The 60,948-nt window shown below is 37.0% G+C and overlaps 2 protein-coding genes across 4 annotated transcripts; both read left to right on the forward strand.

Moving 5' to 3' along the window:
* Window positions 1–10,019: 10,019 nt before the first annotated feature.
* Window positions 10,020–12,281, forward strand: LOC101087401 (histone H2A.Z). The gene is made up of 5 exons (XM_023252911.2): window positions 10,020–10,177; window positions 10,612–10,689; window positions 10,974–11,087; window positions 11,439–11,568; window positions 11,842–12,281. Exons 1-5 carry the CDS (start codon window positions 10,175–10,177, stop codon window positions 11,901–11,903), a joined length of 387 nt encoding a protein of 128 aa, XP_023108679.1. The 5' UTR covers window positions 10,020–10,174; the 3' UTR covers window positions 11,904–12,281.
* Window positions 12,282–13,875: 1,594 nt separating this feature from the next.
* DNAJB14 (DnaJ heat shock protein family (Hsp40) member B14) lies at window positions 13,876–60,132 on the forward strand. 3 transcript variants are annotated; one of them, XM_023252912.2, is made up of 8 exons: window positions 13,876–14,011; window positions 29,714–29,885; window positions 38,071–38,216; window positions 46,777–46,962; window positions 48,777–48,871; window positions 49,658–49,767; window positions 50,609–50,781; window positions 55,159–60,132. In XM_023252912.2, exons 1-8 carry the CDS (start codon window positions 13,879–13,881, stop codon window positions 55,281–55,283), a joined length of 1,140 nt encoding a protein of 379 aa, XP_023108680.1. In that variant the 5' UTR covers window positions 13,876–13,878; the 3' UTR covers window positions 55,284–60,132. The 3 variants fall into 3 exon arrangements, with proteins under 3 accessions (XP_023108680.1, XP_044911988.1, XP_023108681.1); XM_023252913.2 differs by lacking the exon at window positions 29,714–29,885 and having other exon boundaries at window positions 13,908–14,011; XM_045056053.1 differs by lacking the exons at window positions 46,777–46,962; window positions 48,777–48,871; window positions 49,658–49,767; window positions 50,609–50,781; window positions 55,159–60,132 and adding an exon at window positions 36,346–36,401 and having other exon boundaries at window positions 38,071–38,203.
* The last annotated feature ends 816 nt before the right edge of the window (window positions 60,133–60,948 follow it).

Below are 60,948 nucleotides of genomic sequence, written 5' to 3' on the forward strand. Positions count from 1 at the left end.
TCAACTTAATATCCAGTTAGGTTTATTTAATTAAGTTTTCTTTCAATATTTATAGATTGCTAATTAGAGGGTTTTTTATTTTTAATTTTTTTAATGTTTATTTATTAGAGAGAGAGAGAGAGAGAGAGAGAGAGAGTGAGAGAGAGAGACAGCACGAGTGGGAGAGAGGCAGAGTGAGAGGGAGACACAGACTCCAAAGCAGGCTCCAGGCTCTGAGCTGTCAGCACAGAGCCTGATGTGGGGCTCGAACTCACAAACTGCAAGATCATGACCTGAGCTGAAGTCAGATGCTCAACCGACTGAGCCAGCCAGGTACCCCTAGAGTTTTTTAAATTACATAAAAATATTTATAACACCCCACAGTAAAAATTGTGAAACAAGAAGTTTTGCTTCCAGTCTCCTCTTTTCTTTCCTCCCCCTTACTATAATGATTTTTATTAATTTTTGGTCTATCCATTCACCATTGATTCTTTTTGCAAATATGCAAACTTTTACACAAAACATACTAGATACCGTATTCTGCACTTATTTTTCCCTAGTATTTTTAAATTTATTTTTAATTTGTTTTTAATTTTTTAATATGAAATTTATTGTCAAATTGGTTTCCATACAGCACCCAGTGCTCATCCATCTTAATTATATATTTAAAAGATCACTGTATTTCAGTGTATATTTCCCATATTCCTTTTTATAGCCCCATCTTGCTTCATTATGTTGATATACCAGTTGATTAATACATTCTCTATTAACGATAATCTGGGTTATTTCCAATCTTTTGCATTACAAACACTGCCACAACAAATAACCTTTGCATACGTTATTTTATATTTTTGCAAAGCACCCTCTTTTTTAAAAGTAAGGAATAATAAAAACAAGAATTCTTTAGTAAGGAATGCTTGCCAAAATTCCTTCTATTGTATAGTATCAGCAAATGAGACTAGCATTCTAATAATGATGGATCACACAGATAGAGGTCTCTCGAAGACATGTTGTTTACATGGATTGTTCTGTGGCCATAAACAAGGTGCATTACTTAATGAAGGCTAACTGCTGTAATAAACAAACAACAACATTGTGGTAGTGACAACACAATAAAAGTGTTGGTCTGATGCTTCTCCTTGGCAGGTGATTTTTTGTGTGATCAATCTTGAGAATCTAAAATCCTCTCTTTCTTTGGAGTCTCTTGCTTTGTGTACAGTGCTCAAATACGGAAAAAGAGAGGGAGAAGGCGCACTCACTTTTTAAAAGACATGATGTAGAAATGACACATCCCACTTTCACACACCTTGACAAGTATCCATCACATGGCCACCCCTCCTGGCAAGAGAGCCAGAGTTCTTGTGGAATGCTCAGTAAGAAGAAGTGGGTTTGGTGAAGGATGATCCAGTCCCCACCATTCTGGGCCCTGATTACCTACTTCATATACTTCAGTGGATTTACTCAAATGTATCCAAATCTAAAACTCATATACAGATTATGTCAGTGAAAAGGCACTGTTTCCTTTCAAGATAGCCTTTTGAAGTGTGTGAAGCAAATGGAGTGAGGGAATTTGTGACAGGTGCAGTCTTACAAATGTCTATATTTTTACATGAGCTATCATTCAAGGCAAAAATCTCAGTACCCAAGGGTGTCTTCGGGAGATTTTGGCCACCTCCAAAATATGCAGTTTGAATAAAAATGTAGAAACTGCTTTGTAGAAGCAGTTTTAAATCATGCCCCCCAGTCTTTGAGACCAATCAGATTGACACGGGCAAGCAACGAAGAGTAGATCCTCAATATCTCAGATCCTGTTCATCTGAAATTTTCAATATGTCATCGGAAATTGAACTATAGTTTGACTTGTCCATAAAGAATGGTCATGAAACAACTTAATACAGAACATAAGATGTCGACAGTTTCAAATATATATTTTAAAAGTTCTTGAGCTTTGAGGGGCGCTTGGGTGGCTCAGTGGGTTGTGTGGGGCTCTGTGCTAACAGCTCAAAGCCTGGAGCCTGTTTCAGATTCTGTGTCTCCCTCTCTCTCTGCCCCTCCCCCACTCATGCCCTGTCTCTGTCTCTCTCAAAAATAAATAAACATTAAAAAAAAAAAGTTCTTGAGCTTTGATACATTTACAAATAATGTTATCATAGAAATCTTTTTTTAAAGCAAATCTACTGGTATTTTTCCTTGGCAATATGTTTAGCAGCTACTTGGAGTGTTATATATATATTCATATGTGAAAGTATTATAAATGTGTTATATATTTATACTTATATGTATCATATATGTATTTACCTTCAAGATACTGTGTTTATCTTCAAGTGCTTTATAATTCATAATATTCATTAATTTGAACAAACCCTTTTTGTAGATTAAAAGTTTTACTACATTACAAAATCAGTGATGTGAAACAGGGACTTCTACATTATAATAATATATAAGAACTCTGACTTGCCAGACTTTTCCCTCTCATGTATTTTGTAAAATTCCTGAATTGTCAGCTTATTTTGGAGAAAAAGTGACTTGTTTCATTTTTGAGAATTAAGATGAGTACACTGTTTTAATTTTAAAACAGGAAATAAAAAATCTAAACAAAGAGCCAGCATGTAAATTTCCATATCCTGTGGTGAAATATGATAAATGACCTGGACAGTTCTTGCCTAGAGTTGTTGGATTAATCTATTAATGGAGGAAGAGATCGTCTCAGACTGTTTCCTGCTGAGATTTTGAGCAATAGAGAGAGCTTACTGAAGAAATTAATGACTATTTCATGAAACATCAGGACACTACAAGACAGTGAAAACAGTGTTCAATTAGAAAGAATAACACTGATGTCTTAAAAGTTGTTTAGTTATCGAGTCTACATAGTTCGTTTAAGACAGAGAGATTCAAGGTATGTATGGTCAAAGGCACTAATTACGTTCTCTCCTGAGAAGTTTTTCATTCAGAATCTCCTTAAGGCAACTACAATAGCTAACAAGATGATTCTCAGATAGCTGTATGAGTTAGCTTTCCCTAGGTTGTACTGTGCTCATAAACAGTTTCAAACCGCTCCCGCTCTTCCCCAAATACCACACAAAACAAAGCTGGGAAAACCTAAGGGTGTGGAAAAAGCTTCAGCTGTTTCTCTGAGCCATTTCCGTCCAATTGAGAGGACTGTGGGGTCACACTTATCTCTACAAAGTTTTAACAATGGATGTCACAGCACCCCTTTCATATGGTTTTTGCCCTGGGGCTGAGTCTGTGGAGGGGTATGAAGTATAAATTTCATGGTTTTAGACTCCTCTTTTTTTGCACTGTTTCCCTTTCCTCCTCAGGATGAAGAAGGCATCTGGATTCCCTTTCATACTAAGATAGCTACGTGGAATTTCAAACTTAGAGAATTTAGCCAATGGGCTTTTCTTAGTTATCATTGTTATCATTGTTATCTTAGTTATCATTGCCTGTAACATTGGGCCTAAGAAATTTACATAGCAACCAGGAGTGTAGATAAAACCAGATTTAGTCTCAGAATCTCTAGCAACATCATCATTTTTGGTAAACAGAAGAGTAAAGATCCAAAACAGATTAATGGCCATTTCCTAGAGCTAGTGAGACACACGTGGAAATGTTTTGGACATCATCTGCTTAGATATTGTCACTATAGGGAATTTTCTAGTTTAGTAAGGAATCCTGCCTGGTGAGACATCACACACACTTAAATTCTTTGGGTCTTTTCCTTAGGTTGCTCATTAGCTCTCAATTGTATTCACTTTTTCCTTGGTGTGGTTATCTGTGGTGTTAAATTAATTAAACAAGGAGGCCGTTAGACTGAGGTGGCTCTATAGTCAAGGCAGCCTAAAATCGTAAGCCTGTAAATGCCTCAAGGTTATGAAATAGAGACTTAAGACAACCAATGAGACAACTGAGCTTTAAACTATAGCTAATCAAATAATTTCCTTTCTTTGCTTCCACCCTGTATCTAAGTCTTTTTCCCCAGCTCCTGTCAGTGGAGGACCCCTGACTATTTTCTAGCTTGGGGTTTCTTGATTCCAATCAATTTTTGCTCCAATGAACTCTCAAACTTTTTAATGTGCCTCAGTTTATCTTTTAACAGTTCTGACATCACTACCAAACTTTTGTGTTAGGCATACTCCTTGGGATATATCTTTGAAAGTTTTTCCTTTCACAGGCTCCTGCCCTTATTTCCAACATACCTACTTGAAAATTCCTCTTGAATTCTCTTAATGTAAACTTAAATATTTCATGACTTTCCTGACTTATCTCTTCTCCCCTCTGTCCATTCACATCCACCTTCTTGGCCTCCCCATTTATTTTATTTTTAATTTTTGAATTTTTATTTTAGGTAGGCTGCATACCCATCACAGGGCTCGAATCCAAGAGTCCAAGACCAAAAGTCAGTCTCCACTGACTGACCCAGCCAGGCATCCCTCCCCATTTCTTTAGATGCTACTTTATATCCCAGACCACCAATCTAAAAACCTAGGTATCTTCTTTTAAGTCCTTTCATTTATTCATGTCCACCTCCCACCTTTCTAAATGTCATATCAGTTACTAAATTTTATTGATATTTTCTTTAAGATGTTTTACATCCTTCTTTTGGTTACAGTATGATGCTGGTTTTAGGCTTTATACTTAAGTGACATACGTAATCTTTGCCAGGCGTCTAACAAAATTTTCCCTTTTATGATTTGCTTTATACCTCATGCCAGATTAGTATCATAAAATCGGTGAACGCTGTATTTCCCCTTTTCAGAAGTATTCATTTTTATTTTTTATTTTATTTATTTTGAGAGAGAGAGAGAGAACGTGAGCATGAGCAGGGGAGGGTCAGAGAGAGGAGAGAAGGGATCTCAAGTAGGTTCCACACTGTCCCTGCAGAGCCTGATGAGGGGCTCTACCTCATGAACCGTGAGATTGTGACTTGAACCAGAATCAGGAGGACATTTAACTAACTGAACCACCCAGGCTCTTCCCTTCTCAGAAGTATTAACTGGTCTCTCAGTTCTGCAGGGTAAAGTCTGCTAGCTTTCTCCAAGATTTACGATGTTGACGGATTATAATGGTTAAGATCAGGTTCAGCTGCAAGTGATAGACAATCCAAAGTGGTTCAGACAAAGTAGATGTTAAAGTTCAGAGAGATCCAGGGCAGGTTTGGTACTCCATAGTGTCACTTGGTTTTTCTATCTCATTATTCCTCCATGTGTGACCTATATTCATGGTCCAAAATGGCTTTCCCAACAGTTTTCATTCCAGTCAGCAAGAAGAAGAAAAAGGCTTGTCTTTTTTAAGCAAACTTCCTGGATGTTGTTCCTACTGCTGCTTATACTCTTTAGTGAAAACTCTTTTTATGGCCAAATATACTTATACTCTGATGAGCAAATGTCCCACTAAAAACTGGAAGTTCTATTCCTCAAGAAGATGGGGAAATAGATACAGGGATATTACCAGGAAGCTCCTCCACATCTACCTTCTAACTAACTGCTGCTTCCTTACACGAGCCTGCCAGTCTAAACTCTCCCCACGTCCTTTGAAACAAACTCTTCGAAAACACTCCAGCCCGCAGTTGTCTCTGCCCTTTAAACTAGAGAAACTGTTGATTTGGCAGCCAATCAGGAACTTATTTTGTAACAGCCTTATTAACACAGTCCTAATGATTAAAGCATTGTTTAAATTTTCTACCTTGTCTGATCCTTTCAGCTAGATCGAGGGAAGAACCTAAGCCCTACATATCCTGTCTCCCAACTACTATCAATTGGCATGTTGCCTGGCACGTAATACAACTTAATGACTGTGTTCTAGTTTACCTAACAGGCTGGCAGCACCAACCTAGAATATATCACTTCTATTCCTTTATTAGGGAGGGATTTTGATCCTGTGTTATGATGTGCAGTATTTACAATTTAGCTGAAAGGATAGGTGTTATAAGATACTAATATAGGCAAAATCTTATTTGGGAAAACAAGATCAACACATAGAGTCCCTTCCTCTACCCAATAAATCTTAAAGACCAACAATAGATAATGAAAGGATATGAGAAAAAAAAAAAGATCTTCAATATTTTATTTAAAAAAATAAAAAAACAAATTTTCAAACATTCTGAGGACTGTTAGGCATGGAAAACAAATTTAGGGCTGTATTAGAAGATGTATTGGGCCCCATGACGTTTGAATTGTTTTTTCTGAAATGGCAGTGGATTGGGGTAGAGTAGATTCATATGATATTCTTTGTAACCTATGCCCTGTATTTATGAATTAGGAGTATGAAATTTGTGGTCATGGGAAGTGCATAACTGGACGACTGGGAATTTAAATCTATGGTCTTGGTTTCATCATTGCTGTAACACATAAGTTTCTCTTAATGTAATCATACTTAGACGATGAATTTCGGGAGGATTACAGCCTTTGTTCTACAACTAATACATTCCTTCTTATATTCTTTATACTTCATGAAATCCTTTCATAGTTCTTTGAGGTTAGTTTATCTGATGCTATGAATCTTTATTTAATAAGTGAAGAAACTGTGGCTTAGAATTTAACTTACTTCAGGCTGTATAACAAATGAGTGGCTATCCAGACTCAATCTGTTTTTGTTTTCGTTCTCGTTTCTTAACTCTAGGTCATTATGCTGTATTATATGACATTGGAACTCAGAGTCATTGAAGGCACATCCTTTTCTGGATGCCCTTGGTAGAGACCCAGGATTCTCATGTGGATTTCCTCAAGAGAAGAATTCTGCCATTATCTATCTAGACTAATATCTTTTGAAATAACTTGCAAGTCTGTTTGTATTTGCTTAAAAATAAGTGTTTACGGGGTGCCTGGGTGGCTCAGTCAATTAAGTGGTTAAGTGTCTGACTCTTGATTTTGGCTTAGCTCATGATCTCACGGTTGGTGAGACTGAGCGGGTGTCGGGCTCAGGGCTGACAGGGAGGAGCCTGCTTGGGATTCTCTCTCTCCCTCTCTGTGCCTTCCCTGCCCACATTCATTTTCTCTCTCAAAATAAATAAACTTAAAAAAAAAATAGGTGTCTGGGGTGCCTGGGTGGCTCAGTCTGTTGGGTGTCCAAGTTTGGCTCAGGTCATGATCTTTCAGTCTGTGAGTCTGAGCCCCACGTCGAGCTCTGTGCTGACAGCTCAGAGCCTGGAACCTGCTTTGGATTCTGTTCAAACTTTCTGCACCTCCCCCATTTGCTCTCTCTCTCTTTCTCTCTCTCTCAAAAATAAAATAAACATTAAAAAAAAAGAACAAAAAATGGGTTGTTTAAAGCAAGATGTATTTGAGAAACTTAAGATTCCCAAATGTGAGATTCTGAAATTTTCACCATAAAAAGAAAAACAACAACAGTAGTTAACATACATGCTAGTGTTTGACACGAGATAGTAACAGGTCATAGAAAGTTTGGCAGAGTTAGGATAGGGCCATTAAGGAGAGAGTCAATAATATTGGGACCATCTACTTCATGTTAGTTTAGATTTTCATGACAAAAGAGGACTTAAATAGCTAATTAGATATGGCATTGAACAAAAGAATTATATTGCTCTGGTATGCATATTATATATGAGTATTGGTATAAACACAAGTATAGGAGAGATAATCCAAGAATATTAACATATTTGCACCACACATTTTCCAGGGAAGCAAAAAGAGTAGGCAATCACAAAACTGCTGTGAAACTGAGGAAAGTGATATTATACTGTTACCCAGAGGAAGAGGAAAACTATGGAATGTATTAAACTAATTTTGGATTTTAGTTTGGAGGTTGGATGACTTGGTTGTGTCTACTTGGGCAGGCCTCAGGCTTGCTGCTTTCATTTCAAAGGAAGACAATGTACTAGACAGGAAAAAAATATCTAGGAATCAAAGGTACTTTATTTCAGCCCTCCCCAGCTTCCAGTGTAGAAGATGATCTCATAGTTATTTTTTAAAATTTATTAGTTTTTTAAAATGTACATCCAAGTTAGTTAACACATAGTGCAATAATGTTTTCAGGAGTAGAATCCAGGGATTCATCTCCTACGTATAAGATAAACTCACAGTTATGATTGAGTGCTTACTGTGTGACAGACACACGTTAGAAGGTACATTGCATACCCTCTCTTTCAACAACTATGTGAAAGATTTCTTTAAACTGTTTTTTTTTTCAAATGTTTATTTTTGAGAGAGAGAGAGAGAGAGAGAGAATGAGCGGGGAGGGGCGGAGAGAAAGGGGGACAGGGGATCTGAAGCCAGCTCTGGGCTGACAGCAGAGAGCCCAATATAGGGCTCAAACTCACAAACCATGGGATCATGACCTGAGCCAAAGTCAGATGCTTAACTGGCTGAGCCACCCAGGCGTCCCAATACTATACCCTTTCCATAGAAGAACCAGAAGTTCCAAAGAGTAACTAAGATGACACAGTGAGAAAGAAGAGTAGAATTCATTTCTGCCTATTCCTGAGCTCATTCTATTAAACTCTATATGGCAAGGCAACAGTGAATTCCTTTAGTTGAGCCTCATAACAAAGAGAACATATTCTCTAAAATAGAAAATGTACTAATGTTGGTTTGTGAGTTATGTATCAGAAAGGCTCAATGGAGGCTAGGTTAACCATCACATCAGGTTTCATAGCTTTTTATTATCATTATATCAGTGCAGTTGGGGAACTAATTAACTCTTGCTATTGATGACATCATTAACAATTTCTCAGTTCCAAGGGGGAGGAATACCTTAGTATCAAAATTAAGAACCTCTTCTCTAGAATATATCTCTCAGAAATTAGACAAGTCCTCTAATTTGATAAAATCTTTCAAACTGAAACCCAATCTAAAGTACGTAAGAATACAGAGTTCACAATTTCTTCACGTCGGAAATACTGTTAAAGTGTAATAACTGTAAATATGAAAGATTTAGATCACTACGAGTATCTGGAGATGTACACAGGTGTTATTAATCTATTAGTTGGAAGACTAAGTAGCTGGCATTACGATAGTACTCTGTGTACAGGACTATTTTTTAAGCCCACCATTTGCAATTGATTACATGGACCATCTGTAACTGTCTGTGAATCATGTTAGAAGTTACCCCACTGACATTTATCGAACATTTGTCATGTAGCAAAATGTTTTGTATAGAAAAGTTGACACATAATGGCTTTCAGGTTTCACTAAATTAACTTCAGATTCCAGGCTATAGGTACAACCCATTGATGTGTAGTATCCAGAAAAATATGGCTTATGATTCGATTAAAGAATACGGCCTCACTCCAAGCCCTCTGTGCGTAGACCAAAAGGTCTTTTGTTGACACCGAGGTGACTTTGCTCCTCCGTTTGTTCCCCTGGAAGTATCTCGTGGGGGGTGGGGGGAGCTTCAAAAGTGGTGAGGAAAGAAAACGTGGGAGATACAGCTAAAAATGACGTGGGAGTAGCGGGTCGTGATCGGTCGGAGGCAGGGTATTTGCCCAGGGGGAAGAAACGCGAAATATCTGTTTAGCTTCTGGTTCACTGAGGAGTGGGGGCTACTCTCGCTCGACGCGTACGCGCCACCTGTCAGACCAGAGAAGACGCTGGGGATGGAGAGGGGGGTGGGGAAGAGGGTGCCCCGGGCCCCGGAAAAAGGCGGCCGGCGGGTCTCGTCCTTCGAAGCGCTCCAGTCCGGATGGTAGGGCGGTTAGGGAGGGGGAAAAGAGGGCGAGCTAGACCCGGAGGCCACAACGCGTAACCTGGAGATCAGGTTGGGAGACTGGGGGCGCTACCCCGCGCCCCTCCCCTGAGCCTCTCAGCTCCTCCTCCCAGACACGTGACCACAGCCGGCGGGTCTCCTCGCTCCCGCTGGGTAGCTCGCTCTGTTTCTTCCCTCCCGCCGCCTTGCCCTTCTTCTCCTCGGTTCCCATCCCTCCGCCCTCCCCCCACCTCCTTCCCCACGCCCCAATAGCGACTCGAGCTGCGAAGTGCCCGCCCCTCCGCCCTATTCTTCGTTTGTTCATTGGCTGAGGCCTCAAGGACGCGTCCCGAGGGCGGGTGGCAGCCATTGGTGGGATGAGCAATCCGAGTTCCCGGATGAGGGAACATTCTGCAGTATAAAGGGAGCGGGGAAGGCGGGAGACAGCGCAGTTTGAATCGCGGTGCGACGAAGGAGTAGGCGGTGGGATCTCGCTGGCTATCTGACTAGTCTTTTCTCTGCCTTGCTTGTTTGAGCTTCAGCAGAATTCGAAATGGTAAACTTCGCGGAAGCGCTCGCAGACTCCGCGGGTTTTTGCCGATGGGAGAAAAACCCGTTACACACGGGAGATGGGGGTGAAGTGGCGACGGTTGGGAACGCGCGGAGACAGGATTTGGAAGAGCGGGGGGGAGGTGTTTTGTCGGCGGCGAGCGGAGCAGCCTCCGATCTCGCGGCGGGCGGCGACGGTTGGGTGGCGCGCGCAGCGCCGCTGGGGGCCGGCGGGCGGACGGAGGCGCGCGGCCGCGGCGGGCGCGCAGCGGGGGGCGGGCGGGCGGGGTCGCCCTTGCAGCGCGCGGCTGGCCGGAGACCCCGGCTGGGCACGGGGCCGCGCTCGCGCCTGGGCCGCGCCGCGGTGGGGGAGGGGCACGCCGCCCTGGTAATCCTATATTCCCCGTTCCTTCTTCGCTCGCGGGCGTGTGCGCGCCGCAGGCTGGCGGTAAGGCTGGGAAGGACTCCGGAAAGGCCAAGACAAAGGCGGTTTCCCGCTCGCAGAGAGCCGGCTTGCAGGTCAGTGGTGGTTCGTGCAGTCCGGGAGCCGTGGTGTTTTTCTTTACTCCTCTTTTCTTGTTTATCTTCGGTCTAGACGGGCGTTTCGTCTTTGCGTGGGTGATGCGGTGTCGCGACTTGGTTTGCCGATACGATAAATATCGAAGGGGGGGGCGATCACGTGTGTCGATGCTGGGGCGCGTTGCTGCACCAGCGTCCATACCCCTTGCTTTGGCGCGCGTGTAATATTACCATCTTGGACGCTAACATCTTTGTGCATTTATGTTTGTGTGCTTAAAATTAAGTTCCCGGTGGGCCGTATTCATCGACACCTGAAATCTAGGACGACCAGTCATGGACGTGTGGGCGCGACTGCCGCTGTGTACAGCGCAGCCATCCTGGAGTACCTCACCGCAGAGGTAAATGGGTGTACGCTTTATAATCTGGAAAAGGTTTGGGGGGGTTGGGGGTGGCGACGAGAGGGAAGGAGGAAAGTGATGCAAGAAAAACTCCCAGGCTCTAAACGCGGCAAGAAGCTTCTGAGAACGCTAGAGGGGGCTGGTGTTCATTACGAGAGCCTACTGAGCTTGGTTGAGTTTGCTGCTCTTGGAAATAAAATTGCGTGCCCCCTTTTCAAGTGTTGCCATTCAGGTAGGTAGTGGAGGAAGGCGACATTTGGTAGATGTATCTCCGTGAAGATTCGATTCTACCCCTTGGGCATTGGTCTTTAAGGAAAGTTGGAAGGAGATTGATCAGAATCTCCCTTGTAGGTACTTGAATTGGCAGGAAATGCATCAAAAGACTTGAAGGTAAAGCGTATTACTCCTCGTCACTTGCAACTTGCTATTCGTGGAGATGAGGAATTGGATTCTCTCATCAAGGCTACAATTGCTGGTGGTGGTATGTAAATACTAAATTTTATTCCTTTGGAGAAAACATTCTTCAGTTCTTAGTAGTAATTTCTAGTCCAGAAGTACTATTTTCACTGATCTTCAGTGTGGTTGCATCATGAAATTTGGTTTATGTATATAACTGAATGAGTTTTTACATACTTGAGCTGTACATGTAAAGACACCTTCCAAGTTAAATGTCAGACTGTCTTGTTTTTAAGTATGGTGTGATTTTTAAAATGTGTATATTAAAAAGTGGAATTAATCCCTGTCCCTTTCCTAGGTGTCATTCCACACATCCACAAATCTCTGATTGGGAAGAAAGGACAACAGAAGACTGTTTAAAGGATGCCTGGATTCCTTATTATCTCAGGACTCTAAATACTCTTAACAGCTGTCCAGTGTTGGTGATTCCAGTGGACTGTATCTCTGTGAAAAACACAATTTTGCCTTTTTGTAATTCTATTTGAGCAAGTTGGAAGTTTAATTAGCTTTCCAACCAACCAAATTTCTGCATTCGAGTCTTAACCATATTTAAGTGTTACTGTGGCTTCAAAGAAGCTATTGATTCTGAAGTAGTGGGTTTTGATTGAGTTGACTGTTTTTAAAAAACTGTTTGGATTTTAATTGTGATGCAGAAGTTATAGTAACAAACATTTGGTTTTGTACAGACATTATTTCCACTCCAGTGGATAAGCTCAATAAAGGTCATATCCCAAACTAGTTGCGTTTTAAATTTGCTTGATTGCAATAGGAATTCCTTTTTTTTTTTTTTTGAGTAGGTATCTCATACAACAGTAACCTAAGCATATTTCTTTTCTTGAAATTGAACTTGTAGATCAACCAAGTCAGAAGACCCAAGTATAATTTTTTTTAATGTTACGTAATGAGCTATTAAAATTTTTTAAAAAGCCAGAAGCTGGAATGGGCCAAGTTGCTGCTGCTTAGGCTAAGCTTGACCGTCCCAGTTCAGATTGGCTGTGCCTGCTTTATGTGATGTCATTTCCCTGGTGGGCTCTTGCTGTGGTGGATATGGGGAAGGAGAGGGCAGGTAAAGGAGGAAGTCCTGTGTTACAGCTACCTCCACAGAGCGAACTTTCAGTTTAGACTTTGAAACGTGTTTTCTTATGCTACAGTGTTTTGAAGTCTACTTGAATTAAATTTTCAGTAGTTAACCCTTTGGGAGGCCATGCTATTCCCATTCTTAAGTATTTCTTTTTAAGTCCTGAGTTAGGTGTTTATTTGCATGCAAACAATAGCTTGAGTATTATTTTGGTTGAGTTGAATGGCTCATTTTGATACTTGCTTTGTGAGCAGTCCCTAATTTTTTTTTTTTTTTCTTATTTGGAGGACATTACCAAGCAATAAGTAAGTGGTCCCTTTCCCCCCTTCAAAGAGACCAACATGACATGGTTCAGCATTTAACGAGGAAATGTCCTGAAAATGGGAGAGAGGAGAAAACCCAACAAGTAGTTTATTTCTCTGATGGTAACACATTAAAAAGGTGGCTCCCGCCTTGTTTGGGTCATAAAGGATGAGGATTTGGGCTTTTCACGAGAAAAATTTGCAAAAAGTACAAACAAAGTGTCCACACCTTCTGGATGTACTGAGAGACAATTTAATGGAATATGGGTCAGAAAAATGGTGTGTAGCTGAAATAAAACAACCCGTGGTTAGGACCAAACGAGGCTCTGATGCGCTTCTAAACACCTGTGCCGGAAGCGCTGCATAGGGACTGACAGCGCCGGTACTCACCTGACCGAAACCTCCCAAGGCTTAAGGGGGCCCAGAGGCGAGCCCTTCGATCCCTGGGAATTTTCCTGTAGGGAGCGTCCCCAGACTCTTCCGTCGCCCCGGCCGCCTGGAAGGCGGTTCCTGCCTGCGCCGGCCGCCCTGGGAGGTCAGGGGGCACGGCGCTGCCGAGGCGGGTGGCCGGGGCCCCTACCTCGGCGCAGTCCCCCGGCGGGCCGCGGGGCTGGTATCGCCCGCCTCCCCTCCCAACCCCGAAGTTGGTCGGCTCCGAGCCTGCCGGCGCAGCGCACGGACAGGCGAGTCCGCACCGACGTGCAGGCCCGGGAGCTCGGTCCGGGGGCCCGGAGGGATGCGACTCGCGTTGTAGCGGCCCGCGGGGGGCGGGGAGGCCGCCGTGAGGAGGCGGAGCCGAGAGCCCGCCAGTCCGCCGGGGCCGCCGCCACGGTCCTCTGCTCTCCTCCCCGCTCGCCACCGCACGCCCCCACCCCGGCCGGCTCGCCTCCATCGCGGCCGCGGCTTCCGTCCTCCGTAGCTGCGCCGCCGGAGGAAACGGAAGAAAGCGCAAGCCATGGAGGGGAACCGGGATGAGGCGGAGAAATGTGTCGAGATCGCCCGGGAGGCCCTGAACGCCGGCAACCGCGAGAAGGCCCAGCGCTTCCTGCAGAAGGCGGAGAAGCTCTACCCACTGCCCTCGGCCCGCGGTGAGGCCCTCGGTGTCCCTTCCCTACCTGCCGGGTCCCCAGGCCGCCGTGTAGCCCGCCCCCGCCCCCACCATCGCCCCTCCGGGAACCGGCGGGGGGCCCCCGGCCTGCCAGATCCCGCCTCAAGGCCCCCGGGGGGAGCATCCCGACACACCCCCGCCCCTGCCCCGACTGTCCCGGGCCGGGCCGGGCCGGGCCGGGCCGGGCCTGGGATGGGCTCCCGGAGATTCCCTCTGCACCAGCTTGCCTTCGAGATGCCGGCTCTCAGCTGACTGGCGAGTGTTGCCGGTACCCCGGTCCGTTTTGTAAAGACTAGCTTCATTCTCCTAGGAGATTTGTCCGTCTTACCTGAGTCGGGCGTTATATATGGATGTTTGGTTGTGTGGCCCCCCCTGCCAATGCATCCTCACCCCCAGATAAGGCCTAGGCCCCTAATGAGGTGAGGAATGGGGAACTCTAGTGGCTAACGTACAGGTCTCGGTTCCACCACCTCTGGGGTAGAACACTGTTTCCAAAGCAAACATTTCGAATACCTGAGATGACATTGCTTTTCCCTAGTCGAGAGTTTCTTTAGAAGAGAGGAGCACAAATTTGGCAAGAATCACGGTCAGCAATGTTTTCCTAAATAGTATCTGGTTTGGTAACACCATAATTCTCGATAAATGAGGCAAATCACTAAGGAATAGCGTACTGGACTGACTTTAGTGGAATTCGCTCTGTTCGTGTCCTGCTCTGCAGGCTTTAAAGTAATAACAATAGCCAGCATTTATTGAGCACTTACAAAGTGCCAGGACTTGTGCCTAGTGTTTTATATGAATTGTTTCATTTACTTCTCAATCCTATGTAGAGGTGAAATTCATTTGACCAGGTTTACCCATGTGTAAACAGACTTTTTGATGAATGAATGAATGAATGAATGAATGAATGAATGAAAGTATAAGCAAGGTCACAGAGTAATTAGTAGCAAAGTCATAATAGTACTTGAGCTTTCCAGCTGCAAAAATCCTTGAAATACTCTGCTCTATTTTCTTGCCAATAGGATACTGTTTCACTCGAGGTCCAAGGTATTTCCAGGTTAAAAAATTATTGATAAGTTCGAACTCGAGGCTGTTTTATTGTCTTCTCAATTTTTTTACATTGTTGAAGCCTTTGTATTCTTTGCTTTCCTCATTTTCTTTACATTCCTGTTGAATACTGTACCAGGGAGGACAGGAAAAGGAAGTGAAAGAAAAAGGAATTAATATTTTTTTAAGTGTGGTAAAAATACATAATAAAAGTAAGTACTTAACCATTTTTGAGTATACAGTTCAGTAGTATTAACCATTTTCATACTGCTGTGTAACAGATCTCCAGAAGTTTTTCATCTTACAGAGCTAAAATTCTGTGCCAATGAAAACAACTCCCCATTTTCTCTGCCTGCCAGCCCGTCACAACACCGTTCTTTATTTTTAAAACTTGACTAGATACCTTATATAAGTGAAATCATACAGTATTTGTCTTTTTTTGACTGCCTTATATCCCTTAGCATAGTGTCCTTTGAATACATGTTGTAGCATGTGATGTGATTTCCTTTTTTAAGGCTGTATAATATTTCATCGATACACACACACACACACACACACACACACACACACACACACACACACATTTTCATTATCCATTCATCCGCCAATAGACATTTAGGGTGTTTTTATATCTTAGTGTTGTGAATAATGCTGCTGTGAACATATGGGGGGGAAGTATCTCTCTTCAAGTTTTTCTTGCTTTCATTTCTTTCCGATATATACCCAGAAATGGGATTGCTTGATCATATTGGTAATTCTGTTTTTAATTTTTTGAAGAATTACTGTACTGTTTTCCGTAGCAGTTGCACCATTTTACATTCCCACCAGCAGTGAGCAAGAGTTCCAGTTTTTCTACATCGTCACCAAAATTTATTTTCTGTTTGTTTTTGATGTTAGCCATCTTAAAAAGTGTGAGGTGATATCTCATTGTGGTTTTGACTTGCATTTCTTTAATGATTAGTGATGTTGAGCATGTTTTTATGTTTGTTGGCTTGTTTATATCATCTTGGAGAAATGTCTATTCAAGTCCTTTGCCCGTTTTTTAATTGGGTTATTTGTTTTGTTGTTGAGTTGTAGGAGTTCCTTATATATTCTGGATGTTAACCTCTTATCAGATGTATGATTCACACACTGTTTTCTCCCATTCTAGTAGGAAATCTTATTGTGTCCTTTGATGTACAGAAGTTAAGTTTGATGTAGTCTCGTTTGTCTATTTTTGCTTTTATCGCCTGTGCTTTTGGTGTCGTATCCAAGAAATCATTTTCCAGAGTTAAAATTTTTGCGTACCGTATGGATACATGATTTCATTTTAGTCATTATCTAGGCCTAGAGGGACAGTTTTGACATTAAGCAAGTAACCCTTAAGACAATATCTTGGCATTTGAAAGCCCATCTCCTCCACCTACTAGTTTGTAACTTTAATCTGGGGCAAGTAGGATAACCTCGCTAGCCTTTGGCATTTTCATCTGCAAAATGGGGCAATAATGTACCAATTTCATAGGGCTGTTGTGAGGATTAAAAGAGTTAATACACATGGAAAGCATTTGACAGTAACCTCTCAGGTGGTTCAGTATCATTTCTATTTAACAAATGTGAGGCTCTGAGAAGTTTTAAATTTTTAGCCTGTCATTTTTATATAACCAATTTGAGGTTTTTGTTATTTGTTGAATGCTTCATTGAGAAACTTTATTCTTTGAGTGTTTGTTGTCATTGTTTTAAGTAAGCTCTCTGCCCAACTTGGGACTTGAGCTCACAAGCCTGAGGTCAAGAGTTGCATAATCTACCAACTGAGCCAGCCAGGAGCCCCTATCAGATAAGCAATTTGAATCAGTCTGCTAAAGGATACTGTAAGATCTCAAAGCACAACACAATTTTTGCTTTTAAAAACATGAATATAGAAAAAAATTAAGAAAAATAACGGTGAAAATTAGTGATACAATGCCTTGTAGAGACAGTATGTGATTACCAAGTAAAGTGATAGGTTACGGTTGTGGTGTAGTCTGAAAACCTTAGTTCAGATGCAGACTTTGCCTCTGACAGTTTTGTAACCTGGGACAAGTTACTTAGCATCTCTAAGCCTTGTTTAGTTATATGTGAAATGAAGATTTCATCACAGGGTCAATGTGAGCATTAGCTGAAATAAAGTTATGCACAAATACTTAGCAAAGTATATTTTACATAAAATGTTCTCAGAAGAGGTTTATTGGAATCATTTAAGAATTTAGGGGAGGGAAAGGTCTAGAACATTTGTGTAAGTCCTGAGAAAATATTTAATGTAGAAAGAAATTGCAGCTGTCAGTTAAAATGAAATTTTAAAATGTTATCCCTGAATTTCCCTTTGCTCAACTACTGTGAAACTCTTATAACTCAGAGTTTTGACTACAGGTTTCTCCGGATGTGTTTTCATACTAAGATAGATAAAGGAAAACATTGCATTTTGACTTCTGTTATTCTTATACAGTGAATGGGAAAATGTGAGACTAAACTCTAAGTAAATTCCAGAATTTTTATTCTCTTTACATTTTATTTTTGCCAGGTGAGCAGTCTGATTGATAAAACACTTTGAAAAATTGGCAAGAATTTTCCTTGAGGAAAAACTTGATCTTCAAATGGATCTAGGGCATTATTGCTTTCTATGTTTTTCATTGAAGATATTATTTTATGGATCATTTATTGCAGTGGACTTCTAAGTGAATTGAATTTTATAAATATCCAAATATTTTCATACTGTGAATTTATGTTCGAAAGGATTGATATGTAATGACTACTACATAGGAAATGTACATATTCTGGAAAAATAATTTCAGCAGGCAGAAAAGTAAATTACATTTTAGTTTCTTAAGCTGTATATTTGTTGAATTATTGATATATTTGGACTTGCACAGAGGGATACAATCTCACTGTTTTAATGCTTTACATTGCTATTTACTTAGCATTAACTTTAATGTTTCATACTAATTGGGGGGCAATTTTTAGTATAGATTTGTTTGAGGAGGGTTTTATTTGGAGAAAAGTATTTTGATTGTTTTTAAGAATTTCTTAGTAATTTGAACCAAATGGTGGCCTGCAACTTCAAAAAAGGCCATCCTGTGTCCGCTTTAATGAGTGGATAGCTCATGTGTGATTTGCAACATCTCTCGGCACTATAACAATTAAAATAGTCCTCTGTTTTTTCCTCATGTGAGAGATATGTGTATAGATTTTTCCTTTTTTTTGCTACGTTATTTTAAAATTTAAATCTAATAAAAAATTCAAAGTTCTGTTCCTCTTTTGTCACTTAAAATAGTAAAATAAAGCTTTTTAAACTGTCATTACACATCTGGAGTATTAGCCAACCTATTCCTTTTAAGGCAATTCCATTTTCTTTCTATTTCTGACTTAATTAAAATTTAGTGACAAGTACAGATTATACATTCAGAACAATTATTTCAGTAACATTGAGTTAAGTGTTATAAAATGATTTCCAAATTTCAGCTAATAGCCAACTGTTTCAGACAGTATAGTTAAGGAAAGAATACTAGGTTTGGTTTTGAACCTTAATTTAATAGTTGTGTGACCTTCATATGTGACTATCTTTTAGATCCTGAATTTCTTCATCTATAAAATGGGGGTACATTTATCCTAACAAAAAGGATCTTACAGTATCCTTTAGCAGACTGATTCAAATTGCTTATCTTTATCATCTATAAATTGGGGATACATTTATCCTTACGGAGTCCACACTTCTTTGTAGCTGGGGAGACCATGAAAAATAAGACAAAAAGCCCTTGTCCTCTTAGAGCTTGCATTCTAGAGGAATGAAATATAAAGTATCTGCTGTACTAATAGCAGCTCAATTCCTGTCATTCTCCTTTTCTTTGTGGAAACTTAGTTATTTCATCTGTAATTTTCACAGGATTATTATAAGGATAGTATGTTATTAAGTGCTGTAAGAATGTCATGTATTATTACTATGACAAAAGTATTTGGATACTGCCTCGGAGTCAACAGTATATTATTTATCTCTTTTCTGTCATTTTTAGTGACCTCGAGTACAAAATAATTGCTTTAAGTTAAGATTACTCTCCATTTATTTTTATTTTTATTAAAAAAATTTTTTTTAATGTTTATTTATTTTTGAGGCAGAGAGAGACAGAGCATGAACGGGGGAGAGTCAGAGAGAGAGGGAGACACAGAATCTGAAGCAGGCTCCAGGCTCTGAGCTGTCAGCACAGAGCCTGACACGGGGCTTGAACTCACAGACCGTGAGATCATGACCTGAGCTGAAGTCGGATGCTTAACCAACTGAGCCACCCAGGCACCCCAAGATTATTCTTCATTTAGATTCCATTATTCATTCCATGCTTAGTTAACATGTGGTTCTCCCTGTGTTGCTGCATTCTTTCCTTGTGCTGTGCTGTGTATATAGCTGTCCTTTTCCTAGATTAAAAAGTCCTTTGCCATCAGGAACCATTTTAATCTTTATTTATTTAGTTTTTTACCTCCTCAGTACCTGATAGTGTTTGTTTTGGCATATATAAGCCAGTATTTTCTGGAGTGATAACCTGTTTATTTAACTTTATTTCCTTCAATAAAGATGATTTGCTGAATAAGTAAATAAAAATCTTATAGCTGTAAGGCTTATCATGCTAATATATTCACAAATGAAGCTTTTCAATAATTGGGTAAGTGTGCAAAAATGTATATATAAAAATTGTCACTAGCAAAATTTGGAATGAGTATAAATGTTCATCAGTGGGAATTGATTAAATAAATCGCATTGGTCTCATATACTATGCACCTACTAAAAATGATAATATGCCTCAGTAATTTTCCACCCACTGATCCCTTCACCCTGCTTATTGGCCATAAATCCCCAGCAGTCTTTGCTGAATTTGGAGTTAAGCCTGATCACTCTCCTATTGCAATAGTCCTGCATAAGACCTTAAAAAAAAAAAAAAAAAAAAAGTGAACCAATATTTATTGCTATAAAATGAAACACAGGGATGCCTGTCAGTCTGTTAAGCATCCAACTTGGGCTCAGGTCATGATCTCACGGTTTGTGAGTTCAAGCCCTGCCTCCGGCCCTGTGCTGATAGCTCAGAGCCTGCGGCCTGCTTCAGATTCTGTGTCTCCCTCTCTTTGCCCCTCCCCTGCGTTCGCTCGCGCTCTCTGTGTCTCAAAAATATGTAGCAAAAAATAAAATGAAAAACATGATGTATTATAAATTAAATAAAGGTAAGCTATAAACGTAGATTATTCTAATTTTGTCTAAATAGGTATAAAAACTCGACAGTTAACTAGAGTAATTAGAGTTAAATATATCAGAATGGTTGAGTGATTTTTTTTTGTGTGTGGGGTTTATAAGTGATTTTTACTTTGTTATGTCTTTTTTGATGAGCTGAGAAACATTACTTTTATAATCACAAAAGCTGTTTCTAGTTTGTGAAGAGGAGGGAAAACATTTGTTTTTCAAATTATGTATTTTTATTTTTAGATTTAGCTAATTATGGACACTCTACATAACAGGTGTGCAGTAGAAACTTACGAAACACAAACATATCTTGGTTCTTCAATTTTGGATTATTTATGTAAACATTTTTAATATTGTTTATTTACTTTTTTATTTGTCTTTAATACGAAGTATACTTAAATTAAATGCAGATTCCATCAGGGGCACCTGGGTGACTCAGTTGATTAAGCATCCGACTTCAGCTCAGGTCATGATCTCCCAGTTCATGAGTTCAAGCCCTGTGTCAGGCTCTGTGCTGATAGCTTGGAGCCTGGAGCCTGCTTCGGATTCTGTGTCTCCCTCTCTCTCTGTCCCTCCTCCACTCAAACTCTGTCTCTCTCTCTCAAAAATAAACATTAAAAAAACTTTTAAAAACATGCAGGTTCCATCAAAACCCCAAAAGCAAAGCAATAGGTGTGGAAAGTGAAGGCATAAAATGATGTTGTATAGTTTTGAAAACAAAAGTGAATGTAGTCTGGTGTATGAGTACTGTATCTGCCCAACTAATTGCACATTATTGCAGATGAAATCTCATGTGATAGCTAAGAAAAATCAGATATGTTCTAAATTCTGACAGTATTTGAACTGAATCATATTACCTTCTCTGGCATTGGTTCCAGAGATTATTAATACAGAAAACCTTACTGATTCCATTTTTAAGATGCCAAAAGTGGATATTGAGACCCAGAGGTAATGGAACTTGTCCAAATTTTCACTCTTTGGAGTCAAAGGATGTTGGGTGTGAGGGCATTTACACGTGTAGCCATTGTTAAGCAGAGCCCCTATGCATGACATCGTAGAAAAATTTTCAGTATCATAAAACTGTTGAAAATAAAAAACAGTGGTGTGATCCTGCTTTAGCAATATTCAGCATCTATTAACATGGAAGGTGTCCAGAAACACACTGGAAGAGTATTTTTGTGCTAAGAAGGAAAGGGAATGTGCAGATAACGTCTAACTTGCATGCATAGGGACTTTTTGTCCACCTGTAAATACTAAACGCATAAAACCATTTTCATATCTGGCTCCACAAGTTTTAAAAAATAATTTCTTCATTTATTAGCTCAACTATTTCTATAAAGAGATATTTCCCCTTACCTCTCTTAGGGTTACACAGTAGTGTAGTTCATACAGGAAAGACCAGATAAGTGCTTGATTGCTTTTATTAGTTTTCAAGAAAAGGAGTTGGTTCCCTTTGTTTTCTCCAAAAGCAGCTAATTGGCACAGTTGACCCTAGAACAACATGGGTTTGAACTGTGTGGACCCATTAATCAGATTTTTTTTCGATAAATATAGGATAGTACTGTAAATGTATTTTCTCTTCCTTAATTTTCTTAGTAATGTTTTTTCTCTGGCTTTTTTTTTTTTGTAAGAATAAAGTATATAGTACATACAACATACAACATATATATTACTTAATTATTTATGTTATCGGTGAGGCTTCCTTCCAACCAGTAGTAGGGTATTAGTAGTTACGTTTTCAGAGAGTCAAAGTTACACAGGGTTTGTTTTTTTTTTTTTTTAAGTTTATTTATTTATTTTGAGAAAGAGAGAGAGAGCACGAGTGCAAGTGGGAGAGGGGCAGAGAGAGAGAATCCCAAGCAGGCTCCACGCTGTCAGTGCAGGGCCCGACTTGGGGTTCAAACTCACAAACCCAACCTAAAAATCGTGAGGTCATGGCCTGAGCTGAAATCAAGAGTCAGATGCTTAAATGACTGAGCCGATCAGGCGCCCCTATGCAGGTATTTTTAACTGCACGAGGATTGGTGCCCCTAACTGCTGGGTTGTTCAAGGGTCAGCTGTATTTCTTAGGTCCTTGGCCAGTAGGGAGCCCCTTTAGATTAGCTCCTGAGTATAGATTCCCAATAGTCTTTAATAGTTTTTATGCTGTTTGGTATAGCAATGTTTCAGTCTCTTCTTATACTTTTTCTGTAATAGATCTGGAATCAGTTATATCTCCAAAAGCCCTTATTTCTTTTAGTGGAAAATGGTGTTTCAACATTACAAGCTGGCACTAAGGATGCTGTAGCTACCAGATTGTTCAGTGTTTCTGGGCCATTTCAGTGTACAGACTAGGAAATAACTTTTTTTTATTTTTAAATTAAATTTTATTTTTTTTAAATTTTTTTAACGTTTATTTATTTTTGAGACGGAGAGAGAGACAGAGCATGACCGGGGGAGGGTCAGAGAGAGAGAGGGAGACACAGAATCCGAAGCAGGCTCCAGGCTCTGAGCCGTCAGCACAGAGCCCGACGCGGGGCTCGAACTCACGGACTGCTAGATCATAACTTTTTTTTTAAACTAAAACAGCTTATGAGTTTATGCTGTTACTTGTCATTCAAATTAAGCACTTTGGCATGTTAAACTTCTCTAGACTGTCTTTCTTTATCTCTTTCTTTATTTCTTTCTCTTTCTTTCTTCCTCCCTCCCTCCCCCCCTCCTTCCTTCCTTCCTTCCTTCCTTCCTTCCTTCCTTCCTTCCTTCCTTCCTTCCTTCCTTCCATTTCTATCTCTTTTTTTCCACAATGGTAATACTTGTTTTCAAGGCCATGGCAAATGATAGAATGTGTCATGATTATTTTTTTGCTTTCGGCTACATCATATATATAATAGTTTCAGAATAGCATTACCAACACTACTCCACTAATACAATTATTGAAGACAGGTAAATTGTTTTGCATATACTCTCCCCATTTTAAGTTTTTTTTTTTTTTTAATTTTGAAATAATTAAAAATTTCTAGAAAAGTCACAAGAGTATTATAGACTTCCCTTGTGTATTTCACCCAGGCTTCCTATTTGATAAAACTTAACTACGTTTGCTTTATCATGCCCTTCCTTTGTTCTTCCCAGCTATCTCCCCCCTCCCCACGCATATAGGCACAATTTGTTCTGACTATATTTTTTCCTGAACCAATTAAAAGTAAGTTGTGGACATGATGTCCTGTTACTCCTCAGTAATTCAATGTATATTTTCTAAGGCAAGGACACTCTTACATAACCACAGAATAACCATCAAATTAATGACTGAGCTACCCAAATGCCCCTGGTTAATGCTAATTTTGATCACTTGTTTGAGTTGGTGATTGTCAGGTTTCTCTATTTGAAACTTCTCTTTCTTTTCCCCTTTGTAATTACTAAATATTTTATAGGAAAATACTTTGAAACTGTGTAAATGTCCTGTCCCCCAGCAAACTCTCACCAACTCCTTTTAGCATCCATTGATGAGTGTTTCCTTAGTGTCTTATGGTTGTCAAATGGTAGTTTTCTAATTCTGTCATTCTTTCTATAATTTATTAGTTGACATCAATTTTACTTATTAGTTTGGATTCATGGTTTCTTATTTAATCCATTACTATCATTTTTAATTTCGGCAGAAGGAACCCCTTCAAGCTGACTCCTGTGTCTTTTTGACATGCCTTCGTCATTCCTTGAGCTTCCTTACTTTCTGGCACAAAAAAATTTTCAGGCTCACTTTTTATTTTATTGCCCTGGGAATCAGCTATTTCTCCAAGGAGCTCTAATTATTTTTAGTGGACAATGGTACTTGGAAACTAAGATATACACACTAGATAGACTCCTTGCTACAAAGATGTCATTGCTTTTAGATCCTCTCAGTAGACAGAGGTAGGAAATACATGTTTGTATGAATATATGTACGTGCATGTAAATCTCTGTGTTATATGTGTTTGTATGTGGGCATATGCACATTTATAGTAATTTAATCTTTATTAATTTTGATACTTGTTTAAGACTCCCAAGCCTGCCTTTGCAGTCCACCAGAGTTCATTTTAGCCTTCTCCATTTCTATATTTGTAATTCCATTCTCTGACAGTGAGAAATGTGGCTCCTGTTATCTTCAGTATACTTATTTGTTCATTTTCCCCTATATTTAATGAGTTGCCTCCTTAACCCCTTTGGGGCAGGCCCTATCAATCTCAGCCATGTTTTTGGCTATACTTGCTTCTTGATTCCAATAAACTTCCTTTGTCCCGGCTTCAGCTGCCAAATGGTAGAGAAGGGAAGGGAAGAGAAGACCAATAATTTGTTTTTTCAAGTAAGAAAGCTGTTCAGTTGATTTTACTAGAATATATTTGGGTGTTGGTTATTTTGGGTCACATATTCTTGAATATGTGATTTGCCCTTTCAGTCAGTTAAGCATCCAACCCTGGATGCTGGCTCAGGTCATAATATCACAGTTCGTGGGACTGAGCCCTGCGTTGGGCTCTGTTGCTGACAGCACAGAGCCTGCTTAGGATTCTCTCTCCTCCCCTCTCTCTCCCCCGCTCACTCTTGCTCTCTGTCTCTCAAAATAAATAAATAAACATTAAAAAATAAAGTAAGATAAACTCTTACAGGCATAGAAACTCCACGGTCACTGCAAACTCTCAAAACTAGTCAGTGAAAAATCTCGTCCAGAGCAAAGCCATACTGAGAACCTGATGGGAACAGGACCCAACTGAAGAGAGCAGGGGCAATAGAAGAAATGAGTAATTCCAGATAAAGAGGGGAAAGAGAAAGGAGTGAAGAGATCTTATATAGCAAGGAGCCATATTTTCAAACATTACCCAAAAACTGGAGAAGGATCTCTGTGTATTTAGAAAAGCTAACTACCCTAACATAAAAATGACTTTAAAAAATGAGTATTAAAAAAGATAGAACTGAAACTTGATACAAAGTTATTGTGAGAAAAAAAAAGCAAATAGGAATAAAATAAATCTCTAAAGACAAAGAAAATACACCACAAAGACTTGCCAACAAAACAGGTAAACACTATACACCAGTACTTCAAAACAAGCTGAAAAGACTAAAAAGTTACAAACAATACGAAAGTACACCATAAATTAGAATTAGAACTGCCAAAATTATTCATTCAGAGCTTAGATGATAAAACTCAGGAAAGAATAAGAATGAAAAGAAAAAAATCAATTCAAAAAAGAAGACTAGAAGAAAAATTAATGAACTACACTTAATGTTGTGTAAGCAAAAGAGAGTATTAAAAGGAGGAAAAATTTTAAATTAAAAAAAAATAGAAAAAATGGCAAATACTGAAAACAGTTAAAGGACATCCAACAAACATATAATAGGAGTCCTGAGAAACAGAAAAATAAAGCAAGGGAATAAAACCAATAAAACAATAATTAGAGAAAACGTTTCTGATAAAAAAATCTAAAACCATAAATGAAAGGTGCCCCATATGCCTGTAGGAGTTTAGTGTTGGTCCTGTCACTCATATGCTACTATAGTGAGCAAAACTCATTCTTTTTACATGCTTTCCTCAGTTTTGTCTTATGTGTTGTAATATAGAAAGTCCCTGTAGGTTATTTTGGAGTTCTTTTGTTCTGTGGACTAGCAAATGTCCTGTTAACACCAATGGCAAAACCCACATAGATCTTGTAGCTGTTGGTGGTTCGTCCCTCCCTTCTGGTATTTGGGGATTTTGTGTATGAGGTTTTGATTTTGCTATCTAATTGCGCAGACTTTATGAGGGAATTGGCAGAGATTTAAAATTTTTAGCTGCTGTCACATCCTTCTTCCCAGAATTCTCACAAAATTTTTCACATTTAAAAGTTGTGAACCCCTAATCTCTAGACCATGCTGGCTTCTGCACTCAGTGTTAACATTATAATGCATTAAATACAAACTAAACTATGGTTAACAATTAACTATATAACATGTGTTACACTTATCTTGTTAGTAACTAATAGGTTGGTGTCTGAGAACTTTTTTGTATTGTCTAAAGCTAGATATTATAAAAACTGAATTTCTTATGTATTTACTCTTGAATGCATTAACTAGGGAAAAGATACGTTGAAAGAAGTACTCATATATAAAAAATATAAATAGGGGCGCCTGGGTGGCTCAGTCGGTTAAGTGTCTGACTTCAGCTCAGGTCATGATCTCCCAGTTTGTGAGTTCGAGCCCCATGTTGGTCTCTGTGCTCATAGCTCAGAGCCTGGAGCCCGTTTCGGATTCTGTGTCTTCTCTCTCTCTGCCCGTCACCCCACTCACACTCTATTTCTTCTTAAAAAAAATCTATCTATCTACATAGATATATAGATATATATATATATGTGTGTGTGTGTATATATATATGAATAAAATAAAACATAAAACAACTATATGTTTGCAACTTGCCAACACTGATGGAATCTTTAAATATATATATATAATTTTATATAAATTTATATATATGTATATAAATAAGACAGCTTTATTGAGATATAATTCACATATCCTACAATTAATTCATTTAAAGCATACCATTTCAGGGCTCCTGGGTGGCTCAGTTAAGTGTCTGACTCTTGGTTTCAGCTCAGGTCATGATCTCATGGTTCATGGGTTCGAGCCCTGTGTCAGGGTCTGCTCTGACAGTGCGGAGCCTGCTTGGGATTCTCTCTCCCTCTGCCTCTGTCCCTCCCATGCTCTCTTTCTCTTTCTCTCCTCTCAAAATAAATAAATTTTAAAAACGTGTTATTAAAAAAAATAAGGTATACCATTCAGTGGGTTTTAGTACATTCATAATTGTGCAGTCATTACAGCAAACAATTTTAGAACAATTTTTCACCACGAAAAGAAACCCTCTACTCATTAGTAGTCAGTCCTCATTTCTTTTTTTTTTTTAATTTTTTTTTTAACATTTATTCATTTTTGAGAGTGAGAGAGACAGAGCATGAGAGGGGGAGGGGCAGAGAGAGAGGGAGACACAGAATCAGAAGCAGGCTCCACGCTCTTAGCTGTCAACACAGAGCCTGACGCGGGACTTGAACTCACAGACTATGAGATCATGACCCGAGCTGAAGTTGTACGCTTAACCAACTGAGCCACCCAGGCACCCCAGTCAGTCCTCATTTCTCCCTGATTCCACCCTTTTCTCCCCACTAGCCCTTGGCAATGACTAATCTACTTTCTATCTCTATACATTTGCCTATTGTATACATTTCATATAAATAAAATCATACAATATTTGTGACTGGCTTCTTTCACTTTCATCTATGTTGTAGCATATATCAGTACTTCATTTCTTTTTATTGCTGAATAATATTCCATTATATTGATGTATCGCATTTTATTTATCCATTCATCAATTAATGAACATTTGGATTATTTCCAATATTTTTCTATTATGAACAATGCTGTTATGAACATTTGTGAGCCAGTTTTTGTGTAGATGTATGTTTTTATTTCTCTTGGGTATACGTCTTTTGTAGAACGCATGATTTTGCATGATTTCATAAATAGGTTCTCCCTTTCTGTGGATTATCTTTTTACTTTATTGATAGTATTATTTAAAGGGATAGAGTTCTTAATTTTGATGAAGTTTGTTTTCTCTTGTTTTCCTTTTGTCACATGTACTTTTATCTAAAAATGTTTTGCCTGAATCAAGGTCATAAAGACATACTCCTATATTTTCTTCTGACAGTTCTATAGTTTTAACCCTTACAGTTAGGTATGTGATCTATTTTAAGCTAATTTTTGTATATGGTGTGACAAAGGGATCCAAATTCATTTTTTTGCATGTGGACATTCAGTTGTCCCAACTCCATTTGTTAACCCACATGTTCTGATAAGTAGTATGTTCATTTTTGTTCAATTCTATTTTTTCATTTCTATTATGATTCTTTGATACATGAGTTGTCTCAATTTTTTTTCTAACCCATTTGTGATTTTGCTGCTTAAATTTTTAAATTGATTTCTTACTTAAATGCATTGTGCTCATTCGATTGTGGAACATATGATTAATTCTTAAAAAATTCAAAGAGAAGTCATATAGAGAAAGACAGAGACCGTATGTTTTCACTCTTATGTGGATCCTGAGAAACTTAACAGAAGACCATGGGGGAGGGGAAGGGAAAAAAAAGGAGGGAAGGAGGCAAACCATAAGAGACTCTTAAAAACTGAGAATAAACTGAGGGTTGGTGGGGGGAGGGGAAAGTGGGTGATGGGCATTGAGGAGGGCACCTGTTGGGATGAGCACTGGGTGTTGTATGGAAACCAATTTGACAGTAAATTTCATATTAAAAAAATTCAAAGACAGTAACATGGTCTAAGTATATAATGTAGTCAATTTTTATTCTTTGTGTGCCTGTATAGAATGAATATTCACCAATTGTTGGAGATAATGTTATGTCTCCTAGCTCAAGCTTGACAAAGTAGATGTTTATATCATTTGTATCCTTGGTGATTTTTTTCATTTGCCCTATGTCAGTTAATAACTGACATTGAATTGTGTTAAATTGTGTTAAACAGAAACATACTAAAATATTTTATCATCATGGTGGATTTCTGTTTCTTTCTTTTATTTTTTTCCTGTGTTTATTTAGTTTTAACTTACGGAAAGTTTCAAGCATACACAAAAGGAAAGAGAATAGTATAATCAATTCCTATTGCCCTCTCATCTTTAACCTTTATGAGTATATATGGCCAATGTATTTTCTCTGCCCTCTTACGTTCCTCCAGTACTTTAAAGCAAATCCTAGACATATCTATATTATTGTTTTATAGACTCAGTGTTTAGATTTTTTTCATACATTTACCACAGTATTTGCATGCCATTCCCTTTCACCTTTTCACCTATCTTGAAGCATTTTCCTTCTTTCCAAAATGTATACATTACAGTATCCTCTAGTGAAATCTTAGTGGTAAGTTTTATTAGTTTTTGTTTCTTTGAAAATGGTTGTAATCTTGCACATTTTCTAGAAAGTAAGTGCAGAATTCAAGTTTGACAGTTATTCACCCAGAACATTTTGAAGATACTATTCCCATGTCTTTCAGCGGCCATTATTGTTGTTGAGAAATAAAGAGGAAGTCTAATTTCTGTTTCTTTGTAGATAATTTCATTGGCTGCTGTAAAGACTATCTCTTTTTCTTTGGTATTCTGTAGTTTTACCATGATGTGACAAATGAAAGTATGTCATAAGGAATTAAGTGATAGTAATTTTGAGTTTTTAGGTTTAATTTAGTAATATTCTGCTTGTAAGTGATGATTAGTGGTGTGTAAACAAGTACATAAAGGAATTAAAAAAAGAGCCTTACGTTAAATTCTTTCGGAGTACATGATTCTTAATTTGTCAGCTTTATAACTTTCTTCTCAAGATCATATGTATGTACATGATGTTACATGGCATAGTGTGCTTTATCTTTCCACAGCACTATTGGAAATAATTATGAAAAATGGAAGCACGGCTGGAAATAGCCCTCACTGCCGAAAACCATCAGGTTGTGGTGACCAAAACAAGCCTAATTGCACGAAGGACAGCATATCTGGTAGTGGTGAAAGTGGAAAAGGCTACACCAAAGATCAAGTAGATGGAGTTCTCAGGTAGGGATAAACGTGAATTATATCTCAACTATAATTGATACTAATGTAACTTTTAAATGTTGTAACACCTAAAAAAGTGTGAACTGTTGTTCAGTGGAGGAACAAACATGGAGGAATTGAACTCTGGGTGTCTTATATTTTATGTTGTTTTGTCACATCAGTCTGTAAAGTACTGACTCTATGGAAGGTTCCATCTTTTAAAGTAACTATAAGGCACAAAGTTGCTTCCAGGTATTTTTCTCTTGAGGAATATTATTTTTATTTTTTGACACAGCATAGTATTTAGATAATTGTATTGAAAGAGGATGAAGAATTGTTTTGTCTTATGTATGCATGAAAGCAGGGAATTTCATGAGAGGAAAATTGAGGACAATAGCAACAGCATTTTCAGTTTCCTACTTATATTAATGTAGAATAGTTTTTTTTCTATTTATATTCTTTCTTTAAGGGCATCTTTATACATAGGCAAACATCATAATGTCCTCTCCTTTTTTAAAAATTTTTAAAAATTTTTTTAATTTAATTTAATTTAATTTTTTAATTTAATTTTTTTTAATTTACATCCAAATTAGCATATAGTGCAACATTGATTTCAGGAGTAGATTCCTTAATGCCCCTTGCCCATTTAGTCCATCCCCCCTCCCACACCCCCTCCAGTAACCCTCTGTTTGTTCTCCATATTTAAGAGTCTCTTATGTTTTGTCCCCCTCTCTGTTTTTATATTATATTTGTTTTCCTTCCCTTATGCTCATCTGTTTTGTCTCTTAAAGTCCTGATATGAGCGAAGTCATATAATATTTGTCTTTCTCTGACCAATTTCACTTAGCATAATACTGTCTAGTTCCATCCACGATAGTTGCAAATGGCAAGAGTTCATTCTTTTTGATGGCCAAGTAATACTTCACTGTATATATATACCACATCTTCTTTATCCATTCATCCATCGATTGACATTTGGGCTCTTTCCATACTTTGGCTATTGTCGACAGTGCTGCTGTAAACATTGGGGTGCATGTGCCCCTTCAAAACAGCACACCTGTATCCCTTGGATAAATGCCTAGTAGTGCAACTGCTGGGCCGCAGGGTAGTTCTATTTTTAGTTTTTTGAGGAACCTCCATACTGTTTTCCAGAGGGGCTGCACCAGCTTGCATTCCCATGTCCTCTCCTTTTAATAGTTTTCTTACTCTAATTATTCTGCCTCAGTGTTTTTAGTTTTACCTCCTGATACTCTTCTATTTACAGAGAAGAATCAGAGTTGGAAAATTGTGAACTGGGTTTTGGGGCTCTGGCTTAACTGATTTTATAATTAGGAAAAGATTTTCTGGGAATAAAATGAACCTTTCAGTGTGAAACCCTAGAGAAAATAATGTTTTGTTTTCTGCTACAGCTTGGGGATGCCATATTAATATTGTACTAATCTCACTCTCTAGGGAAAGTAAAATGTAAGAATGAAGGACTCTAAATCGTGATTAATCAGATAATTCACATGGAGAGCGAATTATAGTACAGTGAACTAGCTAAGTGAGGAGTAGGTAAAACAACTTAGATTGTCTTTCTCTTTACCTGTTTTCCATCTGTTTTTCTTCTAGTCTTATTTCCTGTTTTTCTCACCTTTTTTTCTCCATTGCTTTTTGGTTCATTCTTTTTTTTCTTACCGTAATTTAGAATTGAAGTCCTTTAGGGGCGCCTGGGTGGTGCAGTCGTTAAGCGTCTGACTTCAGCCAGGTCACGATCTCGCGATCCCGCGGTCCGTGAGTTCGAGCCCCGCATCAGGCTCTGGGCTGATGGCGCAGAGCCTGGAGCCTGTTTCCGATTCTGTGTCTCCCTCTCTCTCTGCCCCTCCCCTGTTCATACTCTGTCTCTCTCTGTCCCAAAAATAAATAAACGTTGAAAAAAAAAATTAAAAAAAAAAAGAATTGAAGTCCTTTAAAATAAAATATCAATGTATTTATATTTTTCTTTTTTCCCACTCTATATTTAGATGCTAAAGCTTGATTGTAACATTTTATCTGAGTGTGACCACAGATGTTGGTATTTGGTGGGAAAAAAAAAGAAAAAAGACTCCCTAATCATGGTAAAGCCATTATGAACATGAATGGTAGTGAAGCACTTTTGGGGTATAAGTAATGTTGCTAACTACTTTTATAACTAGTATTGTGTCAGAGGTGGCTGCATAAGTGAGATTAAGTGGATGAATAACTGAGAGACTTCCTTTTGAATTTCTTCAAGAAGAACCTTTAAACAGTGTGCTGGGATGCATTCCAGGAAACCATATCTGTTTGAAAACAAATTGTATTTTCTTGTAGAATTTACTTTTGATTGGGAGGGTATGTTCTTAATGAAAGACCTACATGAAGTTAATTGTATTATATGTGATTTCTATTTAGAATCATTTTTGTGATTTCTTTTAAAAGACTATAGAACCACTTACATGTTTTGAAATATCACCAAAAGAGAGTTGAAAGTTTGGCAGCATAGGAATCCCCTAATCTAGCACTATTCTTTAAGAATCTTTTTTCTTCATTTCCTCTGCTCTCAGTTGGAAAGGAAAAGAGGAGTAGTTCAAGTCATAGTAGAAATAAGGAAGGAAGAACAGTGCTTTGTTTTGCTGTCTCTTTGAGTATTTGGGCTGGGGACATTTTGAGAATGGAGGAATGAAAGATGATAGTGGGTACAGATACACATTGCATAGGGCCAGCATTGGAAAGATGCAAACACAATGTTGAGGAAGTTTCTGTCTGTTGGCTTCTATACTCTCTGTGAAATTGGAGATGAGGTTATCCTCTGGGAGTTAGGAGAAAAGAGATGAGATTGAAAGCTTGAGGAGAGTGGTACAAGGATGGAAAATTTACAGAGAGGAAAGGCAAAGGGAACAGAAGGGTCGCTGGTTAGCGTTGAGGCCCAGCCAAGTTTGAGACCATGAATTCTTATTGGGTATAAGTATTAGCTTAGTAGTATAGTTGTATTAGGGATTGTTTCTCTGGTCAATAATTTTATTATCCCTTTTTTTATTAAATGCAGTTTTTTTTTTTTTTCCTTTGAGGACTAAATATGATTGGAACATTCTTTAGTAGAATCCCTAAGTTATTCAAAATACTTCAGTTGGTACCTTACATGAGTTGCTTAGCTGAATTATATAACACTTATTCATTACAGTAGCCCTTGTAAGTGTTGCTTTAGTAAGGTAACAAATCACCAGCAAACACTTACATGCTGTATGTTTTTGTTTTTTGTTTTACCTATACACAGGGGATTTTTTCTGAAGAAAGCCATGTTATCTTGTGGTAGCACGATTATGCAAACAAGTTGCTCAGTGACAGTTTGGCTCAATGGGAGAAGCCATGCAATAATACTGCAGCCATTGCATAAGTACGAGCTAGCTTACAGTAAGACTGAAGAAAAAGTATATCACTTTGTAAAGCTAATATTCTGTGTCGCTAAACCCTGTTTGTTGTCTTTGAGTTGAAATCTATTGAAAAGTTATTGAGAAGAAGTGTCATGGATCTAATGCGAAGAGGTTTTGAATTTCTCACTGAAGAAAAGCCCATCTTTTATTTTAAAAATTTACCAGATCAGTGTGAAAGCATTAACTAACTGGGTCATCTTTCTGTTTATTAGGAACGCTTGTGTTACAATTATTAAGTCATTTGAATTATGGGGATTTGATTAGGATTTGATTTAAGCTCTAGCTCTGTAGATGAAAAGAAATCATTTTGCTAAACTTATAAAATAAATAGTCCTTTGTCTCAGGGACGAACAGCTATTTCCCTAAACACCAGTTAAATTTGGAGTCTATTCAAATGATCAGCTATAACGTGAAAAAAATAATTGAGAGAGGACCGTCCTGCCCTACGCACTACGCTTTCATGCACGTAAAGGAAGATGTAAAGGCTGCACCAGACTGACTTCTCAGTTGTTGAGCTTGCAGTCAGATCTTTCTGGACTGGTTGTTCATATCTCCTTCCAGAGGAGGTAATAGATTACCTCTTCTTAATTTATTTTCTTGTTTATTTCTTTCTTTTTAAAAAAATTCTTTGGTGAAGATAGAGAAGAACGCTTGAAACTTTAAGCAAGGAGTGAACTATATATATATATATATATATATATATATATATATATATGTATATATATATATATATGTATAAAGTATGGCAAATGCATTGAGTTGGTGAAGGCACAATGATCAAAAATATAAATTGAAATAAATATATGAATGGTAATTCATTCATGTGTGAAATATTAAGTAAATGAGTGTATTTGGAGCCTTACTTGAAATAATGGAGTAGTCTGCAGCCTGTCCACTGGTGATGTCAACTTTATACCCCTCTGCTGGCTTCTCAAAAAATTTCTCTTGTTAACATGTGATGAAAAACTCAGTGCAAGGAGGATATAGTAGAACTAGCTACACTTAAGAATTAGTGAAATAAGGGGTACCTGGGTGGTTCAGTCAGTTAAGCGTCTGACTTTGGCTCAGGTCATGCTCTCACGGTTTGTGAGTTCAAGTCCCACGTCGGGTTCTGTGCTGACAGCTCAGAGCCTGGAGCCCTGCTTTGGATTCTGTGTTTCCCTCTGTCTCTGCTCCTCCCCTGCTTGTGCTCTGTGTCTCTCTCTCTCAAAAATAAACATTAAAAAAAATAGTGAAATAATTGTTTTTCTACCTCTTTTTGTGACAGTTCTTAGCTTGAGACACATCTGCAGAAGATTGCGAATTCCATCCTAATTTTCCTACCCTATCCAGCAGTCCTCTCTTGGGCTGCCTTTTCCTATTGCCTAGCCTTTTATGCTCAGGAAATCTCAACAAAACAATTTTGGAGGGTTAGTCTGGCATATAATTTATCATCTTGTGCATGCAAACCAAGTAATAATGACTTTAGGATTGTTTAGTGTTTTATCACTGCCTTTTGTTTTCTGCATTCACATAGTGTCTATCATATTCTTGGCTCTATTCCTTGTCCCACAGTCTGTTCTCCTCTATTCCAAATTAACTTTTTTTTTAATGTTTTATTTATTATTGACAGAGAAAGACAGAGCATGAGCGGGGGAGGGGCAGAGAGAGAGGGAGACACAGAATCAGAAGCAGGCTCCAGGCTCTGAGCCGTCAGCCCAGAGCCGGACGCGGGGCTCGAACTCGTGAACCACGAGATCGTGACCTGAGCTGAAGTCGACGCTTAACTGACTGAGCCACCCAGGCGCCCCCCAAATTAACTTTTGATGCCAACTACATTATAGCACTTACCACCTTTGACCATTAGATCTTAACCGTTTCTGCCTTCAAATTGGGCCATTCATCCATCCGTCCATCTATTATACATCCATTCACCACATATGGTGAACAAGACATAATCTTTGCCTTCAGGAGGTCTATAGTCTAGAAGAGGGCTCGGACCAGGTAGGTGCAGTACACTGTGGTAATTGCCGGGGTAGGGCTCAAGTCCAGAGGGTTTTGGGGAAGATACAGCAGGAGCACCAAACTGAGTCTTGAGGAATTGGAGTTCTTGAGAAAATGAAAAGCCAAGCTGAGGTCTGAAGCAGTTGTGGAAACTAACTAAGCAAGAAGCAGAGAAGGCACGTTCTGGGCACCAAAACCAACATTTGAAAATACCTGGGAGAGAAAAGTCTGTTTAAATACTGATAGGAAAAGCGGATAGAAAGGAAGAGGTGGGTTACTCAGGTGTCCGAAGGGTTCCTTTTCCTTACCGTGGTTTTGAGGGCAGAATTTTCAAGTCAGACGGACTAGGTAGGGTTTGAGTCCTTACTTGTGAGGCCTTTCCTCATCATCCTATTTAAAATAGCTGCCTTCTTGTCCATTCTCTAGTCCCCTTTGTCACTTTATTTTTCTCTATTTATCACCATACGATGTACTTTATATTTTACTTGTTTATTTGTTCATTGTTCATCCCTCTCCCAATTGTAAATTTAATGCGAATCGTGATTCTTTTGACTATTTTATTCACCACTATAGCATCTGAAATAGTGTCCGCAGAAAGTAGTTGATCAGTAAATTTTTGTTGAACAAATAAACTCAGTTCCCCTCTATTACTTTGTTATATGACTTTTGGCAACTTAACCATTCAAAGCCTTGATTTTCTCATTGGTTAAATAGGAATAACATCTAATGAGGAGGAAATGAAACAATTTATGTAAAATAGCCAGTATAATATGATTCTGCAATTCTCTGTGTGAAATCTTTGTGGACCAAATGTAGTTTGGAATTCAGAATTGTTCATATTTTAGGAAGATAGTAAGGAGCATATGTTATACATTACATAGCAACACTTAACCTCTAGTGAGCAGCCCAGAACCTAATAGTAACATTTCTGCAGCAACATATTCACACCTAAATGGGATAAATGAAAACCCTATAGCAGCTTCACATCCAAGGAGGTCAAATTTTGCCTCTGAAAGAGTTCAGTCAGGTTTCTGCATCAAATTGGTTATAGAATAACTTTCGTTTTTCAGAGCTTTATGGATTTTGGAACATGGATATGTGATTGTGGACCTGTGCCTGACACACAGTAGGTGTTCTATAAATGTCCCCTTTCATTTTTTTTCTGTCACATAGTTTCTAAACATATCTGGGAGAATGGGTTCTACAAAGGCAGGAAGCATTCTCTGTTTTATTCACAAATATATCTCAAGTGCCCAGAACACTGTCTGTGACATAATTGGTGCTCAATAAATATTGCTGGTTAAACAAAGGAAATACCATGTTTATGGAATAAAATGTTAATAATTATTATCAAAGTAAAAACATCCAATTTTAATTATTTTTATCATAAAGAAGACCGCAAAACAGATTTTTGTTGATGTGTGATTATAAATAGATTTCTATAATCTTATACAGTGTCTTCTCTCTCTTTTTTTTTTTACTTTGTTCATTTAACAAATGTTGAATACTGTCATTATTATTTTTTTTAAGTTTATTTATTTTGAGAGAGAGAGAGAGGGGAGCATGTGTGAGGGAGGGGCAGCAAGAGAGGGAGAGAGAGAGAATCCCAAGCAGGATCCGTGCTGTCAGCACAGAGCCCAAAGTGGGGCTCAATCTCATGAGCCATGAGATCATGACCTGAGTGGAAATCAAGAGTCAGGTGCTTAATCAACTGAGCCACCCGGGTGCCCCTGAATGCGATCATTATAAAAGGAGGGCTAAGGCTCATTTATTCCAGAAATATTTACTGAGAACCTATCCTGTATCAAGCACTGTGATGGCTTATAGGTTCAGTAGTAAAATAAGATCGATCATGTCTCAGAACTTTAAGTCACTCTGCAGTTCTTTAGCTGCCAGTGAACAATTATTTCTTAGCTCTTTATCCTGTTGCTACTTCAGGCGACTCACACATGGAACACATCTAAAGTCATAAAGTACTCCACAGAAGATGTTTAAAATGTTACTGTATTCTAGTGAAGGAAAATTAGTAAGTTTGGGGGAGAATGTTAACATTTAAAAGTATTAGTGTTCTCTGCTCCAGTCAGAGTATTTTATTTCTTCATATTCTTTAAAGACTCCGGGCTTAAATCTGTTAACACCTTTAGTTAGCTATGTCAGTAATCTTTAAAAGTATGCTCATCAGAATGAAAATTGGGTGTAACAAACATTTTTGAGTCCTGTGATGTATATTATTATGAGGTTTTATCTTTCTTAGAGTGACACAGATGAGTTCTCTTTAGAATAGCCAAACTGAGTTAATTTGCATTGACGTTGAAGCCATAGAGTACTTGTAATTGTTTTACATGCACTAAATTGTTGCTGTGATATTTGGTGAGGTCTGCATTATGTGACAATAGAACTCTTGGAATGCAGTGTGTATTAAATTAACCTTAGCTACGACATACTTGGGAAGAGTTTTGGAATTTCTTATTCTCACTCTCTCATTCTAGCTTCAGTGTGTGCTCTGTCCTTCATCCATGATTGTTACGGGCTTTGCTACTTCTCTGTAGTTGGGATAAAATGCACCAAGGACATTCTCATGGCCAACTCTCCATAGGCTGGAAAGAGGTTAAGGGAATGGTCTGTGGTCAAAAAAGAGAATGAAGCAATAACCTTTAACGGGATAAGCTATCATTTGATACTGAGGAAATAGTCCACAGACAGTTCTTCTTAGTATTCTAATAAGTAAAAAATTAGAGATATTTCCTGGAGTTCTTCCTTGAAATTTACATTATAACACACTCTCTTGTTCACAGCATAAACAAATGTAAAAATTACTATGAAGTGCTTGGAGTTACCAAAGATGCTGGTGATGAAGATTTGAAAAAAGCTTATAGAAAGCTTGCTTTGAAGTTTCATCCAGACAAAAACCATGCACCTGGAGCAACAGATGCTTTTAAAAGTAAAGTAAACCTTTTAAAGCAGTTTTACTAAGCTCTTTGTAGAATCCACTTTACAGTGTTTTAGAATATTAAATTCTGCCTTTAGACTGGTTCATTTAGAAGCCAGCTTAAGCAAGTGTCCTCAAAATCCTTTAAAACTTTATTATTAATTTGTTATACCAAGAGCCAAACAAATACGGTGTGGCTTCACAAGAGCAAAATGCCAGTTTGGGCGAAGTTGTAAGTAACTTTTCTAGATAATCATGCATGCTTTCTAGTTTACTACACTAGTGTGTGGTATACATAAGCTTCTAGTGCATTACCATCTGCTTCCAAGGGCACTGAAACAAAACATAGCTTTTGCGAGTTTTTAGGATAATAGAGACTGTCTAAAATTGGGAAATTGCTTGGGAATTTCTGTTTGCCCAGTGTTGTTATATTTCTGTTAACTGGCCAATTTTTGCATTTTTTTGTATGTGGTTCTAACTATGGTGATTTTTTTTTTTTTCTTTTTAAGAATTAGTTTCTTGGGGCACCTGGCTGGCTCAGTTGGTGGAGTATGCAACTCTTGATCTTGGGGTCATGAATCTGAGCCCCATGTTGGGCATAGAGCTTACTTAAAAAAAAAAAGTCTTTTTCCTTTTGCTACTCATTCTTCCTCATTTTCTTAATATTATTTCAAGGTTTTTTGTTGTTGTTGCCAGTTTCATGAATGAATGTCACCTCATTTTATAATTTCGTATTTTGTTACATGCAATTTGTTCATAGTAGTTAACTTCTAATTCATAGGAAAATGCTTAAATTTGTCATTGCTCCCAGGAGCCTGGTGGCTTGGTCGGTTAAGTGTCTGACTTCAGCTCAGGTCATGATTTTGCGGTTTGTGGGTTTGAGCCCCACGTCGGGCTCTGTGATGACAGCTCAGAGCCTGGAGCCTGCTTTGGATTCTGTGTCTCCCTCTCTCTCTGCCCTTCCCTTGTTTGTGCTCTGCCTCTCTCTCTCTCTCAAAAATAAACAAACATAAACATAAAATTTTTTTTTTTAAATTTGTGATTGTTCTTCTTGAGAATTAGGCATTTTTACAGTCAGCATATCATGTTTGCAGTGAAACGCTGGGGTCTTGGAATAACAGGATGGAGACACTAATTTTTAAAATGCTCCTAAAACTTAGATGATTCCATTGGTCTTTCACAAAATACTGTTGATATTATTTACAAAACAGTTTTATTTCTTGAAGGAAGCTGCCAAGTCCAATGTATTTTGGCAATTAATATATTCCAATAAAAGCAGCTGCCAAAGTGGTGCCGGTGGAAGTAAAATATCCCTGTGACACTGAGCACCTTCTCTGTTTTCTTCAGTTAAAAGTGGCATCTTGAAAATAGAGAAAATGTTTCTTTACTCCAAAGCACTAACTTTAGCACATAATGTGGAAAAAAAATAATTTTTTTCCACATTATGAATTAAAATCATTTAATTTAAAATTGTTGTTGTTGTTGTTTTCAGTTTTATTTAAGTAATCTCTACACCCAACATGGGGCTCAAACTCATGACTCTGAGATCAAGAGTCGCACGGTCTTCCAACTGAGCCAGCCAAGTACCCCAAATTGTTGGTGCTTTTAAATAGTGAAAAATATCTTGGCAGTGAGTTATTTGCATGTTTGTGATCTGCTAAGTGATTCCAGTTTTAATTCTTCATTAATATTAAAAATGTTAAACTGCTCGTTCCTCTCACTTCATATTGAAGTCGTGTTAGCATTATTAGTCTTGAAATAACAGCGAGTGGATCTACCAATATTTTTACATGTTATGTTACATTTCGAAGAGGTGAGCAGCATAAACGTCACTCCAGCTAGACATTCGGAAGGAACTTGACAAAGGTGATTATACTTTGATGTGGTACATTTCAGAGTCTAATGCTCTGCTTTGCAAACTAGAAACTTAATATTTATCAACATGCTGGGAGGTGGTTCCTCTCTAGAGGAGAGGCTCACATTATTCAGTACACAGGAGGTTATCTGTAAATCAGAATGCCAACTTATTAATCCCAAAGAGGATCAGAATAGGGAATTGGTTCATGAGCGCGTTTTTCATTGAGTGGGTGGAAAACTAGGTTGTAATTCACAGATGCTTGGTGTGCAGAGGTAGTTAATTAGAAGACATTACGGCTAGTGTCATCATACAGAAATCATTTATTCAGCACCCAGGATCTTTTCATTATCTTCTGAATCATCTTACTTTATTTTATTTTAAGTTTATTTATTTATTTTGAGAGAGAGAGCAGGGGAGGGGCAGGGAGAGAGAGGAAGAGAGAGAATCTCAAGCAGTCTCTGCACTGTCAGCACGGAGCCCAACGAAAGGCTCGATCTCATGGCCTGAGCCAAAACCAAGAGTCGGTCACTTAACAGACTGAGCCACACAGGTGCCCCTCATTTTATTTTATTTTTAACCAATTGATCCTAACTTCTGTTTTTGGGATACTAAGCTGTTTGTTTTAAGCAAATATTATAGTTTTTTCTTTTGTATAAAAGGTAAGTATAGATTGATCGCTCTGTAACTGCCAAAAGACATTTTACAGAAGACGGACACCATTTGCTTTTTATTTCCTTCAAGAATAAAAAAGAGGAGGTAATCAGTTTAGGGAATTAAATTAGAGAGAAGAGATATTTTCATTTGTGTGGGTCTTTTGTTTTGTTTTTTAAATAAGCTCAATGCCCAATGTGGGGCTTGAACTCACGATCAAGAGTCACACACTTTACTGGGTGAGCCAGCCAGGTACCCCTTCATTTGTGTGTTTTGTAAAGCTTTAAAAATAAAAGATAGGTTGCTATCAAGGAGGATAGACTAAACGAACTCTTAAGTTCTTTACAGTTAGGATTGTAACTGAAGTTTCTCAAAGCGGGGAATATTTTGTTTACATCTAGAGAGTAAATTGCACGGTATATATGAACATACTTTAACAAAATATTTGAATGAAATGGATCCCTTTCCTTCTGTCTGATGTGGATGTCTTCAAAATATACCCCGTCTACTTTATCTTCAAAGACTCCCAAGTATTTCAGAGACCGTTTGAACAATACCTATACTGTATATATAGTTATACACCCTGACCAAGTAGAGTTTATTCCAAGAATGCAAGGCTGATGCTTGAAAAATCAGTCAGTGTGACCCTCTATATTAACAGGCTAAAGAAGAAAAATCTCATGATTGTATCAATCAGTGTGGGAAAAGCATTTGAAAAATTTCGCCACTCATTTGTGATAAAAATTAACAGAAAAAAAAGCCCTGACAGAATAAATAGGAATAGAAAGGCCTTGCGTCAAATCGATAAAAGAGCAACTACAGAAAACACTATACTTAATGGTAAAAGACTGAATGCTTCCCCCCAAGATTGAGAACAAAGCTAGAATGTTTCCTTTCACCACACTTATTCAGTATAGTGTTGGAAATTCTAGTCAGTGCATTAAGGTGAGAGAATAAAAGAGAGAAATATTGGAAAGAGATAAAACTGTCCCTGTTTACAAATGATCTAATTATAAAAAAATCTCAAGAATGCACCTCACCCCCAAATTTTTAGAATCAATATATATATTCTGCAAGATTTTAGGATACAAAAAGCAATTTTTCTCTTTAGAAATATTTGGTACATTTCAGTATACTAGCAGTGAATATATAGATACAAATTAAAAATTCATTAAATTAGTAATCAGAAACTCCCAAAAAGAAATCAGATGCCTTTCCTGGAGAATCCTACAGAACTTTTAAAGAAAAATTTAAACTAATTCTACGGTCTCTTCCTGAAAATAGAATCAATGTAATCAAACACATACACACAAGAAATACTTAGGTGTAAATTTAACAAACCTTTTACAGGATTTTTATGCTGAATGCTATTTAATACTAGTGAAAGAAATCAGAGAAGATGTAAATAAATGGAGCCATATATCATGTTCATGGATTGGAAGACAGCATAGTAAAGATGTCAGGTGTCATCAAATTCATATGTGTATTTAACACAGTTCCTGTCAAAATCCTAGGAAGCCTTTTTTTTTTTTTTTTGTAGATTAAAGTAAGTTTGCTCTAGAACTCATATGGAAAGATAAAGAACCTGAATAAATAAGAACAATTTACTAAAAGAATGGAGTGGAGTCATCAGTTTATCTAATTTCAGGGCTAACTTTATGGCTACAGTGATCAAAAGAGTGTGGTATTGGCAGAGGGATAGACAAATAGATTAGTGGAACAGCATAGGAAGCCCCGATGTTGACCCATACAAATATACCTAACTGGCTTTTGACAAAGGTGCAAAAGCAATTTAACAGAGGAAGGATAGACTTTTCAGCAAATGGTTTTGGAGCAATTAGATATTCATAGTTGAAAAGAGTTAACTTTGACCTAAGTCTTATACTTTTTACAAGAATGAACTTGAAATAAATCATAAACCATAAAACGCTTTTTAACTCTTAGCAAAAAACATGGGAGCAAATCTTTAGGATCTTAGGCTAGACAATAATTTCTTATACTTAACACCAAAAGCACAGCTTATAAAAGGAAAAGTTGATAATTTGGATTTCATGATTTTTTTTTTTAAAGTTTGCTCTGTAGAGACCTTATGAAGGATAAAAAGACAAATACCAGGATGGGAGAAAATATTTGCCAAACACATATCTGGAAAAGACTACTATCTAAAATATATAAAGAACTCCTCAGACTCAAAAATTTAAAAACAGACAATTCAATAAAGAAAATGAGTAAAAGACATTTCACTGAAGATGACAAATGGAAAGATACAAATGGAAAATAAGCAATGAAAAGATATTTAACATCATTCATTAGCCTTTAGAGATAGTGTAAAGTAAAACCAAATGAGATATCACTGATGACTAAAATAAAAAATAGTGACGGGGCGCCTCAGCGGCTCAGTTGGTTAAGCCGCCAACTTCGGCTCAGGTCATGATCTCATAGTTCGTGAGTTCAAGCCCTGCGTCTGGCTCTGTGATGACAGCTCTGAGCCTGGAGGCTACTTCAGATTCTGTGTCTCCCTCTCTCTCTGCGCTTCCCCCATTTGCTCTCTCTCTCTTTCTCTCTCTCTCTCTCAAAAATAAATAAAACGTTAAAGAAATTAAAAAAAAAAAGTGACAACATCTTTGGTGTTAGATGTGGATGTGGAGAAACTGGATCACTCATACATGGTGGATGGGATGTAACATGAAACAGTCATTCTGTAAAATGGTTAGTTTGGCAGGTTCTCAAAAAACTAAATATTCAGCGACCATACAACCCAGCAGTTGCGTTCCTGGACATTTATCCTAGAGAAATGAAAGTTTACGTTCACACGTAAACCTGTACATGAATGTAAATAGCAGTTTTATTCATAATACCAAAAACTAGAAACAACCCATTCAGTGGGTGAATGACGAAACAAACAGTGGGACATCCATACCATGAAGTACTACTCATCAATGAGACGGAATGAACTGTGGTAGTCCCTTCTTACCTGCAGGGGTTATGTTCCAAGACCCCCAGTGGACTTTTGAAACCACAGATAGTACTGAACCCTATATATACTGTGTTTTTTTTTTCTATACATACATACCTGTGATAAAGTGTAATTTTATAAATTAGGCACAGTAAGATATTAACAACAACAATAAAATACAATTTTAACAACATACTATAACGAAAGTTACGTAAATGTGGTATCTCTCTCTCTCTCTCTCTCTCTCTCTCTCTCTCTCTCTCTCTCTCTAAATATCTTATTGTACTGCATTAACCCTTGTTGTGATGATGTGAGATGATGAAATGCCTACATGATAAGATGAAGTGAGATGAGTGAGGTAGGCATAGTGATGCAGCATCAGGCTACTATTGACATCTGATGATAAGTCAGAAGGAGGATCATCTGCTTCCACACCATGGTTGATTAAGGGTAACTGAAACCATGGATTGGAGGTAAAGGAGAGACTATGGTTTTGGCTTACCTAACAACCTGGATTGATCGCCAAAGAATTATGCTAATTGAGAAAAGCCAATCCCAAATTGTTTCATTCCATTTATATGCTGTATTATTTTTCTTATATAATATTTCTGAAATGCCAAAAATACAGAACTAGAGACTAGATTAGTGGTTGTTAGGGATTAAAGAGGGGATGGAAGGGAAGGAAATGGGTGTGGTTTTACAAGGGCAATGAGAGGATGCTAGTGGAAATGTCCGATATCCTGATTATGTCAGTATCAATATCCTATTTGTGATAGTACTTTAATTTTACAAGATATTGCTCTTGGAGAAATTCGGTAGCAGGTACAGAGGATCTCTCTGTATTATTTCTTACAACTTCATGTAAGTTTAAAGTTACCTCAGAATGAAAGTTTGATAAGGGGCACCTGGGTGGCTCAGTCAGTTAAACATCTGACTTCCGCTCAAGTCATAATCTCACGGTTCGTGAGTTCAAGCCCCACTTCGGGTGAGCTCTTGTCCCACTTTGGGTGAGCAGGAGCCCTACTTTGGGTTAGCCCCACTTCTCTCTCTCTCTCTCTCGCCCTCATGGGATATTCTCTCTCTCTCTCTGTCTCTCTCCCTCCCTCTCCCCCTCCAGTCTCTCTCTCTCTCTCTCTCTCTCTCTCTGCCTCTCATGGGATTCTCTTTCTCTCTCTCCCTCTCTCTCTGCCCCTCACTCACTTGAGCCCTCTTTCTCTCTCTAAGAAAAAAATAAAAGAATAAAAGTTAAATTAAAGAGAAGAGAATATGGTGGAAGGTACCTTTGGTGAAGTGAGACTGGGATAGAAATGTATTTTGTACAGCTTTTGAATACCAAAATAAATTTTGGGCTTAATTTTTTAGGTAATAAGGAACTGAAAAAAAATTTGTATTATGGGTATAGAACAAAGTAAATGAATAGAAAATTAGAATAGATAAATTGTCTTACATATACAATTATGGGTTATAACAGTATTTCACATAGATTTTCTAAAATAGCTTGCTGTTTGGAAATTCCTTTTTTAAAAAACAAAACCTGTTTTAAAATAGGATTGAGATGCCAATATATTAATGATATAAAAAGTAACAGCATTATGAAATTACTTGGAATAGTCTATTTGTATATAGACTGATATTATTAGAAGTACAACTGATATTACTGGAAGTACAACTTTGGCAGATATTGATAGATATGCTTCTCTTTTAGGTATGGTTTAATACCTTGGTGTTGTTTGTAAGTACATTGTTTGGATCTCTGATCATGCTTTCCCGTTGGAGCAACATTATAAATCGTGGCTATATTTCTGAGTCATAGATCTATTTGAGAATCTAAAGAAAGGTTTGGATTATCTCCTTAGATAAATGGACCATCAAACTAATTTTTCATATACTGGGATTCACAGGCCACCTGCAAGCTATCTCTGAATCCCAGGTTTTAGTTTTAGAATCTCTATAAGAAGAAAAGTTCCAGAGTATATGTGTATAATTAATTTCAGTGTGATATCTAATCATCCAAAAATAACTATCTAATGAGCATCTATTTGCTTGCACAGTACCTATGGCAGCTGCCACATGGGATCCAAAAAGTGTTTTTAAAATACCCCATATTGCGAAAGGCTTACAATCAACTTTAAGAAGCAAGCTGTATTTATGAAATGATTATTAGAAGTGTCAGAATGAGAATAGGGTAATTTCCTGCTTGGATCAAAGCATTACAGCTTTTGTAAATTACCTCAAAAAGACATTTTTGTAATCAACATACCATTGCCTCTTTTGGACGTGGGAGTATGAGAAGGGAAATAGAATTCTTTATAAATAAATACCACAAACTTAGTGAAGTGAGATAGGAACACTAGAGACCATCTGGATCCATTCAGAAGCAAATTCAGATTTTACAAGTGCACCATGGGGATACTGCAGTGAAAACATAGACATTGTCCTTACCCTCATGGAGTTTCCAGTTTTAAGAGGAATAAATTGTTCATGAATAGAATGAAAAATAGCACATTGTGGGCTGGCATGTGCAGCAGTGTAGGTTGCATAGAGTATACTTACTGCGCTAACAAACATTTTGACCTTGAACAAGTTTCTTAACCTTTTTGAGGCTCAGGAAGCTCATCTGTAATTTAGGGATAATAATGAATAATGTAATAAGATACCGTGTTCAAAGCCTGACAGTTGGTCACTAGTGTTACTATTATTGGTTTGAGTAGCTCTAATGAATGACTAAATTAGGGTATTCAAAAGGAAGAAGTAGGATATTAGGGGATGGACCACAGTAGTAAGAAAGTAGGATGTACATTCCTTTATATGCAAGATAGTAAGGAGACTTACCATCTCATAAAAATTTGAATGGGAGGTAATAATATGTGTAATGGCAGGCAATGTATAAGTCTTTTTAAAAAATGTATACGAAAATAAATTATTAACTGTTTTACTATTTCTTGATTAGCCTTAAGTAGGATTTGTTGGGTTTTTTTTGTTTCTTGTCTGTATATGTGGGGTTTTTTTTGTTTGTTTTTCGGTTAACATGGCAGTAGCTTTTATATGGGGAAGTCTTTTATAGTATAAAAACTTTGCTTACCAACTTTTACTCATTACCTTTTCAGAGATTGGAAATGCTTATGCTGTTTTAAGCAATCCAGAAAAACGAAAACAGTATGACCTCACGGGCAATGAAGAACAAGCATGTAATCACCAGAACAATGGTAGATTTAATTTCCATAGAGGTTGTGAAGCTGATATAACTCCAGAAGACTTGTTTAATATATTCTTTGGTGGTGGATTTCCTTCAGGTATTTTAATGTTAGTTATAAATATTATATTTAATGAAGCTAGAGATTCTCACCTCCAATTAGGCTACGTAGAGATTTATCTACTTTTCCGCTACATTTCTTACAGTATTATGATCCTCCGATGACTTTTCATGAAGGTAGAAAAAAATGTTAGATTTATTACCTTCAATGTAAGTCTGACTTTTTTCTAGAACATGTTTTAATTTTTTTAAAAAAGAAATGAGTACAGATATTCTCTATTTTATATAAAGCTGAAGAAAGGATATATAAATAGGAGATCCAGTGGCAGTGTCTTAATTAAGTGCTATTACAATTACAGGAGGTATCATATACCCTAGATGACAATTTGACATTGGTTCTCTGAAGATCTTTGTAGACATTTCATTCATCGCATTATAAATTGCTAGTTCGGATATATGTAGAGGTACTTTTCATTGAAATATTAAAATGTTTGATTCATAGGTTATATATAAAGTAAGTGGGTTTTTAAAATTATTTTAAGATAGGGGCGCCTGGGTGGCTCAGTCGGTTAAGCGTCCGACTTCGGCTCAGGTCACGATCTCGCGGTCCGTGAGTTCGAGCCCCGCGTCGGGCTCTGGGCTGATGGCTCAGAGCCTGGAGCCTGCTTCCGATTCTGTGTCTCCCTCTCTCTCTGCCCCTCCCCTGTTCATGCTCTGTCTCTCTCTGTCTCAAAAATAAATAAAAAACATTAAAAAAAAATTTAAAAAAAAATAAAATTATTTTAAGATAGAAATAATTGGTTGAATTAGGCTATCAAAGTAAAATATTGTAGAAGTACTACTAAATGAATAGATTTTATAGTACCAGCATAAGTTGTATTGAATGCTACTTTATTTACTATGAGTTGTGTGAGAATTAATGTTCTCTAACTGTATAGCTCCTGTAAGATAGTTAAAATTATAGCTCCAGTAATGTTGACATCATTTATTTAAGGTACTAAGTTAAACATTCGATTCAAAATTAGGAGAATCTTCATGAATGTAGCAATATAATTTGGCCTGATGGCCCTGCCTGAATATTATTGAGAAAGATTGTGGTCGTTGACAGGGCATTTTGTAAAGCATTCTTGAAGGAAAGAGAATGTGTAAATGCAAATTAATGAATGAAAATACAACATGTATTTTGACATATTATGACATATAATTACTTCTCACAGAAAAGTTATCCAGACTAGTAATTTTGATGGTAAATATGTAGGAACGATCAAGAATCTTTCGGGTTAATAGTCAAGTTTCAGATAGTTGAGTTACAGTTCTTTTGCTTGTTATGACATAATTTACTTTGTCAGAGGTAGCTCTTTCTGATTGGTCACCTTATTTGAAAACAACCTGATTGTCTATCAGCAGGAGAATACTTGAATAAATTGTGGTTCACCTCTACCATATTCTATTATACAGCTGTTTGGTTTTTTTGTTTTTAATAAGTTCTAGCACTGTCTTGATTTCTAGAGGTATTTGTGATTCATTGATAAATGCAGAAAGCAGAGTTTGAGAGTAAGACCCAAGATTTGTAAAAACAACCAACCACAACAAAGTCCTCTGTGGATGCAATATTAAGGAGGACCTTATTTAGGTTTTCATAAAGAACTTCCGTCTCCAAGGAAGCAAAGTCTGGGAAGGATCATTGCTGTTTCTATCCACCCTTTACTCACAGGAGGAAAGGGCAATAAGCATTCACTACTCAAACATGTATTATTTTAGTAACTTTTAAAAATTAAATAAAAATGTAAAAAATATATCATTTTTCTGATCACAGTTTCTCTCCTTAGTTTTACCTTGCTTTTAATTTTTTAGGTAGCGTACATTCATTTTCAAATGGACGAGCTGGTTATAGCCATCAACATCAGCATCGACATAGTGGACATGAAAGAGAAGAAGAACGAGGAGATGTATGTTTATGATATGATTAGAAATCTTCAAAATGGCACATTTCAGTTCAGGAAAAGCAATTAGGGTTGTCTGAAAATAGGGCAAGTTGTTTTAAAAGGAAGTAATGAGTTTTCCCTTACCAGAGGTATTCAATAGAGACTAGGCAGTCCTTTAGGGATATTGCGGGAGCAGGGGTAGAAGTCAAGGTAAGAGGGTGGTGGGCAAAATGATACTTTGGAGTTTGGTGTTCTTTGATTCTGATGAAGATACCCCTGCAGAGTGCATGCTTTGAAGAAAGCTGCTCGTTGTTGGTCCTAAAGAATTTAGAATTAATACTGAAAAACTTAAGTTAGAAGTTACTTTCCTTGTTCTAATACAGTTATACCCAATTGCATATAGCACTTAGATTACATGAAGTGGAAAGGTGAATAGAAAGAACGCTGGACTAGAAATCAAAAGGCATGGGCCCCAGCTCTGACACTCGTCTGCTTCATGTACCACTCTGAAATTCAAGGGAAAAATAGTTCTGTAAGAGAGAGAACTTCTTCATCTGTTACATGAGATCAGTTTATATCAGTGTTTTCCAAATCAAGATATCTACAGATCTACATATCTGCATATCTCCACCTGGAAAGTGGTATTTTTAAGAATCACTCCAGGAAGCTGGTATGATCAGGCAGATTTGAAAGCACCGAGCCAGATGATGTCAAATGTCCTTTCTGCCTCTAAAAATATATGACAACTGTTGGATTATTGACAACTACAGTTATATTACAATTTGTTGTTTTTTGATGATTTTTTTATAGGGAGGTTTTTCTGTGTTTATCCAGCTGATGCCCATTATTGTATTGATCCTCGTGTCATTATTAAGCCAATTGATGGTCTCTAATCCTCCTTATTCCTTATATCCCAGATCGTAAGTAGCTAAGTGAAGTTTTACACACACACACAAAATGTTGTTTCTTATCTAGCTTCCTTTAAAGGGCCTTGTGCTCTCTTCAGCTTTTAAGTAATTTTCTATTGCTACAAGTGTACCAGATTTTAAAATTTCTAATTTAAAAAAATCGTTGCTGAAGTGATAAATTTGTATTATCTTGTTAGTTTACATTTCTGTTCTATTGTGGATAAAGACAGAAGTACTGTATTTGAGCTTAATAGCAATTTATGTAATAGGTAATATGTTGAGATCAAAGACAAAAAATAGTTTGAAAGACAAAAGTAGAATTATAATTGATGTTACATAGATTTGTATCATTGAGGGGTAAACCACGTCACTCTTTTGTTTATGAAATGTTAAGTAAATAAAAGCAGATATTACTTTTTTGGTATATGAGGTATTTTTCCACAATATACTTTATATAAGATCAGGACATAAAGGAAATTTAATGCAGCATCCATTCTAGAAAACTTTAGTGTAATACAGTGAACATACAAGAAACTTGATAAAATCATATTGCCAGTGATTTTACAGTATTAAAAACAGATTGGTGTAAAAATAAGAAATAACTTTTTCTTTCTTCTAAATAAGATTTTAGTTAACTAAAAATTGAAAGAACTTATAAGAACGTATATTAAAATAGGATTACTTTTTTATTACATGAATGGTGGTTTTAGGCAATTTGAAATAATGTAAACAAATGATTACTAATATTAACTTTTTAATTATTTTTAGTTGTTTTGTTAACTTGGTTTGTAGTAGCAGCATCAGAATGTACAATTTTAATTAAAAAAATAATGATCAAGCATTTCTTTTGCAGTGGATCAGGGCAAACTATTAAAATGCAGACAGAAAACTTGGGTGTCGTTTATTATGTCAACAAGGACTTTAAAAATGAATATAAAGGAATGTTATTACAAAAAGTAGAAAAGAGTGTGGAAGAAGATTATGTGACTAATATTCGAAATAATTGCTGGAAAGAAAGACAACAAAGTAAGTTTATGAAATGCTTAACATTTAAAAACTTATTCAGAGTCTTTGGAATTGATTATTGTAGATTTCCCTACTCCAGAAATGTTCTAGAATTGCCTGGCACGTAATTGGAGCTCAGTACTTGAATACGACAATACATTTTAATGTACATGTGGCCTTATAATAGTATAAACACATAGTTCACATAGAAAGCACTTAATAAATGGTATGTATTGTTATCATTAAATATTTGGTTGAATAAGTGAATAATTCCAAATTTCATCGTATTTAAGATGTTGTCAATTGTAACATGCATCATTATTTTATGTATCACTATAAAAGAAAAAATTCTGGTACATTTGTTATGTCATCGATTTTAATATGCATCCTGTTTCAGAGTGAAGTTTGAAACTCTTCATTAATTTAGCTTAAGCATTTAACACTTAATGTATAATGAGTTTTGTTGACATTTTGTTTTATTCTGTACGTGAAGTCCTTGGGAACACTTAATCAATTTTAGCCTTTTCCAGCCTCAGCTTCCTTAATTTAAGAAGCAGTTCCACCCATAAAAAGCTTGACCGTAAGAATTTGCAGAGATGGTGCATGTGAATCTAGTGTTGTTATGGTTATTGTTTTTCTGACTGTTACATATAATAATGTAGACCATATAAAGTAGACTTTGGGGTTAAACAGACTAAAGTTGAATCCCAGCTCTGTAATTTTTCGCTGAGTGATTAGGGCCAAATATTCTAACCTTCATGACTTTCCTCCCTCAGGTGTGAAATGGGTGATGCTGACTAGTGGGAAGAGGAACTAAGTGTCATTTATATAATACTTAGTTTCAGTCACTGTCCCAAGCACTTTATATATATTAACTTATTTAATTTCCACAACACCACTGTGAAGTTATTATACCCATTTTATATATGACGAAGCTGAGACACAGAGAGATTTAGTAACTTGCCCAGGGTCATAGAGGTAGTCTGTGATTCAAACCAGCCAGTCCAGGCACTGTGCTCTGTAATCTTCTCAATAATGCCCAACTTTATGGGTTTGTCATAAAAATTAAATCAGACAATAAAGTGTTTCACACGGAGTAAATGCCCAGAAAAATGGTAGCAGTTATCATCATCTCCCGTCCAGTAGGGAAGAGTCGATAAAACATAACCTTTGTATACTTCCAAGAAAGTTCTTGTCTCTGACTTTGGAGTCCTCATCTATATAGTGGCAGTTAGAAGAGAAAGTGGAAGTTAGAAACCTTCTTGGTTTCCAAGTCTGAGTCTGTGAAATCCGTCTGGTCTCAATGTGGAGAAGGTTATACTAGACTATTGGTTTTCAACTGGAAATGATTTGCCCCTGCTTCACAATATGTTTGGTAATGTCTGGAAACTTTGTGTGTGTCACTATGGGGTGGGGGTGGGAGAGATTGCTGCTGGCATCCAACAGACCAGACTGAGGCCGTGGTCTGCTAAACATCCTGCAGTGCAGGGGACAGCCCCCACAACAGAGTTCTCTGGACCAAAATATCGGTATCACTGAGGCTGAGAAACTCCATTAGCGGAAGGTCTTAAGGACAGACCACACCAAATATTATTTATTTCATTTTATTTCACTTTTTGGTCTCTAGTGCCTTGCACAATCCTTGGCATATCTTGGCATATCGTAAACTTTTGATGGATATATGAATAATTGGATGAAAGATTAATGAATTCATAAGAATGAATGTACGAAAGACCTGCGCATTTTGTGTTAAAAGAACGACTAACACATTAGATCTATCACCTTTCAAATACGAATTCTAATCTTCAACCACATATGGGTGATTTGGGGATTATGCATACTTAAATTCTGTTACCTTAAATAATTGGGAAATTGGCTGAATAAATAGAAAGAAGGAAGGAAAAGATATTCATGTTTGTGGAAGATAGTGTAATGTTATGGTAAGAGTGAAGGCTCTGAGACTGCCTTGCAAGATAAGATCCTGGCTCCACCAATATGTGACCCAGACCAAGTTACTTAACCTCTCTAAATCGTAATTATCTCATCATTAAAATGTGGACCATAACAGATCATATATGTTACACGTAACATAATATCTTGCATCTGTAAGTGTTCAATAGTATTACTTATGGTATTTATAATCATTTTTTATTCTATCCATACTATGAACCAAGTGTTTTTGCTTGGCATACTTTAGTTTAATCTTTTAGTAATCTGGCACGATTGGTATTAATGTTCACAGACTTTGAATCTGTTCTGTTTACCAAGTTGTCTGCAGCTATATTGTACACAGTTAACGTGTGTCTTTTAAAGTTACTATCGGAAGGAAATTTTAACTAAAATCTGATTTTAGTAAGTCATTATTTACAAAACCACTTGGTGGCATTCAAGAATATCAGTGGAACAAGACAAAAAGACTAAAGACTTAAAGACTAAAAAGAAATGACAACTAAATACAATGTATGATCCTGGATTGGCTCCTGGGCGGGGAGGGGAGGAAATGGCTGTAGTGGACATCCTTGGGACGACTGGTGAAATTTGAGCATGGACTATACATTAGATAAGAGGATTCTACTGTTGTTGAATTTCTGAATTTGAAAATTGCATTGTGGTTATGTAAGAGAATGCTCTTGTTAGGAGAAACATGCTGAAGTAATTAGGAATGAAAAGTCATGACGTCTGCACCTTATTCTCAAAAGGTTTTGTAAAGTAATAATCACCACCACAACAGTAACAGCCTTTATCATTGAGAGAGCTGAAGCAGATTTGACAAAAGGTGAAGAATTGGTCAATCAAGGTCTAAAGGGTTTTAGAGCGTTCATTTTAGTATGCTTTAACGTGCGTTTGAAATTTTCAAAATGAGATTTAACAAATTTAAGTGAAGATGGAAGTGGGAGGAGTTCAGTATGACACTAATTAATCCATTGATTGAAAGTTTTACTTGTTGATTGGGATGAGCTCATCTTGTTTTATAAATTAATGTCATCAAAAAGGTTGTTGGCCAATAGATTTCTTTTTACCAGAGTTTTCCTGTTCTGTAGTCACTTTTAACACTGTGTAATGTCTAGATTGGTAAAGTAGGTGTTTTATAAAACACAAGCAATAATTTGAAGTAACGGAAAGAATAAAAGGGTAGCGGTTTGGAGGTTTGGCTTGGAATCTAGACCCTGCTGTTGACTAGCCCTGTGAACTTTGTTTTATCTACCTCATCTGGGAAGAAACATCTGCGAAAGGATTTCACAAATGCTTCATTTGTAAATAAAAGGGATGGAGCGATTTTGACTGAGTTGTTAAATCCTAGCTGGATTGACGGAATAAAGATCTGTTCTGAAGATCTTTGCCAGTAGAATACACTCTTACTGTGAGTATTATTTTGAATGTGGTCCTGACTGATGTCTTTTACTTTGGCCATTGTTTTCCAGAAAGTAAGTGACTTTTTTCTGGGTCTTGTTACATTTTTTTCCTAAGTGCCCCCACCCTTTGGAAGTGTTAATAAACAGTGAAATGACTGAGAGTAACGGGAAGATAGCAAGGAAAAGTTCCCGGAAGATCTCTCGGAAGATTCCCATTTGTTTTTTTTAGTAATGCTATCCACATACTGAAGAACATCTTAGTACTTATTTGCTAAATACCACTACTATGATTCTGTAGCAAGCTATTTTCTGTTATGTGTTCCTTCAGTAAGATTTTTAAATTAAATTTTTATTTTTTTATTATATATTTTTTTTAAGTTTATTTTTATTTATTTTGAGAGACAGAGAGCAAGCAGGGGAGGGGCACAGAAAGGGCGACAGAATTCCAAGCAGGCTCTGCACTGTCAGCACAGAGCCTGATGGGGGGCTCAAACTCATGAACTGTGAGATCATGACCTGAGCCAAAATCAAGAGTCAGACGCTTAACCTACTGAGCCACCCAGGTGCCCCAAGATTTTTTTTTTTTTTTAATTCAAGTGAACTCAGGACAAGATTTCAATTTTTTCTACTCAAGTCCTGGCATAATGAATTAATCTGAACCCTTAACAAGAGGTCACAGCAAAAACAACCACTAGCAGGATTGAATAGCATATGATATCTTCAGGATGAAAGGTCCAGACGATGCTTTAGAGCAGTAGTTTTTAAACCACTGGAGACAGGAGTGAGGGAAAAGGTTGATAGGATTTTATTTTCATTTACTTCCCAGAACAGCTCTGTGTTGGTTTTACATGCTAGGCTTCCAAAGGCTTTTTGGAGGAATACTTGGATTTCTTTCTTAAAAAAAAAAAAAAAAAAAAAAAAAAAAAAAAAAAAAGTCAGTTAATAGAACGGTATTAAAGAGCTTCTATTAACCATCATTTCGGTTTAAATAACTAGGTGACCTAAATTAGTATCTACTTAGCAAAATGTTTTTGTTTGTTAACAGAAACAGATATGCAGTATGCCGCAAAAGTGTACCGTGATGATCGTCTCCGAAGGAAGGCAGATGCCTTGAGCATGGACAACTGTAAAGAATTGGAGCGGCTGACCAGTATTTATAAAGGAGGATGAACTGGGATTGTGTTTATACCTTCTAGTGTACTCTTAATTTCTTCCGTAAGTAAGTTTAGTTTCATCATGAGAGCTAAAGAAAAAGATTGGATGTTAACAACGAAACTGAATGGTTGGTCCCTGAAATCTTGGACTGTTTGTGACCTACTGGCTCCTTTAAATAGTAAGGAACTGAAAACTAAAAGTAACATTTTCGTTATGCTTCTGCAGTTATTTTCACTCTAAAAGCTTACATTATTCCTAAATAAAATGTTGTGAGAAAGGATTATCACACCTGTGGCAGTTTCCAGTTTTAGTAGTTCTCCATGTTTCCTTTTGTCATGTAAATATTTCTGGAATGATCATTTTGTGTACATACGGGTTACTACATTTTTATTTAAATTCTTTCAGCATTTAGCTCCATGAGACACTTTAGTTTAAACTGATAGAATAAATGTCCTATGAGAAAATTACGTTTTCCTTGTCAGATGTCGAATGTTGGTGGAGTTTAAGCAATGAAACTTTTTCAAAAAGAAAAGAAAAAACAAAAGCTGTTTAACTTTGTGTAAATCTTGTAGCATTATCAGCTTAGAGGGAATTGATATTTTTAATATTGCCATTATATTCCAGAATATATATTGAGATAAATGAACTGGTGTAGAGTATCAGTTTGCTATTTAGTTTTATGAATTGCTAAGCCATGCATAGAAATGAAATGCTATACTGATAGATTTTAAAGAAAATATGAGGAAATGGCTATGTAGATATTAAACAGAAAGGGTCTTCAACAGTAAATTGCACTTATGTCATTTGCAGTTCCAATAATTATAAGCCCCTCAAAGGTTTATATATCTGTCATTGAAGGCTGCTAAGATTTATGAAGAAGAAGACCCACCTGTTTTGTCCCCCATGGAAATTTTAGTTTTTTCTTAGTTATCATTTAAGCAGGATCTCAAGTAAATGGGTTCTTCTACAAATGAGTAATAAAAAAAAAAATACTACTAAAATGAAGCTTCGTGCCTTTTAACCTGATTGCCAACTCTTAAACATATAAGTAGATTACAGCACACTTATTTGATCAGAGCATGATCTGTTTGGCCATATGCAACAGTGAGCAGAAATATAGCAGCAGGTAGAATAGTGATTTATAGCAAGTTATCCTTACAAAATTCTGAGCTAAAATCTATTCACCATTGAGTAATTCAATTAGTCTAATAGGAATAAGCTCTCTGTAATTCAATCCATAATATAAATTAGAAAAATAAGCTGGAAATTGAAGTTTTTGGTGCCTGTATATTGAGTATGAACCTATTTGATTTCTAGTCTAACAGCTGTAATATTTTAATGATTTTGCTTCATACTCAGTTAATGGAACACAAATGCATCTTTGGTAGTTTTTTTTTTTTGGTATGTGAGGGGATGCCAGTTAGAGTGGCAATGTTCTTTTATTTAAAGATTTTTTTTCTGAATGTAGTTAATTTTATAGCACCTGTTCAATAAAACTGCTAAAATGAACATTCTTTTTAAAAATATTCTCTTATATCCCCTTTTCCAGGTGAATCAGTAGAAATACCTGAATGAATTAGTGGGTTAAACTAAACAACATACTGTTCCAGGAAAACTGGACAGCTAAACCAGTTTTCTTTTAGAAATATTTAAAGAAATAAAATAATAGCAGTGCTAAAAGAAAATACAAATTTAAATATGTTCTAGAGCCTGTAGGGTGATTTTTTTTTAAAAATAAGGTCATAGCATTCTAATTAATTTTGAAAGTTCATGTACATCAGAAAACTTACAAAAATTTAAGAGAAAAAAATCTCATCCTTTTATTTTTCCAGCTTTAGTGGGAAATTTACACTATTGTGATTGATGCTAATGTGAACTGAACTCTTGTTGAGTGATTCTTTTTCCCTTAATCTCGGCTTTTTAAGGGGATTCATGTAGTTATCAAATGAAGTGAAGTTATATGTTATGGAGTAATGTGTGGCTTTTGGACAGTATTATATTTCAGTTGCAATGCTGCATTCCATCACATTTCATAAAATGTTTGGGGGAGTGTGTTTGAGAAAATAAAATTTTCAGACAACTGTGCGAAATACCTGATTGAGTGCCTGATAATTTAAGCCACGTATAAAGTATGCAAGGAAAGATTAAGTCCTTAATGTCGTCTATATTTTGGTGTAAAGACCCAACCAAGTGTCTTAGAATTTGGGGTTAATTCTACAAAGTAAGAGGATTTTAACTATCTTGAGATAGAGGATGTTCATATTTTCTACTCTTCTGATAAAAATCTCAACTTTTACCATCTTATTTTTAGCTACATGAGCTTTGCAATTTCATTTGATAACTTGTACTATTCATTTTAATCATTGCCTCAAAGCTCTCAATCTCTGAGTATTGCTTTACTAGCTGTTCTAACTAGTTTTTGAGAAGTTTGGCCGCAACTATATTTATTAATGCTTTACATTTTTATCCCTTTTTACATACATACGTATAAACATCATTGTCCTTGTAAGGATTTGGGGGAAAGCAAATAGTATCTTTTCTCCTCCTTTTTTGATTCCTTAGTTCCCAGATAGACTGGTGCTAGTCATTTATAAGCTTCAGAATTTATTTTGATCAAATCTGAGAATGTCATTCTCAATGAGAAAATTCAAGTTTTAATCCATCTAGTATGTAAAAATAATATATTTTGGGGACGGATTGCATTTGAATGCTTAAATAAGTATTTGTTTCATAATCATTGCATTTTTATTTATAATATACACAGATTTGGTAGAATAAATCCTTAAGGCGTATATATGCCAATGCATTAAGCCACTCTGCTTTTGTGTCAGCTCAGGTGTTCACAAGAATAGGAATGTGGAGTTTCAGCCCTTCACTGTAATTGCACTTTTATGCTTAAGTTTTCTTCCTGTTAAATCTTCAGCTACACTAGTATGTAAAATAGTGTATAGTGAGAGAAATGATCACCCTCTTCATTTCTCTTTGTTGCTCTGTTGTAATAGTTTTAAACGCGTCTGTTTTTTAATAACTGTGACATATTCTTAATAACGTATTCCCACATATTTCGTTAAAAATTAAATCTCCCGCTTGTGTTAAGACAGTGAAACATTTTTTGATGTTGACTTGAGAACCAAATGAGCCATCTTTCCAGTTAAGTAAGTGTTACGGCAGAGGACCATATAGTTCAAAAGGAGAATTTGTGCATTTATTTAGTTTCCCCAAATGAAGGTTCGGGACTACCCATGTTACTATCTGTCTTCATACTGAGTGTAGCAAACTGAAAGGGCATCATAATCTTTTTTTTTTTTTTTGTCTGAACAGAAAAAGTCCTGAAAATGAACAATAAATCTGAATTTTAATCTTTACTAAGTCGCCGAAAAACCATGTCTGTTGGCCACGTTGGACAGTTGCCTAGTTAAAATCCATAACATCCTCTATAAACCAATGAAAAAGGAAAGAACAGTATAACAATAACTTATAAAACATTTTTTGATTTTAATTTTTAAGTACAAAGAAAAAGTGAGTAGAATGAGGATCTTCAAGGAATTCTTACACATCCCTTTAATAATCTGACAGGCAACACAGTCCTAGAATTCAGGCTTCCTTTTTGGTTTCCATTACTATTAAATAGACACTTTCATGTAAATGGAAACATTTTCCCTCAAAACATTAACTCAAAACATACTCCTTATATTAAGGATTATATAACCGCGTGTTTTGTAAGTTCCCTGTGTGTAACTTTTTCCTGTCGGTATGTGATTCGTTCTCATTTAATTTTATTATCTGCTGGTTTTGGGGCCAATGGACTTGTGAATATTCTGTGGACGTGTCCATGTATAGGTGTATATATATATATATATATATATATTTTTCCAGCTAATACCTCAAATGTGTGATTGTTTAATATATACCACACTATGTTTGCACAGAGCAGGGCTTCCAGTAGCCATGGATATTCTTATTTCTAACTTTGAAAATCATTCCACAGAATTTCATTGGTGTGAATTCTTTCTATTGATCCGTTTCAAATTTTAAACAGAGATTCCTGTTATAAGGCTCATACTTCAAATATAACTGTATGTTTCTGTATCTAGCAGTGGAAATATGTCAGGGTAAGAAGTGTTTCTTGAAGTGTCTAGTTTAGTAAGTTTTTATTAACAATTGGGACTACTGGTCACCGGGCTGTCTACTGACTGCACAGTGATGACACCCGGCATGAATTTGAGCAAGTCTTACTCACTTTGGCACAGGAGTCAGGCCATTCCAATCTGATTCTACTATGCCATTTAAGAGTGCCGCTAAAATAATAGAGGTTTTCGAGTGACACTGTAGTATTTTAAGCATCGATTTCAAAATGAATTGTTTCTTGAGTTGGCTGACCATACCAATGAGAAGAAAGAAACTCACTCATAAATGGTATTTTATAATTTATTTATATTAAGAAATGCTTCTTACCTATTTTGGTTTTGGTTTTGTTTTTTGGATAGCTACATAAGACTTTTCCACTTAAAGTTTAAATCATGTGTTTTTTAAAGCTGCAGGTAGTTTTCAAGGTGTGATGGAATTTCAATGGAAGCCTTGTATAAGTTAAATGAAGTGATACTGGTAAAGGAGAGCTAACTTTATTTGTCTATAGTGCATTCAAGATTATACAATTAGATTTAAAAATGAAATGTCTGATTTGTAAAATACTTACTGTTATATCAGACTTATAAAATAAAATTTTCTGTGTGAGAACTCTGTTAAAGAAAATGCACTTGATTTTTAATGAATGTTCTGCTGAATGATTTGTGATGAATTTTTGTCTTTCAGTCTCTGCAGTTTATCTCAATATATGAATAAAAAGGTCTGTTCTCACTGTAAAGGATTTCTTTTTCTCATGTTTGATACTCTTAATATGCACTTTCTTTCATTCGTTCAACCATTCAACAAATGTCTGAATGCCTGCCGTATCCCAGGCAGTGAGCTGATTGCTGGGAATTAATCACCGAACAAGACAAACATCCTTATGGAGTTTATATCTAGCCAGGAAAATAAGTGTCAAGTAAATAACTAATTATAATTATGATGAATAGTACAAAGAAAAGTCTAAGGTACAACGAGAGCATATGTCTAGAAGATGTAACCTACTCTGGGAGGGATGATTAGGGGAAGTTTCTCTGAGAAAGTGAGCTTGAGCTGAAGCCCAAAAGATGAGATAAGTAGTAGAAGTGAGGTGAATGCTAGAGATATGGTTCCAGTGGAGTGTGCTAAGTTGATAAAGCATAGAAACTTTATACCGCCGTGAAAACAAGCTTGCATGAGAACAAACTTGTATGATTATGGCACAGGAAAAGCAGGGTAAGGTAGGGAATTAAAATAGGATAGGGGCCAGGTTCCATAAGACCATATATAGATTATGATGATGATAATCGGACTTCATTAGAAAACCTTTGAGATTTTTAAGGAGGGAGTTACATAATGAGATTTGAGTTTTTAAAGGATCATTTTAGTTTTGTGCCAGGAAGACTGGAGGGCAAAAGTGAATGTAGGATTGGCAAAGGAGAGATAATCATGACTTGGACCAGAGTAGGAATGCAGATAAATGAATGATTTTGAGAGAGATTCAGGAGATAGAATCAAGAGAGTTATTTGTTTGATTGGATTTAGGATAGAGGCAGCAATTAAAAACTTTCCAAAA

The sequence above is a fragment of the Felis catus genome, chromosome B1 (genome assembly GCF_018350175.1).
Source record: "Felis catus isolate Fca126 chromosome B1, F.catus_Fca126_mat1.0, whole genome shotgun sequence".
Classification (NCBI taxonomy): Eukaryota; Metazoa; Chordata; class Mammalia; order Carnivora; family Felidae; genus Felis; species Felis catus.

What these genes read in the sequence shown, in the direction of transcription:
- LOC101087401 (XM_023252911.2), top strand. An exon ending in TGGAGTACCTCACCGCAGAG is followed by an intron (nt 11,088 to 11,438) that starts GTAAATGGGTGT and finishes TCTCCCTTGTAG; the next exon opens with GTACTTGAATTGGCAGGAAA. An exon ending in GGCTACAATTGCTGGTGGTG is followed by an intron (nt 11,569 to 11,841) that starts GTATGTAAATAC and finishes TCCCTTTCCTAG; the next exon opens with GTGTCATTCCACACATCCAC.
- DNAJB14 (XM_023252912.2), top strand. Translation starts at nt 13,879, where the DNA reads ATGGAGGGGAACCGGGATGAGGCGGAGAAATGTGTCGAGATCGCCCGG. An exon ending in CCCACTGCCCTCGGCCCGCG is followed by an intron (nt 14,012 to 29,713) that starts GTGAGGCCCTCG and finishes ATCTTTCCACAG; the next exon opens with CACTATTGGAAATAATTATG. An exon ending in TGGTGGTGGATTTCCTTCAG is followed by an intron (nt 46,963 to 48,776) that starts GTATTTTAATGT and finishes TTAATTTTTTAG; the next exon opens with GTAGCGTACATTCATTTTCA.